The sequence below is a fragment of the Protomyctophum bolini genome (assembly GCF_963924005.1).
Source record: "Protomyctophum bolini genome assembly, chromosome: 1".
NCBI lineage: Eukaryota > Metazoa > Chordata > Actinopteri > Myctophiformes > Myctophidae > Protomyctophum > Protomyctophum bolini.
The window spans coordinates 25,610,332-25,682,420 of record NC_137862.1 but is presented as its reverse complement, the minus strand read 5'-3'; the positions used below and the strand labels follow the sequence as shown (position 1 = coordinate 25,682,420).

Sequence of the window (72,089 nt, the reverse complement as noted above, 5' to 3'; positions counted from 1 at the left end):
TCAGCCATGGAACCTCTGTGAGTTCAACTGACTGTGAGGCAGTTAGACCACCGAGTCTCAGCCATGGAACCTCTGTGAGTTCAACTGACTGTGAGGCAGTTAGACCACCAAGTCTCAGCCATGGAACCTCTGTGAGTTCAACTGACTGTGAGGCAGTTAGACCACCGAGTCTCAGCCATGGAACCTCTGTGAGTTCAACTGACTGTGAGGCAGCTAGACCACCGAGTCTCAGCCATGGAACCTCTGTGAGTTCAACTGACTGTGAGGCAGTTAGACCACGAGTCTCAGCCATGGGTCAGTGGAGCAAGAAGTAAAAGGCATGATGTATTCTACAACCTACATTTTACTTGAGAAAATAAAGTACAGAAGCAATAGCATCACAAAATACTTGTAGCTTGTAGATTTATTAACTATTTTCAAACTGAAAAATTGGGTTTTTGATGTTTTAAGCACACAAGCACACAAGCATCTATTGAAAAATAGCAGATCTACAAGTTCATAGGTGCCGCGCTACGAGCTTGTAGATCTGCTATTTTTGAAAGATTTTGAAAATGTGGCGCAAATCTTTGAATATATTCTTTCTTAGATCCTGTCCCTGAAACAAAATATTGTCAGATACAAATACAGATAATTCTAGGGCTCCTTGACATGAAAAAGGTTGAGCACCACTGAAAGATAGAAACATAGGTTTTTCAGAAAACTATTAGGATTTAGAAGCTATACAATCTAGATGGGTTAAGTGTACAGTAGCCTATATTTTACATGAATAATCTAAATCTGCAAAGTGGAAATACTCAAGTAAAGGGAAAGTACCTGAAAGCTGTGCTTGAGTAATAGTAATAGTAGTTCGGTATACTTTCCACCTCCCACGGCCATGGAAGAAAGCTCACCCAAGGAGGCGTGGCTTATGTCCTCTCTGTGCGTCATTAGCTCCTCCCTCATGGAGTCACATGTTCACTGGTCCCAGGAGCTTCACATGGACAGGCAGAGCCACTATCACGACTCAATCTCTGATGACCCTGCATGTATCAGCATCTGAATGCTGGTGCGTGCGTGCCTGCATGCATGCGTGCGTGCGTGCATGCATGCTCACGCGTGTGCACGTGAGCATACACCACTATTTTGCTGCAGGCCCTTACTACGAACATGTGACTCCAGATATATTTCAACACAGTTACATAACCCTCTCTCTCTCTCTTCCCTTCTGCTCCTCCCTCCCTCTCTCTTTCTCTCTCTCTCTCTCTCTCTCTCCCTATCACTCCCCCCCCTCTCTCTCTCTCTCACTCTCTCTCCCTATCACACTCCCCCTCCCTCTCTCTCTCTCTCTCTGTCTCTCTCTCTCTCTCTGTCTCTCTCTCTCTCTCTCTCTCTGTCTCTCTCTCTCTCTGTCTCTCTCTCCCCCTCCCTCTCTCTCTCTCTCACACAATTTTCAATTCAATTCAATTCAAAGGGCTTTATTGGCATGAGAAAACATACGTTTACATTGCCAAAGCAGAAAGAACAATACAACAATACCGCAATACAATCAAAACAAAAATTATGTACTTTGAAGGTCAGAATCTTCAATAGATCAACTTCTGTGTACCAAGATAACTCGATGCAGGTATAGTGCAGGAATATACACAATGATTAGTCTTTAGGGTGGTTGTGTTCCATTTGATATCCTTCTCCTATCACAGCAACTCACAAATCTTGCTGCTGTGTTTGCACATTGTTGTACTTCGCCGAGCAGATATGGGAGTTTTTTGTCATTGGTCATGTTTTCAAAATCTCCGTGTGTGGTTGTAATCTGTGGGAAGTATGTGTCTCTGATGTCTTGGTACAATGGACAGATGGTTAGGAAGTGTAGCTCGGTTTCCACTTCGTTTAGTGTGCAGTGGGTGCATAGTCTTCTCTCGGGATACAGGTCTGCCTATGACGGCCTTTCTCGATCGCGAGACTGTGCTCACTGAGTCTGTACCTAGTTAAGATTTTTCTTTGTTTTGGGTCGGTCACGGTGCTCAGGTATTCTGCCACTGTGTATTCTCTGTTTAGGGCCAGATAGCATTCTAGTTTACTCTGCTTTTGTGTTGCTTCTTTCCAATGTGTCAGATAGTTTTCCCTTTGCTGTTTTATAATTTGGTTTAGTCCAATGGGTTTTCTATCTCGTGGCTCTGTTTGTGTTTGTGCCCGGAGTTCCAGGGCCAGCTGGCTGAGGGGGCATCTCTCTAGAGTTTCACTGTGTGTGAGTGCCTTGTTATGGAGTGCATCTAGGTCACTTTCTTTTAGGTGGTTGTAGAACACACTCCCCCTCTCTCTCCCTATCACTCCCCATCCCTCTCTCTCACTCCGCCCCCCCCCTCTCTTTCTCTCTCTCTCTCTCTCTCTCTCTCTCTCACCACACCTCCATCTCTCGATCCCTCTACTCCCCATCTCTCTCCCTCTACCCCTTCCCTTTGCATAATGACATGGTTGTCACATGATACCACAGAGTGACTGACATTAACCAAATAATGACACCCTAGCTTGTTCTTTTAAATGAAACGGTTCAGGGACTAGTGACATTTTATTTTAACATATGCTTTCGTTCACCTTTCTCCAATGCTGTGTAGGTGTGAGGCCCCGAACTTCTAGTTCACTGAATTACTGTAAACGTCCCCACCAAAGAGGTCCAGGTGTTATTTGTAGTTGCTACTGTGACCATGGCCAGAAAGTCACATTCAACTCTTGGATTAATTACGAATTACCATTCTATAGGGGAAACACAAAAACCATATATATATATATATATATATATCGGTGCACTGTTTTAAAGTGCCATTTGTATACTTATTGTGAACCCACAGACAATTATTCTGCCCTAGAAGACTACGCCACTTTACTAATTCCCCCATATAACACTCTTAAATATACCATACAAGACACTCAGGTTCGTTTTACAGTATGCCAGGTAAAGAGCTATTTCCACCAGGATTGACAGACTGAAACGTTCGGTTTATAGGGGTAACAACCATGTTTTGAAATTAGCTCAGAATGTATCACAACCTTTTAAAGTGCTTGAGACGTCAGGGGGAAATCAGTCGTCGCTTCTCGTCTGCTTCTCGTTACTGTAACACACAACAACGAACACCAGTTCAACTGTTCGAGATAAGGTGACTCTATAATGATGGTCCTGAAGAGTAAGACAGGTAAGGGGTACGGTGGCACAGTTGGTAGTGCTGTCGCCTCACAGCTAGAAGGTCCTGGGTTCGATTCCCGCTCGGGACGCTGTGGCTGCTGGCGGCGTGTTTCCTCCTCCGCGTCATCAGTGCCCATACCCGAAGGCGGGGTTGACGAAAGGGCCTTTCTGTGTGGAGTTTGCATGTTCTCCCCGTGTCCCCTAGGGTAGGTACCCTCACAAAAACATGCAGTAATCCTGGTCACTAAACTGCCTCCTAATCTACATTAGATAATTGACACAGGGGTGAAAAATGGGTTACAAAATCGTGGGATAAAAAATATATATAAAAAAAAAGAGTAAGACAGGTATAGGTGGACAAGTACTGCAGAGATCGGTTACTTTAAGCCCTCAATGAATTGAATTGAATTGCATTGAATTGAATTGGGATATGGGGTGTTGTGCTAATTTGCTTATTTCCATCGCTCAAAAATATTTTTTCCCCCTATATATCATCTCTTCAAAATGTAAATAATATCCCAAACGGCACACTTTACTACTTATTTCAATGGAAATAAGCGAATTAGCACAACACCCCATAGCCCCATTTAATTCAATTCAATTCATTGAGGGCTTATGGTAGGGGAAATAGCCAATAAGGAGTTTTTGCACAAAATAACACCTGGACCTCTTTGGTGGGGACGTAACAACTACAAATAAGGTAAGAATGCCTTCTAGCATGGAATTCTCCTTTAACGGGGTGGCAGTGGCTCAGGGGTAGAGTGGCCGCTTGGGAAGCAGAAGGTTCCCAGTTCGAACCCGGGCTCACCAAGAGTTAGTGTCAAAGTGTCCTTGAGCAAGGCTCTGAATCCCTAATTACTCCCCATGAGTAGGTTGGACCCTTGCAAGGTTTCCTCCACCATCGGTGTATGAATGTGTGTGTAAATGGGTGAATGTAATGCACAATAATATATAAAGCGCCTTGGATAAAGGGAGCTGTATATAAATTTACCAACTGGCAGATGATTATAAAATATGTGTGTATTTCAGGTGTGGGAACCTTTCAGAAACATGCTATAATTTGTGTACGTGTGTTTGTTCTGTCCCATAAATTCATGTGACATCTTCTTACAGCATGCGAGCTACAGCCACAAACACAAAAAGAAGCCTTCAGGGGATGAACTGGGTTTTGAATTACAGTCAGAATGTTTCACGTTCAATAACAATAATTCATGCCTTTACAACTCCAGCTCTCCCTTCAGCGACAACACCATAACGTCTGTTTGTTTTCCAAAGATGGTATCACTCAAAGTCAAAGTCTTCAAAGTCAAGTATTCGGCTTCATCTTTCCATTTTAACTCAGCGACTCGGTGTTAAAACAAACATGCTCTGAAAATGCACACATCCCACCCACTGAACGGTACCGTTCCCGATCCAATAAGCCCGATACCACAATTTTTGTGTTAGCTGATACCGATACAGAATACCGATAGTGTTGTGATCTTGTGTTGTGTTTATAGCTATCTAGCTATATATCATGTTTAGTTTATAGCTAGCTATATCTCATGTTGTGTTTATAGCAGACTCCTCACTCATACAGTACGTCCACCATTTTATTTACCTGCCATAGTGTCCCTATTTACCCCTGTGTCGGATCGGTGGTTAGACTGGCATTGCCGATACCAATATGAACTGATATGACAAATAAGGGCCGATACCGATACTGTTAATTCATGAATAGCAAAAGTTTAATTGTGTGTTACAACAGTGTTACAGAAGTGATGCAAGGTTTCATTCAATATCTGACTGATTTAAAGAGTCTTTCTTGAGAAATGATGATGATGCCGTGTTATTTATGCTGTGCTTTAACACAAAATCATGAGGATAATTACGAACTAGAAAGGTGCAACTCTGGGGAAATGGACTGTACGCACACAGAATAACTCTTCCTCCTTCCTCTAATAGGCTCTACGCACACAGAATAACTCTTCCTCCTTCCTCAAATAGACTCTACGCACACAGAATAACTCTTCCTGCTTCCTCTAATATGCTCTACGCACACAGAATAACTCTTCCTGCTTCCTCTAATATGCTCTACGCACACAGAATAACTCTTCCTGCTTCCTCTAATAGACTCTATGCACATGTAGCCGGCTGGAATTGAGCCTTTGGGGCCACCGTAGACTGGCTGCCCTGCCACTTCCTTGTCAATCAGTGTTGACTATTTAAAGGCCCTGCAGTCTAACAAACACAGGTTTCTTAGTGTTGGCTGTGGGTCCTGAGATCATGTCTTAATTGTGTTTTATCTGTCCCTGCCTTGGTGAGTAACATGATGGATAGATGTTATTTAGATTGTACTAAATAAGTGTTTTCTAAATAAGTATTTTAATTATCTGTTAATATACCAACCTACCCAGTGTGAGTTCATGTGCCAGAGGGGCTGATGTGAATGAACACAGACTCAAATAGGTATATACATCATATCAAATTGTTGTTGCAATGATTTATTTGTTTAACTTTATGGTGTATAAATGTATAAATACCACTCACTCAAAAACATCACGGAACTCCATCTTTAAGGCTAGACTATATCCCTTCAAACAAAGGGTCAAAGACCATTTACAGTACGTGCTCACAGGAGGTTACAGGGTGTATAAGACCATTTACAGTACGTGCTCACAGGAGGTTACAGGGTGTATAAGACCATTTACAGTACGTGCTCACAGGAGGTTACAGGGTGTATAAGACCATTTACAGTACGTGCTCACAGGAGGTTACCGGGTGTATAAGACCATTTACAGTATATGCTCACAGTATGTTACAGGGTGTATAAGACCATTTAGGCAACTCCCTGTGTCTCCCTATACAACAAATCAGCCCGCCTCAAACACGCCTGACTTCTCTCACTGCAATACATTTCAGCTTTTATGGCAATTCCAGGAAACTAAAAGGTCACAGTGGTGATTGATGTTTGCTTTAGCCTTTTATAGCCTTTAGTAAGGATCCTGAGACCTGAGACTGCCCAGTAAAGCCTCAGATATAGGCTACAGAGAATGAGACACATCACAGTCCTTTTACATCTGCAGCTTGATTCAAAGTAGAAATCTACGTAGGCTTTGAGAGACATGCATCAACAAAAACACACAGAATGGAAGGTGTCAGTGTGTGAGTATACGCACTGACACCCACACATGTCGCACACAAACACACACACACACACACACACACACACACACACACACACACACACACACACACACACACACACACACACACACACACACACACACACACACACACACACACTCACTCAACCGCAATGGAAAATAAGCTCTGCAGGCTTTATTGCCTCGATCCCTTTGACAGATACGTGCGACTAACTATATATCCATAATGCGTGCATTATTACATCAATAAAGATGTCAATCCGCCAACCAATCAGTCAAGTTTCTTTTCCTGCTACTGTAAACTGCATGTCATAAACTGTATTTGACCCCCAGGTGCAAAGCGTTCCATGATTGAGTGAACAGTAAATATTTGACAACAGTAATGTGACACGTGCAATGTGTGTGGATGTGGTGCACACCAGGCACGTGCAAACATAGACATCAAAGGGGGCTTGAGCCCCTGCCCTTTTACCTGTCTGTAAAACACAACTGCCCTCTCCAGACCACGAATGCAGCATTTACTATGGTGAAAGAAATGCAAATGCCCTCCTCTCCTTTCCATGCCATACCGGAAGGCAGCGTTCAGGAGAATTGCTTTTCCCCCCCCGAAGTCTCCTGAACTTGAACACAGCATTTGCGTTGAACAAATTTGTTTCTAAATGCAATGTCGTACACCGCATCTCCACTATAGCTAAAGAGTGCTGGGTGCCCCAAAAATAGAGCGCCCCAAAAATTGCTGATCTACAAGCTCTTGTAGATCTACTATTTTTGTCCAAAAGTGCCTCTCTTATACGGGATTTGCGTGTGGATGTGCATACACACACACACACACACACACACACACACACACACACACACACACACACACACACACACACACACCACGTGGCTCACTAACTTTATTACATAAAGGAGATTGGAATCAGCCTGGCAGTGTTCCAGTGTGTCCTCAGGCGACCTGCAGACTGTGCTGTTGTTTAGACCTGATTCTATACAAATCATGATCGACAGTTATTCTGAAAAAAAAAACCCACTTATGGTTCTGTAATCAGTGGTTCTCAATCAAATTCATGTCAAGGACCCCTCAGAATTATATGTAATTGGCCGTGGACCTAAGTCTCAAAATATTTTGTTCCAGGGTCCCCCCCCCCCTCCCATGCAGAAGCAAAGATTTGAGTTAAAAACGTTCACTCTGAAAGACTATATACTGTATATATTTGCACCACATTTTCACGATTTTTCAAAACTAGCAGATCTACAAGCTTGTAACGTGGCACCACCGCGCAACAAGCTTGTAGATCTGCTAGTTTTGAGATCTGCTTGTAGATCTGCTATTTATCAACCGATGAAGTTTTAAATGAAAGTGGTTTAAAGCTATAAGGCGACACGGACGCACCGCAGGTCTAAATAGATTATTTAACTTGAGTAAAAGTAGCAATAGCCCACAATGCAGACATTAGAAGATATTGGCATGAAAATCCAGATTTCACACGTTCTTTGTAAGAATTTGTCATCATAAAAAAAGGAGAACAATGGGATGCATTGTGAGATTGTATAGTTTGGCTGTTTTCAAAGAGCCAATTTAAAGTATAAAATAGCGCTTATGTTTTGTATACTAAATCTGCAAAGTCTATAACGCAGTAACTAACGTTTACAAAAGGTGGAGTCAAAACTACAACATTGTGGAGAGCAAAACTTAGTACAGTAGGCTACTTGAGTAAATGTACTTGGTATTTTATGTAGATTTATAAAGCATTTTATGTAGACTTATATAGCACTATATAATGCATTATGCATAGGTTCATTGTATAGACATTCCACTGTTATGTTCTCAACTTATGTATGATTCATGATAACTACTTTTTATACTGTATTATCATGTTTTTTTGTTCTTGCTTAATGTAAATCGCTCTGGTCTGCTAAATGCCTAAATTGTAAATCATAATTCTTCTGTGCTGGCATGCTAACAGCAAGATGCATTTCCCATACGCTAGGAAGCGGCTAATAAACAAACCTTTATTGGTGCTGTAAAGGCAGCTGTACAGTATAGCGTTGGTAAAAAATATGTATCCATGACCTCGGTTGAACCAGCTGTGCTAGACCCAGTTGTTGGAATATGTAGATCAACAACATCTGGACTGTTGCACGCATTAGAGCTATGGACCAGAGCTACACTCCTCTGAGACACAGATGGAACTATAGTACCATCTTAATATAATGGACATTTATCTGAGACACAGATGGAACTATAGTACCATCTTAATATAATGGACATTTATCTGAGACACAGATGGAACTATAGTACCATCTTAATATAATGAACATTTATCTGAGACACAGATGGAACTATAGTATACCATCTTAATATAATGAACATTTATCTGAGACACAGATGGAACTAATAACTATAGTACCATCTTAATATAATGAACATTTATCTGAGACACAGATGGAACTATAGTAGGCTACCATCTTAATATAATGAACATTTATCTGAGACACAGATGGAACTATAGTACCATCTTAATATAATGAACATTTATCTGAGACACAGATGGAACTATAGTAGGCTACCATCTTAATATAATGAACATTTATCTGAGACACAGATGGAACTATAGTACCATCTTAATATAATGAACATTTATCTGAGACACAGATGGAACTATAGTACCATCTTAATATAATGAACATTTATCTGAGACACAGATGGAACTATAGTACCATCTTAATATAATGAACATTTATCTGAGACACAGATGGAACTATAGTACCATCTTAATATAATGGACATTTATCTGAGACACAGATGGAACTATAGTACCATCTTAATATAATGAACATTTATCTGAGACACAGATGGAACTATAGTACCATCTTAATATAATGAACATTTATCTGAGACACAGATGGAACTATAGTACCATCTTAATATAATGGACATTTATCTGAGACACAGATGGAACTATAGTACCATCTTAATATAATGAACATTTATCTGAGACACAGATGGAACTATAGTACCATCTTAATATAATGGACATTTATCTGAGACACAGATGGAACTATAGTACCATCTTAATATAATGGACATTTATCTGAGACACAGATGGAACTATAGTACCATCTTAATATAATGGACATTTATCTGAGACACAGATGGAACTATAGTACCATCTTAATATAATGGACATTTATCTGAGACACAGATGGAACTATAGTACCATCTTAATATAATGGACATTTATCTGAGACACAGATGGAACTATAGTACCATCTTAATATAATGAACATTTATCTGAGACACAGATGGAACTATAGTACCATCTTAATATAATGAACATTTAAAGTGAGGATCAATTTATCTAGTTTCCAGTTATCCAGTGTCCACTTCATTTGATTTCCCTTTGTTCACCAATATCCCTAGTGGTGGTACAGTAGTATTGCATTATCCTTTTATAGGCCTACTTCCTCACTGTCACGCCTGTCTAGTGTTTGATTGATTGATTGAAATATTTATTTTAATTGTATGCAGAATTACAGAACATTTCAAGCACACACACTCAATACAAAGACTGTTAACTGTGAGTGGAGGACCCAATTAAGCATTACACTTGTTTACAAGAGGGTCCACCTTGTTCAATGACCCCTTTGAGAACGGTTTTGAAGGAGTCAAGGGATTCACATGTCTTAATGACTGTTGGTAGGGCGTCTTGTACGTGTGCATAACGCAACACATAACTCTATGGTCTTGTAGCTCAGTGGTTCCCAAACGTTTTCATGTCAAGGACCCCCAAATCGACACTCATTAGCCTGCGGACCCCCCATTTGAAAATATATGCCAAGGACCCCCCCATAAGATAACATTTCCACGGTTCTAGCAGTGATTTTCAACCATTTTCATTTCAAGGACCCCCAGTTTGACCTGAATTAGGCTACGGTCCCCCATTTCTATCTCTGGGACCACAATGTATATTTTATTATTTTAAAATCAAAGTTAATTTAACTCACTAACGGGTCCATTTGGTTCCATTTGTACACTCTCTGAATTAGGCCTACAGACTCATAAGGGTCCATATGGTTCCTAACTATGATTTAGCTGGGGACCCCCGGGAACTCCCTCAAGAACCCCTGGGGGTCCCCGGACCCCACTTTGGGAACCACTGTAATGTAGCCTGTCTCTTTTGGAATTGGGTACTTTGAAGGAATGACGTCGCCCTCAAGTGGACAATTGCAATATTGCAGCATTTGTGATTGTCAAAGTAGTAAATATGATGGTCATGTTTTGACATGAAACCAAAAATAAATGGCCCCGCGTCCCACCGTCCTTCAGCAGACTTATTGACTAATTAAATGTCGTTAAATGTTGTGTAGTGTTTTAATGGAACAAGCTCCCTCCCACCTTCGTCAGGCAGCCTCTGTATGTAAGTAACCTCGCCTCCTCACCAGGCTTTCCACCAGAAGGTGTGATGTGCGTGCGTGTGAAGAACACGGACTCATCGATGACGCCACACAGGCAGGTGTGGTAAACGAACGGGGACACAGTGATTGCATGCATTGAATTCAGGTGGTGACTATAGGACGCCAGTATAAAAGTGACACTTGTTTGTGCGTCTAAGGGGGGGGTCTGGAGGGGAGGGGAGGGGAGCTTCAGTCTTCAGTCTTCAGTCAGTGGGTGCTTTTTGGCTTATTATTTTGTCAGTGGGTGCTTGTGCCCTCAAGCACTCCCGAAGTTGAACGTTAACTTGTCCTCACGTCACGTCGTCCGACACGCATCTCCCCAGGGAGTTGGACGGCGTCACAAGCAAAGACCCCGGGGGAGGGTCCGCCACCACGGCGAGTTAAGTACCCAGATAAAGAGACATATACTTATACGTGTATCGTGTATTGCCGTATGGATGCACTGATTATATAAAGAGACACTGTATCGTGTAATTGTATTGCCTGTATGGATGCACTGATTATTTAAGAGACATTGTAGGCCTATTTATATAGACCTGTAGTTTATACTTGGTTTTAATAGGGGTTAATGTTAATTCATACATATTCTGCATATTCTATGTAACTGTCGAGCATTATAAGGTCGCTCATTTGTACATTGTTGTTGTCTGTGGTGCTTCCAGGGCTGATATTTATCCCTACAGTTGTAGGACGATAGAACCCACATTTATTAGTATGTAGGCTACTATAAGACTATCATGCCAAAGTTTGTGCTATTTCCATATAGAATGCATTGGGCGTTTAAGTTAAATAACTCAGAAACTACAAAACATTTCCAAGTAAAAAGTTCCAGCATGTGTGTCTACAGTAAGCTGAATTATAAAAAGTGAATGGAGTTTCTAGGTGAAAGTGTTTTTTTTTTTTTACCTTTTCCAATGAGAGTTATAGGACCTGTCATGGCTATTTGTTCACTATTGTGAGGTTTATTGTATATGACTGAGCGAGTTTCAACCGTGAATTATTCTGTAATGGTAGATGGTAAGAACACAATTTATTTTTAAATAATACAGTATACATTCAAGTCTATATTTTGATACATATCATGGGCACCAAGTCATATCAAAACAATGTCCTTGGATGTGTTTTTATCAAAACTGTGTTTTTCTTCATAACAGATTTTTTAGATACATGCATGAATAGACAAGGTAGCCTACTGGTCAGACTATATGTAAACATTGTGTAGGCCTATATATCAAAATGTGCGTTAGAATGTCTAATTTTATCAGCATGCTATTTATAGATGGCAAAATATCTACATGTGAGAAACTTAAAAAAAAAAATTAACTAGACAACTCACCCTTTAAAATGAGATATGGCATGGGTATGTACGCCCAGCAAAAAAGTTATTTGGAAAATAACATTTCAAACGGACATAACCTTTTTGTTATCCTAGAAACACTACAGGAGTGTAAATGCAGGCTCTTTTAAATAAATAAAAAAACTTTCGTTGTCGCATATTCACAACAGAATTTTCAATAAATCATTCAAAAACTCCCATAGAGAATCTTATCAACTACATTGATTTGACTTGAAACTGGCAAAGAGTTAAAAACACTATCCTGGTGTTTTTAAAAACACTATAAACACTATCCTGGTGTTTTATAAAAACACTATCCTAGTGTTTAAAAAAACACTAGGTGGTTCCTGAGTGGTTCCTGGCATCGGAAACTTAATGAGTTGTTCCTGGCACCGGAAAGTTAATAATGAGCGGTTCCTGGCACCGGAAACTTAATGAGCGGTTCCTGGCACCGGAAACTTAATGAGCGGTTCCTGGCACCGGAAACTTAATAATGAGCGGTTCCTGGCACCGGAAACGTAATAATGAGCGGTTCCTGGCACCGGAAACGTAATAATGAGCGGTTCCTGGCACCGGAAACTTAATAATGAGCGGTTCCTGGCACCGGAAACTTAATAATGAGCGGTTCCTGGCACCGGAAACGTAATAATGAGTGGTTCCAGGCATCGGAAACGTAAGAATGAGTGGGACTGTTGCATGTCGGACCAGCGCAGCACCTGTGAGTAGCTTGAGGCGTCTGGCCACGTGATGCCCAAATGTGGAGATGACTGATGACATGATGTCATGTTGAATTCCAAATATGGACTTCCACACTGGCCTCTGAGGACTACTATAATAATGGGCTACAGCTATACCTAAATATGGAGATATGATTGACATCATACTGACATAATACACGTGTGACATCATAAAGTTGAACCCCAGGCTGATATGAGGTGGTGTACGCAGGGAGGTACTTCACAAAATGGCAGCAGAGAAGAAAAAAGGCAAGAAGAAGCCTCTCAGGTTTATGTTCTCGATTGGCCTCATGGCCAACAGGCATCCGTCCAACGGTCTGGTGGACAACGTGGAGGATCCGGACCGAAACGGTTCCCCGGCCTGGCACGGAGAAGAGAGCACACATCGGGCCGCGCCCGTCAACCGCACCGCCCTGCCCACGGCGCCGCGCTCCACCCGCGAGCCCGACATTGTGGACCGCGCGCGGATCCCCCAGGGCCCGCCCTACACGGCCTTCCTGGGAAACCTGCCCTACGACGTCTCCGAGGACTCCATCAAGGAGTTCTTCCGCGGCCTGGCCATCGGCCCCGTGCGTCTGCCTCGGGAGCCCAACAACCCCGAGCGACTGAAGGGTTTCGGCTACGCCGAGTTTCACGACAAAGAATCCCTGGTGAAGGCCCTCGGTCTCAACGAGCAGCAGCTGGGAAACCGGAGGATCCGCGTGGACGTCGCAGAGCACTCCGACAAGGACAGGGACAACGGGCCTCTGGGCCGACGGGACCAGGCTGGCGGTCGCATGGCCGACGTGTCCGACACAAGCGACTGGAGGACGCCGCGGCCCAGCGGAGCCAACGACAATGTCGGACCTCCCAAGATGGAGCACGACGCCTTCGGAGAGCGATCGGGCAACCGCTACGAACCCAGACGGGACAGTGATCGCAGCAGCAGGGATCGTGGCGACAACAGTGGAGGTTTCGATTCTCGCTGTGGGGGGGGTGCCTTTGGCAATGGCCACTGGCGTAGCTGCGATGACAAGCCTAGTTACGATCGCTACGGCAACCCGGATCGTTACGGTGACCGCTACGAGAGACGCGGTGACGACGATAGCAGGTGCGAAGAAAGAGCCGGCGCTGCGGGTCAACAGAGGCCAAAGCTGAACCTGAAGCCATGCAGCAGGGAGCAGGAGGGGAGCGGTGGGGGGGACAGCCCCGCCCCAACCAGGACCTCGTCCATCTTCGGAGGGGCCCGGCCGGTGGACACGGCGGCCAGGGAGCGCCAGATGGAGGAGAGGCTACAGAGGCAACAGCACGACGACGGAGGAGTCCGCCGTCCACCCGACAGAAAGCCCAGAGACAACAGGGATCATCCTCCCAGAGACCGGGATCCTCCCAGCTGGCGCAGCAGCAGTGAGGACACCGCAGAGCGTCCCCGCACAGGAAACGAGTCTGCGCAGCCGGGAAGTGGTTCTGGAAGAGGCTCGCTGTGCCGCGAGAGCGACTGCTCCGCTAAGACCGACTCCTCTGCTACGATGGACTGCTCCGCTAAGACCGACGCACTCGGCACGAGGGGACACGAGCCCTCGCCTCCCGGCCCCTCCTCCTCCTCCCCCCATCCCGCCCCCTCCGACGCCTCCTCCAATAAGGAGCTGCCACTCGGGGGAACGATGACGCCTGCCCCGCCTCCCAAGAGGAACGCCTGGGCCAACAGGCGAGCTGCGCTCGGCGCCAGACCCTGCGATGGACGCGGACAACCTCCCCTCTTGGCGGCTCCCCCCAAGTTTAGCTCCACCGACGGTTCTGTAGAGAGAGGATCTGGAAAGGAAGTTCAACTGAGCCAGTAGATGTGCCACTTTGATGAGCAACGCATCACTCATGGAAGCCTGTGAGGGTCAGCAGAGAAGAAGCACTGAATGGGGGTAATCCATCATCGTTATAAATTATAATAATAGAACTTGCATGGAGTTGAATTCTCCTCCCATCCACTCACATGGAGTTGAATTCTCCTCCCATCCACTCACATGGAGTTGAATTCACCTCCCATCCACTCACATGGAGTTGAATTCTACTTCCATCCACTCACAAGGAGTTGGATCTCCTCCCATCCACTCACAAGGAGTTGGATCTCCTCCCATCCACTCACAAGGAGTTGGATCTCCTCCCATCCACTCACATTGAGTTGAATTCACCTCCCATCCACACACATGCATTAACCATCACTGCTCCTAGTTACGTATGGCCCCCGAGCCAGCCATAACATGGACGTACATGCATAAAGGTGGAACTGCAGGTGGGCCCATGCATTTATGACGGGGAAACCCTGCGCCGCCGCTAAGGTTTAACATTGAGCACTCATTTGCACTTGCGCATTTGACCACCAAAATGTGGTGGTCAAACAGGAAGTAGAGCGTTCTTCTGGGTGCTTCAAACAGGAAGTAGAGCGTTCTTCCGGGTGCTTAAAACAGGAAGTAGAGCGTTCTTCTGGGTGCTTCAAACAGGAAGTAGAGCGTTCTTCTGGGTGCTTCAATCAGGAAGTAGAGCATTCTACAGGGTGCTTCAACCAAGGTTAAGAAGCGAAGACCGTACGTTGGACTCCATGTTGCTCCATGGAAGGAAAGAAACATGCTCAATGGGCTATATGCAGCCAACACTTCCGCGTTCAGCTTCCTTGGGGAGCAGTAAGACGTTAAGAGTCTTGCTCCGGGAGGGACACAGACGGACACATTGCTGGCCTGACCTGGACGACCCCGGAGCTGGGTGGGCCAACCCAGGCGGGTTAACCAACCACCACTCAGCTGTGGATGGTCTATGGTCTCCCCCTAGTCTGGGCAGCATTCTATTTCGGGTTTATGATCCGGTCGGGAGCGGATGGTAACTTCCGCCATGTTGTAGTCATCTGGCTGGAAACCACAAGATGGAAACGGTACTATGAATGGGTACGTGTGATTCTGCCAGATGACTACAACATGACATAAATTACCATCCTGATGACTACAAATCATTGACTACAACATGATGTAAATTACCATCCGCCAGGTTAGTCACCCCAGGCGGGCTCACCAACCAACCACTCAGTATAGGACTGGACTCCTACATTCCAATGCTACATTTTTTGTTTGTTTTTGGTGGGATGGGGCACGGGAATAGCAATATGAATATAAAGTAATCACACTATAATAAATAAATGTAATACAAGATGTATTTATTCCAGCCAGATGACGTGTTACGTTACATTGTCATTTACTGCCCTAAACAATCATTAAAGTCCACTAACCCTGAATCGTACCTTAGTTACGTAACCATCTGCAGCCAATAAGGGACCACCGTTCTTACCCCGACATACACACACTCAGCCGATCACCAAATTTACCTTAGTTACGTCACCATCAACAGCCAATAAGGGACCACCGTTCTTACCCACGTACCTTATAATCAAGAATGTTGGTCCCCCCGACATACGCAGCTGATTACAGTATAGGACTATTTGCTCGCTCTGCTTGCGCAGGTATACCAAGGATATTTCATAGAAGAGTACTTATACCAAGGATATTTCATAAAAGAGTACTTATACCAAGGACACTTCATAAAATAATTATATTTAATGCTTAAGATTTTCAAAAACAAAGTAAATATAACTCCACTTATGATAACTAGGGATTGAGCTTGTTATTTTTTAGCGATTACGAGCAAGTTATTGATCAGGCTTAATGACCTAATGATAACCGTTATTGATCAGGCTTATTGACCTAATGATAACCGTTATTGATCAGGTTTATTGACCTAATGATAACCGTTATTGATCAGGTTTATTGACCTAATGATAACCGTTATTGATCAGGCTTATTGACCTAATGATAACGTTATAGAGCACCGAAGTCTGACGTCACTTTCAGTAGAGTGCGCCAATACACAGGTTCATTTATTTGCAGTGAAATCAGGCGATTTTAGGTCGCTTCAAAGAACTGTTTGAAAGATAAACCGACCACCCCGGCCTCCCGGCCTTTCTGTCAGGGGAGTGGCTGTGCGTCGTTAATGATGTCCATTCATATTTGATACAGCCAGGTTCTGGAGAAAATGGAATTAATACATTCCAGGTGACTAAAATATGACTAAAACTAAATGAAGTTTCAGTCCAAAGACTATATGACTGCTGTGCTGTGCTGTGCTGTGCTGTAGGCCTAACTGCAGGAGGAAATGGACCACACCTCAGAGGAGGAAAACATCCTCAGTAACCCCCCCTTTCTCTCTCTCTTGATTTTTTACAGCAGTTTTGATTTAGTTTTAGCCGTTGTGTATTGAATATTCATATTTTAGTCATCTAAAAAGTTTTAGTTTTTGTCTATTTTTAATCGACTAAATGTGCAGTATTGATTTTGTCGACTAAAATTATTTTTGTCAGGTGAAACCTAGCCTCGGAAACCCAGACGTTTTTATTTCAGGTGAAACCTGACTAGTTGAGGTGCTCATGAGTCATACTGAGTCATACTAGTCCTGATTCGCTGCCACACACACTGCTGTCATGTATTGGTTACTCAGGTCACATGACCAGGAAACAGGTAACAGGAAGCAGGTAACAGAAATATTTAGAGACACCCAATGTTATGTAACGTAATGACAAACACATGTAGGGTGTCTATACCTCCTGTTCAATCAAATGTTTCAAAAAGGAATGAAGTTCAATCTGGCAGTGGTTCCCAAAGTGGGGTCTTTGAGGGAATTTCAGGGGGTCCCCAGGCCCAGCTAACTGATAAATAGGAACCAAATGGACCCTTAAGGGTCTGTAACTCGGAGAGTGTAAAATGGAACTAAATGGAGTAATGGACCCTCATGGATCTGTAACTCAGAGAGTAAAATGGAACTAAATGGACCCGTTCAGGTCCATTTGAGACATATTAGACAATAGACACACATAATACACTGTGGTAAGTATAGTGTCCATATCAACACTGCATGCCAGCTGCAATCACATGCACGCAAACATGCACACACTGTGACGCACATGCATGCACATGGACGGACGCACACACAGGGGGTCCAGACGCACGCACACGCACGCACAGTCGGTCAGTCGCACACACGGACGCACACATGCACACGGACACCCCCACACACATGCATGCACGCACTCACACGTACGGACGTGCGCACACTTCCACAGGTGGCTCTGGTCTGTCACTAATAGAATTGTATAAAAAAACAAAGACTGAGTACTGGGGAGGTGGTCTGACGCAGTTCCGGCCCTTCCGGCCCTCGCGCGCTGTGTGTGTGTGCATGTGCACATAGTGTAGCCTATATCCTCAGTACAATAGTTGGCAGGGTGTGGTGTCTCCGGTCAGGGACAGAACTTGGACAAAGGAAACGTGGAAAAGGTCATGGATGTTTTTTTGTGCTGGGCAGAAGTAGGCCTATATGGCTGAGGGTGACTTTGCAGAATGTGTTGAACGCAACATTAAAAAGAAAAACAGTGACTTCTAAACAAGAAATGATCACAGTGATATTTCTCAGGTGAGAGCTCTTATTATTATTATTATTATTATTATTATTACTCGCGCAAGCAGAGCGTGCAAGTTTTCGTCCAGTGCTTCGATGCGTATGTCGCCGTTTGATGTGCCAGCGTATGACGTAATGACTGTATACTTGTGCTTGATATGGCTGTTGTGTCAGATTACATACATACATAGGGGCATTACCTTTAATCCTCCCGACACTAAAACATCATTACGTCACCATCGAAAACCAATTACACCCTGGCATTGGGTCCTTTAGCCACATCTTTATTATGTCATCATTGAGAGCTATAGTTATACCAGTTATACCCTGACGTCATATGCTGCTGCTACGATACATACGCGTCAAACGTGGCATACACAAAGTAACCACAGTATACCGCTAATCAACTTACAAATTACATATATACATAGATGCATTTCCTTTAATCCACCCGACACTGATCGACATATACGTCACCATCAAAAGCCGTCACTCATCCGTATCAATTACAACATTACGTATTTGAATGTTGTTAATTTCGTAACGAAAGAATGAATTTGAAATGCATTACCTTCATGTTCTTCAACAGATCTCAAAATAGTGTCGGACAGGTAAATACTTTTCAAGTAAGTCATAGAGCTGTATTCTAGAACACAGCACGCTCTGCTCGTGCACTAGTAGTGTGCAACAAGCAAGTAGGCACTCGACAGACTGCAGTTCTAGTTATTATTAGCCTATTATTATTACCCTTATGTCTGTACAAACTATAGAACCTGGCAACTACCACCCCGTTTCCATCCTTTGCTCCACCTCAAAGGTTATCTATCTATAATCTAGCTATTAATTCACCGAAAAATGTCAGTCAGTCAGTCTGTCTGTAGCCTACACTTCCTTATATTAACCTGACTCCGCCAGATGGGGCAGTAGAGAGTACTCTCTGGCGAACATAATTTGCTGTTCATATATTCAGAACGGGTAAGGACTAGTAGAGAGATAATTCACAAACAAATCAGCAGCTAACTAGACGAGCGTAAACTGCTGTTTGAAGAACATCCCACTCCACTGACACATGCCGACTGTATTTAAACGACTACATTAAACGGGAGGTAGACTCTGGCAAATACTGTGACATGGTCAAGCTGGATCTCCAAAAGCCGTTCGACACTGTAAATCACTCAATTCTCCTGGACAAGCTGAAGGCGGTCAGTTTTGACAGTGCATCATTAAACTGGATGAAATCCTACCTGGAGGGAAGAGAACAATTGGTTGACATCAAAGGAACCATGTCCTCTCCCCTCCCAGTGAACTTTCAGGTTCCCCAAGGAAGCATTCTAGGGCCCGTTACTGTTCCTACTTTACTTTAACGGCATGAATGCTGCCTGTAACTGCAAATAGTGTATGCATGTGATGTATTGCCATGCTTTTTGTTCTTGCTTAATGTAAATCGCTCTGGATTAAGAGCGTCTTATAAATGCCTAAACTGTAATATGATCTATGTCGTTACGTTCTACACTGAAGTGTCACATGATCTGTGGATCCGAGACCAGCTGGTGTCAGTCAGAGCCGTAGCAATGCCCGATACTTGATCAGCGAAGCCGATCAATAATGCATAATGGTACGAGTATGGGATCAGTTAGCCTGTTGGGCAGCATTGGTTACTAGAACACACACATGTATGGCTGTCGCTGATAGCTCGCCGATAGGCACAGAACCTAGTGCAGTGGACATCCTATGGCTGGCAAAAATGTCAAATTTTCCTTTTGCAGCATGTGACATGTCAAATTGGGGTTTTTCATGATTCTGAATCCATTCCAAGCATTAGCTTTGCACAAAATACACTTGGGCTAAAAGCAGCCATGATGTCTATGGCCGTTATTAGCCCAAGGAGTGTTTTTATGCAAAACGGATGCTTGGAATGGATTCAGCATCATGAAAACACCCTAGTTTTGCTTAAAGCAAAAGGAAATATTTGCCTTATATTGTATGTCTATGGTGGCCATAATGTACGGGCCATTTTCAACACTTTCCCCTCAGACAATTCCAGGCAACTTTTTTTCTGTTATTCAGGATATATTGAAGATACAAAATCAGCTGAGTTTGTTTTTTTTGCAATTAGATTGAGGTTAATCCTGTATTTTCTATAGAGTTCCTGTACTATAGAAGTCTGCCTCGCTACAAGGTCAAACAACAGTTCTTACAGATACGTTGGGTATTCTGTGGCAAACGGGAGAAAACAATCCTTTATCTAAACGCTGGCTCCATAGCTAAACCAGAGACACAGTGGATAGGAAGAAAATAATTAGGTGGGACATAGGACATGAAGAATACAGGTCATAGGGTACATGAAAACTCCATTCACAAACAACAAATCTACAAACAAGTCTGAAAATACCCATCAGTCCCAGAGATAGAAATGCCATTAAATGGGGGGTCCGGAGACTAATGCATGTCAAACTGGGGGTCCTTGAAATTAAACTGGTATGGGGGTCCATGGCATATATTTTCAAATGGGGTGTCCGTGGGCTAATTAGTGTCAATTTGGGGGTCCTTGACATGAAAAGGTTTGGGAACCACTGGCCTAGTGCAGGCTGGGCTTCTCAAAGTGGGTGCCATAGCACCCTGGGCAGCCGTGACTCAAGTCCAGCGGTGTCTCATATTTTTTGTATATATTTTGTATGCTAAATAGTCTAAATTAAACCCATGTTACGTATAGACCTTTTGTGTCAACTGTCTATGTATTATTTTATGTAAGTAGTCACGCTTCGCGTCGGTGGTTAATCTCCCTTTTGGTGAATTATCTCCCAACAATGACCAAAGTTCCAACGACATCGATTTCAAATGTAGCTTTAGTAAAATAATAAAAAATAGAGTAGTATAAAGTCAGACAGAAGTGTTGCAGCAGCCTAGTTGTTGTGGACCGCACAGCTGCAGGAAACATGATCTCATGTGTGAAACATGATGAACGTCTCTTCTTCCCCAGGGGACTATAGACTATACATAGTCTAGTAGCAAACATTATTAGGGACCAAGACGTCACAAAGTGACTTTGGTCACTTAGCAAATAGCTGTTCTGGCTGAACCGTGCATGCAGTCGGTTTTCACGAAACACGGGAATCTGGTAGAGGGCCATGACGTGACTATGCGAAGGGTGGCGCTATAGCACTGAATTGAAAATGCAAACTTTGAATGTGCATATCTCATGAACCGTTCGACTGTTGCCAATGACACTTTGATACACATATGTGTCTCCTCATGCCGAAAAATTTCGTGTTCTGACTTTTGACTTCTGACCTATAGATCACCCGCCATTTTGAATTATATGAAAAACAGTTCAAATGTATCTCCTCCCAGGATCTTTGATCAAAATGCACGAAAGCTTCTACACGTCAACGTTGGACCTATACGGACAAAAAAATCGTAGTACAGTGAAAAAATGTATATGAGCCAATGAAAATGGCTGGTTTGTGAAAGTTCTTCTTTTGTCCCTAATACATACATGCAGCGTCATAAGCTTTTGCAACTGTACAGTATGGTAGAGAGTCATGCCAAATAGCACTGAACGCAGTCTTACTCCAATAGGTCAAAGGGGGGCACTATGGCAATTATTTTGAAAATGAAACCTTTGAACAGGCATAACTTATGCCTCGTTTGTCCAAAAGCACTTGTTTCCACTTGTTCCTTGACTCATGTGTCACTTTGATCAGTAAGCTCCGCCCTCAGATTTTCTGCCACTTTGAGCAGTTTAAAAAACACTTATACCTGATTTTCTGCCTGGTTTTCTGAGCAATTTGCATGAAATGTTCATTGTCTCTGTGTAGCTCAGTCAGTAGAGCTCTTGCCTTCGTACCACAAGGTTGTGTGTTCAAATCTGGCTACTGACAACTCAGCTCGTCAGTCTTATTTGTGCATAGTTGTTCTTATTGCGTATTGTCTTCTTTCTTGGTCCCGCCTTATCGCTGCTTTCACCCACGCAATGTCGTCACCAGCACACGGATGGAAAAGGTACTCATATGTTTCACTTAAGTAAAAGTATCAATACTGCAAATACTCCGTTACAAGTAAATGTCCGGAATTCAAAATTTACAAAAGTATTGTCATCAAAATGTACTTAAAGTAACAAAAGTAGAAAGTACTCAATGTCCCCTTTGACGTTTTCAAATGTACAAAAAATATTTCGAAAATAGCCGATCTAGAAGCTCACAATGCGTGAGCGACGCATTGTGAGCTTGTAGATCTGCTATTATCAAATGGTTGAAATCCTATACAGGGGAGATAGGATAGGTAATCGCTTCCCTCCAGCAGGAAATGGGCGAAACCTAGCTGGAAATGAACAACCCCGGCATTTTGTGTGAAAGGAAGCCGCCGTCCACGATAGCGAAGGAAGGCTATGGGTTTCCTGTCGTAACGTCGGCCCGACAGATTTGGCTTTACCGAGCGAATGAGCAGGCACGGGCAGGAAAGGAAAGGAAGAAAAATCCTGCTGGGGGTCAAGAAGAAAGCCTCTAATAATGACCGTGTGTGACCCTCTCTCTTCTACAGCTTTGTTCCACATGTGTGCCGCAGCGCTGCCGCCGCTAGTATGTAGCACGATGTTGGAACTGGGTACAATTATACAAGAGTCAAAAGGTTAATGGAGAGCTCACTGTCAGCTGTTCTCAGGGAATTCTCTTTGCTGAATAATAACTGAGTGTGTTTCCACCACTACTGTTATGAATAGGGCTGGGACCCAATTAAAAAAAAGAAAATCTAATTAATTTGAAGCATTGTAATGAATCTCATTTTAATCAATAGAGCTTTTTTTGGCCAATTAAAACCGATTTTAGTATACGAGTGAATCAAATTATCAATGAGTGAGTTTTTTTTAATCTAACATCATCCACTGGGCCAAGCAAATTAAGCGGATTGATCGGCTTCCTCTCCCGTTGCGTGCACCGGCATGATCGGTACGCCTGAAACTCGTCCCGTGAGAAAGGTTCTGTGGTGCAAAAACTATGTGCAATCAAAATGCCCTAGGTTTTTATCGCCTTACTGTTTCTGTAATTCCTGAATCTCAATATGAATAGTGTTGTCATAGCAGGCAGAAGTCACTACTATTATAAATAAATGAATAGTGTTGTCATCATAGCAGTCAGAAGTCACTACTATTATAAATAAATGAATAGTGTTGAACTTGTCGTCATAGTAGTCAGAAGTCACTACTATTATAAATAAATGAATAGTGTTGTCATCATAGCAGGCAGAAGTCACTACTATTATAAATAAATGAATAGTGTTGTCATCATAGCAGTCAGAAGTCACTACTATTATAAATAAATGAATAGTGTTGTCATCATAGCAGTCAGAAGTGAACAATGGCTTCCACCACACTCGTCAGTGAACCATCGTAATCTGATCACTTTAAAAGTCACTGAATGACTTCCTTCTTCCCATGAAAACAATCCCCTTCTATTTTTAGAACAGCCATCTCGTCGTACAAACCAGAACTCAATCTACTGCAAACACCACTGAACACAACTCTGATACGATTTGGAAACTTATTTTTAGAACCTGTCTCATAGAAACCAAAACTGTATGTGTGTGTGTGTGTGTGTGTGTGTGTATATTCTGTATGAAACTTTTCCAGTGCATGTCTCAGACCAGTGGTTTTCAACCCGTTTCATTTCAAGGCCCATTATTTATTTGGCTTTTGAGCCACGGACGGACCACCATTTGATGACATTTAGCCTCTCTACAACGATTGAATATTGCACTTCTTGTAAATGAAGTAATGGTACAAACAAGTTTAACTAGAAAACATCGCATGGATGCACCTGGGAAGTATCCTCAGTGATGTATCCTGAGGTCAACGGGGTTTCGGGTCTCTCAACATCATACCCCTCACTCAGGCGACCCAGCCGGGAGTGATCAAGTCCCGACTTACGTCCCAGTAGCTACCCTCAATCAGTCCCACTAGGGAAAAACCAGGGGCACACAATCTGTTGGAACTACTCCAGAACTACTCTGCCAGGGCTGGGAGGTACACTTCTGGCACGTGGCTCTGTGGGTTGTCTCCTGGCCGGGCCCCTCCTACGTCTCACCAGGTCCACTCCTGCTCTCACCAGGAGTAGAGCGAGGACCTGTGCGTTGCACCAGAGTCCCAGCACCAGACAGTTCATTCAGCTCTGTTTTCATCCATGCTAAACCCCTTATCCCTGAACAACTTTGCTTCTTTTTTGTTTTTTTACTATTTTGAAAATAATGTTCAACCAGCCGATCGACACATTGTGAGCTTGTAGATCGGCTATTTTAACTATTCAAAAAATTTTTTTCAAAATGGAAACTAAAGGCAAAATAAGTTTACGGACGATAAGAGCCCTGAGTGCCATACACACTCCATACCATGTTTAGTACCTGTGCTGTGTTCACATTCACACACAGCTAGGGATCCATGTAAGACCATTTAGACCTGAGGACGATTCTACAAATGACAGTTTTCAGAAAAACCTGTTTGTCAATCGTTCTCAAACATTTTCATGTCAAGGACCCCCAGAATTATTATTTAATTGGCCGCCGACGCCCATCTGATATTATGTTGTTCCTGCAGGGACCCCCAGAAGCGAAGATTTGAGTTAAAAACGTTCACTCTGAGTATATTCAAAGATTTGAGCCACATTTTCAAGATAAAAAATAAAATAGCAGATCCCGCGCTACGAGCTTGTAGATCTGCTATCTTTCAACAGCTAAAGTATAACATGATGCTTAAAACAAGAGGGGTTCCCATCCAGACTGGGTTAAGACCAGGGGGGCAGTCAGATGGATATTTTGTGAAGCCACTAAGGAAATGAAAGTTCATATAATGGCCTGTTGTGGCGCTCTCATTGGGCTCAAAAAAGCCCATAGCCCCATAGAAGTCCATGTATTTGGGCCCAACTTCACCTAGACTGTATTACCTTAATAAACATGGTCATGAATACTTTTTGCTTCCAGTCACTAGTTTAAAGTCTCATTTCTAATGTCATAATATTCTTTTTGGAAAATTATGGTCCCATTTATTAGAAAAATGACCATAAAGTCGCGCATGTTCTGAGGGGCGTGGCTACCGTTACAGTCTATGAACGGGATCCCCCACCCACTCGAGTCAAAATAAAAACCAACGAAGAAGAAGGGGGAAGTCCCGCCTCGTTGTCTGGGCCAGCCAATGGCCAGCTGGGCCCAAACGGATCTAGAAAGATGGCGACTTCCATTGCAAGGACTGACAGGCTTCATTTTATGTTCACGTTAGACCCGCGGGACGCTTTGTCCATATTTTTTACAGTCTATGGTTAAGACCCAGCTTCAACACAAACACACTAGTGACAGGACATCCCCACATCATCATAACCTTTCATTAATGGAGGATTTGGAGTGCTGAGAGTTTGTCAAGACCTCAGCTTTACAGTGACTTTGCTCCAGAGACGGAAAGAGAGACGTGCAGGATGTTGTTGCGTTTGTGTGTGTGGGGAGGGGGTTATGGGGGAGAGATAGTAACACTCCTCAACTTCAAAAGCATGAAGTGGGAGGGGCCTTGATGAGTTTATCATGGGACCATGATAACAGAGGGAACACATGAGGGTCTGACAGGCTTATAGGGCTGGCATCTTCAAAGACTCAAGGCACACAAACCCCAGTATGACACATTACATGCTTCTTCAAGCATAATTAAAATTTGATATTTTTTTGCCTAATAGATTTTTAATGGTACTCTATGTACTACTTTCAACCCCTGAATTTACCATGATCCACAATTTATTATAATACTCTTTAATATGTTATTTGCATGACCCTAAGGATCATAAAAACAAAACCTTGAACGATTACTTTTGCAATTTATTTTGGGTCAAGCCCTTTTTTTTGCTTAGATTGACTGGCCTATGCACAAAAAAACAATGATCAAATCATCAAAGAAAACAGTCATAATATGAGAAACAACACTTTTAATAATTGAAATAAATACTCCGGTACATGCATGACCAAAAACAAACAAAAAACACTTGGTAAGTCTGGTAAATAGTGTAAGCCTATGGTGTATGGGCACCATACATAAACCTTACACCATACATAAACCTATGGCACACACTCACTCACAGCAGCGTCTAACCAATAAAGAATTCACACATGTAAAAAAAAAAAAAAAAAAAAAAAGAAAGCACGGAGAAAATCTTCCCACTCTCACAAAACCACATGTACTTTTTTAGAAACATGTCACACATCATCAGGCCATAGGTTTTCACATCCATCATCAAAGGCTGTCGTTTTCACCATAGCTGAAAACTGAGGTAAACTTTTCAGGTTTGAAGATTTTGCTGCTATATCTTTTGGCAGAGAGAGAGAGAGAGAGAGAGAGAGAGAGAGAGAGAGAGAGGTTGAGCATTGGACTAGGCCACTGGTTCTCAACATATTCAGGCTGGGACCCCAAAATAGTCATAATTATGAACAACAAGCTCAAAACGCTTGTAGATCGGCAATTTTCACAATTTTGGACTATATTATTTGACAATTCGTCCAAATGTTCAGTTTTTATAGTGTAGTTTGTTGATTTCTTTTGATGCAGTATATGGTTTTTTCCAGGTATTAAAAAAGGTCGTTGCATTGTCACTTCACTGTCACCTGGAGACCCTGTGGGGACCCCGTGGGGAGGGACCCACAGCTTGAGAACCACTGGACTAGGCTGCCAAGTTGTTTTAGTTTGTTGTGTTTTTCTAGTAATGTCTTTAGTCACATCCAGCGTGACACGAAAACACAGTAGTTGGTTGTTGTTTTTCTTCTTTTGTACGTCTCCGTAACACTTCAAACCCAGCTCACCAGCTCAGCATTCCCTTACAGACAGTCTTTATAATGTTAGGACTTATATCTGCTTATGGAAAACCTGACAAACAGAAACAGGTGCTGTTTTAAACCCAAGGGAGTCTCTTTGGTCACCGTGGTGAGATGATGATCATTCACTTCCTGTGTGTATTTGGGCCGACATAACTAACAGTCCTACAGGCATGAGTCCGACACTCTCCCCCCAAAACCCTAATCCTAACCTCACAGGAAGCCACGGGTTAGTTTAAACATGCCACAGGTTAGTTTTAACCTGCCACGCATGTCGGGAGCGACGGTGTTGTCGAACTAATGCCTGTGGGACTGTTAGTATGTCTAACCAACGTATGCACCCCATTGAGGACAATGACGAACAAGCCAGCTCTTCCTTCTAAAAAACAAAATTCACAGAATGGGAGTTGACGTGCGAGCAGGGTCCTCAATGGGAGTTGACGTGCGAGCAGAGTCCTCAATGGGAGTTGACAGGCGAGCAGGGTCCTCAATGGGAGTTGACGGGCGGCAGGGTCCTTGGGGACGAGCGCTCGCGCAGTGCCTGAGACAGCAGCGTGCAGCCGTCTGACACGGCGCAGGCTGCGCAGCGAAGGCGCTCCCTGTAGTCGGCCATCTTGGCGCTGCTGTCGGGATGTTGTGCCACGTCGCGCAGGCCCTGCGTGAGCAGCACGCACGCCGACACTACGCTCATGGCTCCGCCCAGCACCGCCGTCTGCACCCCTTTAGCCTCGGGGGAGACAGTGGCGGCCCGGCCGAGGAACAGAGGCTCCGTGGCGAAGCCCACCAGTGCGTTGACCGCCTGTGTTAGCGCGCCACCAAACAGCACGCAGCGGTTCCTCGTCAGCTCGCTGGGCTGAGTCTTCACCTGGAAACACAACGAACCTACCGTTAATCATTAGGTCTGAGACCAGATTCTACTAAATCTTCAGTGGTGATCAAGCTTTTGTGTTGTGTTTTCATGATTTTTCAACAGTTAAAGTGGTTAAAAGCTATGAGGTGACACAGATGCGTCCTCAGGTCTAAATGGGATAATTGTCTTTGTTTGCTCAATACTGTTTGTTTTCGTTGAGTTAAAGTTAGTTAATTTGTTTTGAAATACTTACAAAGTTTAGTATTTGCTTACACTATTTGAAAAATAGCGTAAGCAAATACTAAGCTTTGCTTGGATTTTCTTTTCAAATTGTCAGATGTTTCCAGTTTTTGTAAAACTAATGCTTGACAAATTGTGTCACAACGTTTTTTTTATAATTTGTTTTTTTCAAGGGTAGCCTATACCTTTGGGTGCCACTAAGCTAGTGGACCTACATGTGTATAGTATATATAGTATGTTTGTATGTATGTTTTCTTTTATAAATAAAATGGACTGGACTCACCACCTCTTTATAAATAAAACGGACTGGACTCATCACCTCTTTATAAATAAAACGGACTGGACTCACCTCATCTTTATAAATAACATGGTCTGGACTAAATGGACTGGACTCACCACCTCATTATAAATAACATAGACTGGACTCACCTCCTTGACGCAGGCCAACAGCGCCATACCGGCGGTGCTCATGCTCTTCACGGCCAGCTTGAACTGCTCCTTGGCAAAGCGGTCGCGCGAGCGCTCACTGGCCAGCGAGGACGCGTCCGTCAGAGTCTTCAGGTTGGTGGAGATGTTCTGCGACAGCTCCAGAAGCAGCTGCGGAGTCAGGTCGACAAGCGGCGTGACGCGCAGCACGCCACAGCTCTGCTCCACCTCGTGTCGGCAGCGTGTCACCTTTAAAGGGATGAGCAGTAAGATATGAACATTACATTTAAAGGGATGAGCATAAGAGAGAACTTCACATAAGAACACTTAAGAACTTCCACATGGCCGCCGGCAACCAGTAGTGCCATTAGTATAGGACTTTTAGGCACTACAGGACCCTTATTCGTTCTTTAACTTTTGAGAGTGTAAAATGAACCAAATTGACCCGTATCATTTTACGCTCTGAAGAGTTATATCATTGTTAAACATCTGTATAACTTAATTTACAAGAAGTCTACATAGAGAACGGAATTGTGGACAAAATCCTACATCCAACTATAATTTAAAAAAAGTCTTTGGTTTTGGGTCATTAAGTCTAAATGTCATCAAGGCATACACAGTCCTGCATTGTTCCCGCCTCTAGCTGCCGCTGATTGGCCAGGCCGTTTGGTGGCCGGAGCATCGAGTCTGCCTGAGAGTTCCCAGATGGGAGCAGGAGGGGGGGAACCCAGTGTACTCTCTGCTGCCCCAGGTCCATGGCTGAAATGCTGAAAAAACAATTATGGGCCTTGCCTTGATATGAAAAAGGTTGAAAACCAAAGTGTTATAATAAAGATTACCCGTCCACTCCCACCCCTACGGTCACCTTGTATCAACCCATCGGTTACTCTGCAGTCACCTTGTATCGACCCAACAGTTACCCTGCGATCACCTTGTATCAGTCCATCAGAACCGGCTGGCAGGGCTATAGTAGTAGTAGTAGTAGTATAATTACCTTGTATCAGTCCACCAGGCACCATCTGGCAGGGTTATAGTAGTAGTAGTACTAGTACTAGTAGTAGTTACCTTGTATCGGTCCACCAACCCAGCTGACAGGGCTATAGTAGTAGTAGTAGTACTAGTAGTATAGTTACCTTGTATCGGTCCACCAGGCCCATCTGGCAGGGTTATAGTAGTAGTAGTAGTAGTAGTACTAGTACTAGTAGTAGTTACCTTCTATCGGTCCACCAACCCAGCTGACAGGGCTATAGTAGTAGTAGTACTAGTACTAGTAGTAGTTACCTTGTATCGGTCCACCAACCCAGCTGACAGGGTTATAGTAGTAGTAGTACTAGTACTAGTAGTAGTTACCTTGTATCGGTCCACCAACCCAGCTGACAGGGTTATAGTAGTAGTAGTACTAGTACTAGTAGTAGTTACCTTGTATCGGTCCACCAACCCAGCTGACAGGGCTATAATAGTATAGTAGTAGTAGTAGTACTAGTAGTATAGTTACCTTGTATCGGTCCACCAACCCAGCTGACAGGGCTATAGTAGTAGTAGTAGTAGTACTAGTAGAATAGTTACCTTGTATCGGTCCACCAACCCAGCTGACAGGGTTATAGTAGTAGTAGTAGTAGTACTAGTAGTATAGTTACCTTGTATCGGTCCACCAACCCAGCTGACAGGGCTATAGTAGTAGTAGTAGTACTAGTAGTATAGTTACCTTGTATCGGTCCACCAGGCCCGTCTGGCAGGGTTATAGTAGTAGTAGTAGTACTAGTAGTATAGTTACCTTGTATCGGTCCACCAACCCAGCTGACAGGGCTATAGTAGTAGTAGTAGTAGTAGTACTAGTAGTATAGTTACCTTGTATCGGTCCACCAGGCCCGTCTGGCAGGGTTATAGTAGTAGTAGTAGTAGTACTAGTAGTATAGTTACCTTGTATCGGTCCACCAACCCAGCTGACAGGGCTATAGTAGTAGTAGTAGTAGTACTAGTAGTATAGTTACCTTGTATCGGTCCACCAACCCAGCTGACAGGGCTATAGTAGTAGTAGTAGTAGTAGTACTAGTAGTATAGTTACCTTGTATCGGTCCACCAGGCCCGTCTGGCAGGGCGTGGACCCGGGCACCTCCACGGCGGCGAGGTAGGCTGCGTGCGCGGAGCACTCGGTCAGTGACACCACCAGGTCACCCATCTCCGCCAGGCGCTCGGCCACCTCGGCGAAGCGGCCCATGTTGAGCTGGCTCTGCAGGTCGTGCGTCAGGATGGAGAGCTCCTTGGTCCGCGCGATCACCGTGTCGCGACACTGCTCGAAGGTGTCGAAGGCCACCGGCGTCACCGTCCCGTCCGACGACGTCGCTGCCGCCACGACCGGCCGCGTCTCGCTGGAGAGCAGGAGCAGGTCGGCCACCAGCTGCATCTTGGCCTTGCACGCGTCGCAGACGGACGAAAGACGCTTCCGCTGCTGCACACTGACGCCCTGTGGTGCGCTGGCGTTCTGCTGCACGCTCTGCTGCACGCTCTGCTGCGCACTCTGCAGACTGCCGCCCTGCAGGCTACCGCCCTGTTGTACGCTCACCGGCGTGACAGGCACGGTGGCGCTGGCGGATCCCTCGCTAGCCGACTTGCCGGAGCCGCCGCTAGCCATGATATAAGGTAGGGGGGGAGCTATACTCTTGTGGAGATGGAGGGGTGCGATTATACACGTCTTTCTGTTGCTTCCGCGTGCTCCATTTCGTATAGTTTAAGACATGTTTCTAAGATATGAAAATAAGCTTTTTAAAATATCAACTGGCCAAACAGTCTTCCTTATGAATTCCTTCAGAGTGTTGGTTTGTAATCCACTGTACAGCACATGTTGTTGTTGTTGTGGGTAAAACACGCAGGAGTCTCAACGTAAACATCTAGTCTCTGAGAGCAAAGCGTTCGTCTGTGATCGAGGCGCGGCACGTCCCCGTTGACATTCAGAGCAGAATGTTTTTTGTGTTGATAAAGTTCTGAAAGTCAAAAGAATGCAATGAATAAATATCCTATCGTGTGATCTATTTGCCTCTTGATTTGGAGTAGCCTAATGTTATAATAGAATCCTTTCAATTTGTTCTAACTTCAACTACTCAGTGTAATAACGGTATTGTACGTGATCACGGGGGGGGGGGGGGGGATAAAAATACAATCCTGAACATCGTCTCATGGGTGTAAATATCTACCTTACTGTAGTCTCATGGGTGTAAATATATACCTTACTGTAGTCTCATGGGTGTAATATATACACCTTACTGTAGTCTCATGGGTGTAAATATCTACCTTACTGTAGTCCCATGGGTGTAAATATCTACCTTACTGTAGTCCCATGGGTGTAAATATCTACCTTACTGTAGTCCCATGGGTGTAAATATCTACCTTACTGTAGTCTCATGGGTGTAATATATACACCTTACTGTAGTATATGGGTGTAAATATATACCTTACTGTAGTCTCATGGGTGTAAATATATACACCTTACTGTAGTCCCATGGGTGTAAATATCTACCTTACTGTAGTCTCATGGGTGTAAATATCTACCTTACTGTAGTATATGGGTGTAAATATATACCTTACTGTAGTATATGGGTGTTAATATATACCTTACTGTAGTATATGGGTGTAAATACAGTATATACCTTACTGTAGTATATGGGTGTTTGTGAAATACTATAATTCACGTACAGCCATGGTTGGTTATATCTGATGATGAACACAAACGCCACCAATAATAATGTGCCTCCAACAAAAGGCAGATAGCTACTGTTATCATCGGAAATAAAACATAACAAATGAATATAAAAAACACATTACCAATATTATGAAACACTTCCAATAATAATAATAACAACAATCTGAACTGCTTCAATATGCCGGTGCCTTAATTGTCTTCTTCCTTCTTTAGAATCTCTTAAGTTTTGACTACATCAAGAAGAACATGTGATTTCTTAACTTGACGACATGGATATTAATAAACTGTCCAACATGCAGGGACAACTAGCACGTTTTACCACCCTAATAATAATAATAATAGACAGGAACAGACTCATTGTTCCAGACGGGAGCAGCAGCACTTCCATCATTCCACGGACGGCATGAGTCCCAAATAAAATCCACAACAACGGTCCGACGATAACGACAACGTTAATAACAACCTGAAGCCACTCCCGTGCGCTTTTCTTTTCAACCTTTTCTTTTTCATACGCAGGCCCGTGTTATTGTTGTTGTTGTTGTTGTTATAAGATGATGATGATGATAGTTTGGATTCCATTGACTTGTCCGTCCAAACACAACACAACACGACGCCCTCGACCCGATCCTTTTCCTCAGCAAATAAAGTCGGGACGCGAGGACTTGTAGATCGGCTGCTGTTCCTGGTCAGCCCCGCTACTGCTTGTCCTGCGTGGATCAGCAGGGGACTTGTGGTGGTCCGCTTGGAGATCCATTATTGTAGCAGCCCCGTGGGTGGGGGTCCGTCCAACAACACCATGGAGCCCACGGCCCACTAGTAAAGTTGTTGTGTCCGTGTGGAGTGGAGAGGAGAAGTGACAGTTGTGTATTCCTGGTATAGTTACTAGTTTAGTAACAGTTCCTCCACAGCCTAGCCTGTAGGCTACAGAGCTGCTGCTACACACACTGTATCAGGAAGCGGGGAGGGTGTGGTCGGTAGAGACTCAGAGCACTACTACTTGTAGGGAGAGAGAAAAAAAGACCGGCAACAATGTAACACATTTATCAGCCAGCCAGCCAGCCAGCCAGAGTCAGTCAGTCAGTCAGTCAGTCAGCCAGACAGACAGACAGACAGACAGACAGACAGACAGACAGACAGTCAGTCAGTCAGTCTGTCAGTCACCCAGACAGTCAGTCAGTCCAGCCAGTCAGCCAGACAGACAGACAGACAGACAGACAGACAGACAGACAGACAGTCAGTCAAGCCAGACAGACAGAGTTTTCGGCAATAACTTTCTACAGTGAGTGGCAGCCCAACGGTCAGGTCAGATCAGCAATGGTCAGATCAGCAATGGTCAGATCAGCCCAAAGGTCAGGTCAGATCAACCTTAACGGACGATCCCTACAGACAGACAAGCCAGATAATATCTATAGGCCGGTTGTCGGCTTTGTTGGTAGGTCACTCGGTCAGTTGTAGTTTTCTAGTATTTCCACGTGAGCCTTATGGTAGTCAGTCTGCTTTCAGGGCTGACTGCCATGACCATGACACAACATCCCTTATTCCCGTTCCCGTCGAGGCTCAGTACAGTACTCCGTCCACCAGGGGGCATTATCCCCCCCCCCCCCCCCCCCCCCTTGTTGGAGCCATAGAGTATGGTTGGAGCGACAACAACAGTGTTTCTCTGAGCCCAGAGCACCCCCCCCTCCTGGACAAAATTATACAACTATATATGTGGGTTTTTTTTAAAGAATCACAGCTGCTTCCGTTTGGCCAAAGTTAAAGTTAGATGGAATAGAGCGCAGCTGTTGTATCATATGGGAGGGAGGGAGCGGCCTCAGAGAGCAATGCAAGATTTAATTTGTTGTTTCTCGTCGCCGACCACTGTGAACAGGATTATTTGGAGGAAAATGGCGGAAAATGTATACAGTGCTGAAGTGGTAATGTATATGTTTTGTATGACAATAATCAAAACTAGTAAAAGTACAATATTTGCCTCCGAGATGTAGTGGAGTAGAAGTAAAAGTATTGAAATTGGAAATACTCCACCACTGGGTGGACAGAACTGGGTTACCGTAATGTTTCCGTAATGTCCTTATAGCACATAGTTTTTTATCACAAAATCCATTGCTGCACAAAAAACACATTTTACACTCACAAGTTTTTGATTGATTGATTGTCACAACTGCTGCCATTATTGTTGTATTGTGCAGTGACATTCAATGTATTCAATTAAAGAGATAGTGCACATTTTTTTTAACTTAAGTTGTATGAAATACTTGCCATTAATTCATGGTTGCAACCAGAAACGAATAGTTTTCATAATCCTCATGGGGGCCCATGCCTGGTTTAGCCAGGGGAGGGTGGCGTTGGACAGTGTCTTGACTGTCTTCAGTGCGGTTGGGTGCAATTCCCCGAAAATCCTCATGGGGGCCCTGGCCCTCCGGCCCCCACAGACTCTATGTCACTCGTTGCAACTGTATTGATTGATTGCCCGAGTTCCGTGGTGGGAATTCTGCTCTGGTTAAGCAGTTCCGGTCATTTTGTGGGGGGCACTGGGGCCACACATTAAAAGTAAATGAACAGAACTAACGTCATTTGTATTGTTGAACTATTTCTAAAATATTAGGCTTTTAGTTTCACCCCCAGCTTTCACATGGAACTATTTTGTGGGCGTAGTATGGACATAAACTTTCTGTGTGAAGAGAGGTAAAGAAATAGGTCAAATACAGTAGGTCAACAATACAAATGACTCTAGTTTTGTGAATTAATTAACTTTTAATGCATGGCCCCATGCAGTGCCACCCACAAAATGACTGGAACTATTTAAAATGTCACCAAAACCAGAGCAGAACTCCAAGGGACTCGGATTCTGAACTATCCATTTAAAGTACTCTCTGAAACCGGCCTGTAGACTGTAGGCTGTAGCGGCTTCACTCATTCTCTTTTCCCCCTATCATAATGTTCATTATACCTTAACCCTCTAACACCCGCATTAATTTCTACTTGCAAAAAATAGATTTCAACCTTACTACTACTTACTAGGACTAAGACTAAGATGTTAAAAAAAATAAAAAAATAAAGTTTGATGAAAATGTTATACTAATTATATAATAATTAATAATTATATAATAATATAATAAATTAATAATTTACATTTGGGGGATATCTTTCACAATAATGAATAAAACATGTTCTAGACATTCTAATGATCACAAAAAAACATATATTACAATTATTTTACCTACTTTTATTAGGGTAAAGGTCAAAAGTCTTAGGTTAAAAAATGTTCAAAATTGCACAGAGTCCAAACATTTTTTATTTGTGTGAATTTCAGCCTCTGTGGGGGGTGTTTATATGCAAATATCATGACTAATGGCATTGAAATGGCATTGCAATGAACATCACTGATGACGTTTAGGTGAAAAAAGAACAGAAAAAAAAAAGTAAGTAATATTAGTAATAATTAAAATAAAATTGTTGCTAAAAAGCAACGCTAGGTCTTAGAGGGTAAAACGACATATCACTGTTTCTGAGCCCCTCCTATTCCCAGCTTTCCCGGTTTGTGAATCACATTGGCTTGTGATTGGCTGATCACCCCATAGCAATGATTTGATTGGCTGAGCAAAGTATTGATTGATTGATTGATTGATTGATTGATTTATTGATTGATTGATTGATTGATTGATTGAAAAATGTATTAACAGTTTGCAGAATTACAGTACATTTCAAGCACAAACTCAATACTGAGTACAAAGACTGTTAACTGTGAGTGGACGACCCAATTAAGCATTACACTTGTTTACAACAGGGTCCACCTTGTTTAATTCATCAAGACATACAATAGGTAATATAGGTATTGAAGATAAAAGTGAGCGCGGGAAGAAAATTGAAGACGGAAAAATGAGGACGCAAATTGTCATTGGCCAGAATGAGATGATATAATATGATGATACGAGCGCCCCTCACTTCAGGCGCCCTACCGTTGACCCTCAAACATAGGCTTTTCTCCGGCTGGAGAAATCTGACTCCACAGACTGTTGAGCACATGACGTCGTGGTCACCGTCCAATCAGCAGAGGTATATGTGGGAGAGTGAAGAATGGGAGGGAGCCAATCCGCTAGCGGTGTGGGAGGGCTTTACTCCCTGTAGTAATCTGTGTGTCATGAATCTTAAAGGGCCACTTCACCCCTTTTGCAGCCAGCTCTTATTTCAATGATGTTTGGGAGACAAGAAACACTTTCCTGTGGTTTTTATGTAGGTAATATGTGTTTTTAGATATTTTAGTGTCCATCCATGGGCTCCATGATGTACGTCTCTAAATGTTTTGATGAATTGAACAAGGTGGACCCTCTTGTAAACAAGTGTAATGCTTTATTGGGTCGTCCACTCACAGTTAACAGTCTTTGTATTGAGTTGTGCTGGAAATGTACTGTAATTCTGCAAACTGTTAATAAATATTTAAATCAATCAATCATTCAATCAATCAATCAATCAATCTTCTAATTTCACTGAGACTGTAGTGATTTGTTTTGTGTTCTAATAAAGTTTCCCATATGTTTGATTTGTCCCTTTCAATGTCACATACCTGCCATCTGAATATACAACCTACAATGTAGCCTACTATAATATACTGCATCAGAGATTCAAAAGTGCTAGCATTGTAAATCTCAAGTTAAAGGGGTCACACAGTATGTACATCACGGTCGCATCCCTTGAGGTTTTCAATACCCAGATATATTTGTTGTGTTTCGTTTTATATGCTATGTATTTGTGGAAAATTATCTAAACAGCATCTTGCAAGACTAATTATTAATACTCATCTGGAGAATTCACTAGGTAGTTGAAAATGTCAGGATATGCCACTGCTCCATAACTCCATTTAGCTGGGTTATTTTCCCAACTATTCAGTCAAGTTAATTATAGTTTATAGCCTACAACAAGTTGACAACGGTAAAACACACCGTCGGAGCTCCACGGTAGTAGAGCATATATAAGCCTGTGACGGCCCCATGGCCTATGTCAGGGTTTATGTGTGTGCTTTACTAATACTAATCTGTATTTCAGTGTGATGGGACCTGGTTGGAGAGTGGTGGCAATCAAGGATTGGAGGCAGCTGGCCAGTGCCTCCGGCTCCAATCACTATAAAAGAGCCACCTTGCCAGTGGTTATTTCTCTTCCACCTGGGCCACACCCGAGCATGCAGGCCACACAGGGCATATTGTTTGTTTGACTCAGTCCTCAGTTTGTTGGGCAGATTAGTTTCCCTGGAAGTTTTCGTTGGAAACGTGTTATTTCTACTTTAGAGCCGACCTTAACAAGCCCATGACTGTTCAATATATAGACATGAATGAACAAAGTCAGTTGGGATCGGGATTTATTATTGAGAATTCCACTGTTCAAATTCGGCGCTCGTAGCCTCGCAAAGGCAGTGATGTCCCTTAAAAGCATCAGGTTCTCTGTCTGCAGTCTCGGCCGTCTCCCCTCTGCTCTGTTAACATTATGGGTAATTCATTCATGTGGTAAATTAAATGTGAAATACATCGTCTATAGAGCGTCGCAGTCCCTCCCCCTTTCAGAACGACGAGTGGCCCAGGAAATGAATCCCAATGCATTTTTCTCATAGGCTTTTCTTAAAGTATTTATTTAAAGACGGTTATGCTGCGGACAAAGCCAACTCGGATCGTGCCAAATCATGACAATGAACACAATGTTTTGGGCCGATCAAATAATTTATAAGAAGAAAAACAAAACAAATAGCGAGCTCCTGCCTTTATTTTCTTCTTTAATGATTTGATCGGCCCAAAATATTGTGTTCATTGTCGATCCGAGTTGGCTTTGTCCGCGGCGTAACCGTCTTTAAATAAATACTTTAAGAAAAGCCTATGGGAAAAATGCATTGGGATTCATTTCCTGGGCCACTCGTCGTTCTGAAAGGGGGTGGGACTGCGACGCTCTATAGAGAAAAGAACAATATATGTGGAAACATATTTTTGTCTAATTTTGTATTATTTTAAAAGTAGGCTAAGTAAGTACGGTTGAATTTCAATTGACTTATATGGGCTTGCCTGCAGTACACCGTTCTAACGGACCAGAAGTGGGGCCGCTGTCTCATTTGGGAGCGTGAAATTCGTCGTCCCCGTGTGTCTCTATAGGGGGGGGCTGTCTTACTGAGACAACATGTAGTCCAGGAAATAAGTGAGCCCAGTGTCCATGACATCATAGAGCCCATATGGACACTTTTAAATACTGAAATATCTTAAAACACATGTATTACCCACATAAAAACTCCAGGTTTCTTGTCTCCCAAACATCAATACAATAAGATCTGGTTGCAAAAGGGGTGAAGTGGCCCTTTAAGTCTGAGTTTCTGTATACTATTTAAAAAAGTTATAGTTCTGAGAAAAAAAATCAGCAATTTTTGTTTAAATAAAGCTTAATACTTCGTATAACATAATGATGCAATGTGACATAGCTCTGTTTACAAAGTGCTGTATACCCTCCAACTATATACTTTCCCCATTTTCAGTTTTTATTATATTTTGCTTTACATTTGCTTTGGCAATGTAAACATATATGTGTTTTCATGCCAATAAAGCTTAAATGATTATGCATGAAGACTTGTGGCTTTGACCACACTTTGTGCTCGTAAACGTGCCATAGTAATGCTGTAGATTCACTTTGTCTTTAATAGAATTTCTTTGTATTATTTGTTTTTTGTTCACTTTTGTCATACTCTTTCTTTCTTTTCTGCTTTATTTGTTTCTACATTGTTGCTACTGTTTATTGAAAAACAATAACAAATATGAATCATAAAAAATAACTATTTGATGAAAACAGGAATATTTATTTTAATTTTGTGCTGGATTTGTAAAATGTGTAAATAATTGGGTCCATTTGGTTTTATATTACACTCTCATGAGTTAACGATCTAATAAGGGTCCATTTGGTTCCAAACTATCATTTAATCTGGGGACCCCCTGGAACTCCCCTCAAGGACCACTGGATGTTCCCCGGACCACTGGTTTTAGAACCACTGCACCATACAGACCCATTAAGAAAGGGTCCATTTGGTTCCAAATGTACACTCTCTGAGTTACGGACCCATGAGGGTCCATTTGGTTCCAAATGTAGCCTACACTCTCGGAGAGTTGGATCCACAAGGGCCCATTTGGTTCCAACTATCATTTAAGCTGGGGACCCCCTGGAACTCCCCTCAAGGACCCCTGGTGGTCCCCGGACCACTGGTTGAGAACCACGGTCTCGTGACGCTGAACTGCGCTGTGAGCCAATCGTCTTGCTCCAGCTGTTAGCATGCTGGGTTGCCATGTGCGCTTATTATAAGCGACCTTTGGCTTGTTTTTCTGTAAAGTTATACTTGCAAATGTTGGTAGTTGCTGGTTGCGTTATGATTACTTGTGCGAGCAGAGCGTGCGCAAGTACTACTGTTTTCGGCTGCGTATGTCGTTGACACCCTGGGCCAATCAGGGAGCTGCGCGCATACGTCAGTGACACCCTCGGCCAATCAGGGCGCTGCGTGCGTATTTTTCATATGACGTAACTATGTGTGTTTATGAGAAAAAAATTTTTTTTTAAAAGACGTATGTGGATGATGTAACCAATTTAAGTTTATAGTAGGCCTATATATTAAAGGGATTGTGACATAAAAAAAAATGTTTTGAAATTGTTCTTATTTTTTTTTTAGGTTTTCTAATCTCAATTGCACCCAAAAAACATGAACTTTTAACATTCAGTAGATTTTCTGTGATCTGGGATTTTCTGGCTCAAACATGGTGCTCTGATTTGCCGGCAGTTTGTGATGTAAGAGCCTACAAATACCATATGTCAATGGGATTTGCCAGCAGATGTCACTGTTTTCACTGTGTTGCCTGTTTTCATTGTAGCTCAAAAGGCTTCCAAACCCCAAAGAAAACTTCAGACCACAGAAAATCCACTGAATGTTCAAAGTTCAGGTTTTTTGGGTGTAATTGAGGTCATAAAACCTAAAACAAAAACAAAAATAAATAAAAATGAATGTCATAAAACCTTTAACTATTATGTCAGATTTTTCAATAACTTGATTGGGGTCTGCTTATAACGCAGTAGTTGGCGGTGGCCCTGAGCACCAAACAGAATGGTCAATCACTGTGCAATGGTCATCCTAGCCAATGCCCCTGGAGAACGAGACCAACCACTTTGACGCTTATGGGTTTCATCTTTATTTGTTATATTTATAGAGGGAGGGACAATAAGTTGACAAGAGTCAGAGATAAGTTGCGTGCTCTGCTTGCACACAAGTAGGCCATTCATGGCCAACTTGTGTGCAAAGCGCAAGTTGGTTAGTTAGTGTGGTTGCCCAAAGGGCATGTTATTGTGACATTTTTTTTCCTCCGGTGTAATTGAATAATCGAACTTCCGCTGTGATTGGCCGAGCTGGCTGAACGTTTGTAGCAGCTAATTGGCTGTTGTTGGTAATCAGTCTATGTTTTATAATCGTTTATAACTATAGTCTGGTTGCCCTTTGGGCAAACAGACTATGTACAGACTCTGGTTGCCCTTTGGGCAAACAGACTATTACGGAGTAATCTAACTTCCGCTTTGATTGGTCGAGCTTTGCATAACGTTTGTAGTAGCTAATTTATTCCGGAGTAATCTAACTTCCACTGTGATTGGCCGAGCTTTGCATAACGTTTGTAGTAGCTAATTTATTCCGGAGTAATCTAACTTCCACTGTGATTGGCCGAGCTTTGCATAACGTTTGTAGTAGCTAATTGGCTGTTGTTGGTTACGTAACCAATCTATGTTTTACAATAGTTTATAAAAACATAAATTCCCTTGCAGGGGCAGAAGATAACTCTACTCTATCTGATCTCAAACCCGCCTTAGGTCTCCCATATGGAGCTGACTTGTTTCCATTTTGATCCTTCCCCATCCATCCCTTCCTCTTCGATGTCTCCTTTTTGACTGATACCTGTCCATTCAAACTCTAGACGTGCCGGCCCTGCACCCATGCCAAAGCGCCAGCGCTTGCCCAGCAGTCTGCTGTCACCCAGGCGGATGCATGCACGCGCCCTAATATATGGTACCAGATTTGAGAATCTTCCAAATATTTTTATTTCTCAAGATCTTGTGCTATTTCCAAATAGCCGATGTATTGTAATGGCACTTTAAACCTATATACTGTATAGCATATATTTGAGGTTTAGTGCATACTGTATGTCTGATTAATTATTAATATAGTTTCTTTAATATATTGGGCTTGTTTGAATTTGTTTTTTCTGGACCTGGTTGCTTATTTATCTCCCTAAACTCGTCCGGCCTGGCAACCCCTGTAAGCATCATGGCGTCTGCCTTCAGGTGGTCGTTCCTGCTTCTCTCTCTCTGTGTTCTTTATTGTTTATGTTTGGTTTCAGCGGCAGAACACAAAGACAAAGGCCGGAAGAAAAAGGATATTCGAGACTATAATGACGCGGACATGGCGATGCTCCTGGAGGAATGGGAGGTTGGTGTAAAAACACTTAATTTATTGATCTAACAATCAATCCATTTCAGTAACACTGTTTGACTGTTAAAGCCTAAACTAAAACACTGGTTCAAACTTTTATGTCAAGGACCCCCAAATTGACACTAATTAGCCCCGTGGACCTCCATTTGAAAAGGTATGCCAGGGACCCCTATACCAGTTTAATTTCAAGGACCCCCAGTTTGACACGCATTAGCCTACGGACCCATTTAATGGCAGTTCTATCTCTGAAACCCCCAATTTATTGTGTAAAATCAATGTTAATTTAACTCTCTGAGTTACATACCCATGACTGTCATTTAGCTGGGGACCCCCTGGAACTCTCTCAAGGACCCCTATGGGTCCCCGGACCCCCACTTTGGGAACCACTGAGCTAAGATAACAGTCAGGCTAATATCATAACAAAGCTTTAGTGTTGCTAAAGGTTTGTTATGATAATTAGGCTGGCCAATTAAAGGCTCGTCATTAATGGGACACTTTATCCTATTTGCAACAAAAAAATGTTATTGACGTTTAGAAGATTTAGACCACTTTCCTGGGGTCTTTATGTGTGTAATATGTGGTTTAAGATATGTTATGTTTTAGCAGTGAGCCCAGTGTCTGATGTCATGGACACTGGACTCACTTACTTCCTGGACTATTTAAAGAGGACGAGAAGCGAAGACCGTATGGTGGACTCCATGTTGCTCCCTGGAAGGAAAGAAACATGCTCAGTTGAGACCAAGGACTGTCTAAAGAGGACGAGACGCGAAGACCGTACGGGTGACACCATGTTGCTCCATGTAAGGAAAGAAACATGCACAGTTGAGACCAAGGAAGCTGAACGCGGAAGTGTTGGCTGCATAAGTCAAGACCCATTGCATGTTTCTTTCCTTCCATGGAGCAAAATGGCCCAGCAGATGGCGTGATGCCACTGAAAGGAGAGGTGCTTGTATATCATGTCACATCATTGCATTTGACCTTTTGTTTTAACAGCAAGTGGATAAGTAAGTTCCAGCATGGAGCATCACACAGACAGTAATGTTGGTCGGTGACATAATTATGTACAAGCATCTCTCCTTTCAGTGTGGACCTTAGAAAGAGGGTTTGTTTTCTTACCTTGTTATGAGCAAACTAGAATTCATTCATGGAAACTATAATTCCATGAATTATTTCGCTCCGTTGTGCAGTTTAATAGTAAATAAAAAAATCACACCCGTGTGAACTGAGTGGTGCAAGCCCCCCCCTCCTCTCCTCTCTCTCTCTCTCTCTCTCTCTCTCTCTCTCTCTCTCTCTCTCTCTCTCTCTCTCATTAACAGGCAACAGTGCAGCACTAATACTATCTCTCTCTCTTTTTCTGGCACAACAGTGCCCCTACTGGTACTCATAGTCATACTGGTGCTCATGGCCACATAGGTATATGAACACGGACATTGCTGTTCCTTGGACTGGCACCACTCAATAAAAAATCACACCCGTGTGAACTGAGTGGTGCAGCTCCCCTCCCCCCCACCTCTCTCTCTCTCTCTCTCTCTCTCTCTCTCTCTCTCTCTCATTAGCAGTCAACATTGCAGCACTATCTCTCTGTTTCTGGCGCCCCCTACTGGTACCCTATAGTCATATACTCGTGCTCATGGCCATAGGTGGGCACATAGGTAGCCACATAGGTGTACAGTGTACACAGACATTGCTGGTTGTAGGAGTGGTTGCACCACTCAAAAATAAATAAAAATAGGCTCTCATTGACTTCCATTGTAATGGGGAAACAGCTCTCAAAGTCACTCTTTAGCACATAAGCGAACAGAACACAACAAAAGCTGATTCTGACAGTTTACTTTATGACATCAGGAAAACTCATGCCGTTTTATTTTCGTCTTTTGATAGATTTATAAAGTAACTATTTTGGTTGGAGATATACAGTGAAGCGGTTCTGCGGTGTTCCCAACTCTCTCGGGGACATCTTGCGAGGTTTCGTTTGTAAAGAAGTCGCCATGCTGTTTGAGATGCACCCAGCTGCAGACGAGCAGTCCCAGACATTTCTCCTAAAGTGTCTCTCTCAAACACGTCCATTGTGTATGGTTTTTATCTCAAACACGTCCATTGTGTATGGTTTTTATCTCAAACACGTCCATTGTGTATGGTTTTTAAAGTGTCTCTCTCAAACACGTCTATTGTGTATGGTTTTTAGCCACAAGCGGACAAGATCAAATAAGTTTGTTTACATCCAACGGCATTCCAATAATACGCTTCAGGAGTATACAGATTTGGACCAATCGGATCGTTTTTTTTTACTCGGATTTATTTTATGTAGGCATACCTATCGGATCTTCTTTCTACACAAACTAGTCAAAACAAGACAACGTTGACATTTTTTATTAAAAATAAAACCGCATGAGTTTTCCTGATCATAAACGGTCAGAATCAGCTTTTGTTGCTTTATGTATGTATGTATGTATGTATGTACGTACACACACACACACACACACACACACACACACACACACGTTTTCTGAGCCAACAATATCGAATTGCAGCCGTCCGTAGGTGCCCTTTGAGAGCAGTGTTGAAGGATTCATGGGATCTGCATGTCTTAATGGCCGTTGGTAGGGCTTTCCACATTTGGGTGGCATAGGAGTGAAACTTATTTAGTCCCTTGTTTGTGCCGAATCTGGGTTGCACATGGTTTGTTGAACTCCCTCTGATGTTGTGGGTGTGGCTCAAGTATAGTACTTCTACTACTTTACTTTCCACAGCACGGCCTGCCCACACAGACTCATGGCCGTGGCATTAGCCTTGGATCAAGACTATCATAAAAAGTAAAAGTCAGACTCAATAAAAAATGTCTTTCATTTGTCTTGATCCAAGGCTAGCATCATCATTAAAGTAGCTATAAGCAATAATATGTCAACATTTTAATTTTTAATTACCTTTTCTATTATTATTTTTTACAGCCAGCAATGGGTGAAACACTCCCCCCACAAATGTAGTCTCTGTGACACATCTAGAGGCCACAATCTGCATTCAAAGATTTTCCTAGAAGCTTTGTCATTGGTCAATTTGCCTGTCTACTTCCTGATTGGTTTAGTCATTTCCGCAGGTTTTTTTCCCCGAAGCTTCTAGGAAAATCTATGAATGTAAAATGCGGCCCCTAGATGTGTCACAGAGCCTAAGCGTTTTACTCTTTGCTGACTGTCCAAATACCAAAAATCACATCCGTGTGAAGTGAGTGGTGCAACTCCGTGTGGGGGTCCCCGCAAGGGACCCAGGGCGACTCCGGGGAGCTGCCCCACGTCTGAAACGTTTGAGAACTGAGTTACCGTGTGGAGGTCCACAGGGGGTCCCTGTACTGTACTGTACTGTACTGTACTGTACTGTACTGTACTGTACTGTACTGTACTGTACTGTACTGTACTGTCACACCTGAAATCATCATATATACAGTTAATATGTATGTGTTTGTTAGGCTGTGCACTTGGTTGTGAAAACTATTTCGTGATCGGACAGACGGACACAGCCAGGGACAGACAGACAGACACAAAGTCATTAAAATGTTTACAGTCATTATTGCTTACAGCTACTTTAAAAGTGCGTTGCGGAGCTGCATGTGTTGTGTTGTGTGGAATAGGGTAGGCTTAGGCTACAAGGCTACTCGTGGGTTGTGGAGTAGGGTAGGCTACATGGCTACTCATGGGTTGTGTGGAGTAGGGTAGGCTACAAGGCTACTCATGGGTTGTGTGGAGTAGGGTAGGCTACGAGGCTACTCATGGGTTGTGTGGAGTAGGGTAGGCTACGAGGCTACTCAGCCTGCATGTGTTGGGTGGAGTAGGGTAGGCTAGGAGGCTACTCAGCCTGCATGTGTTATGTGGAGTAGGGTAGGCTACAAGGCTACTCAGCCGACCAATGCTGCGACTTAGTGGGGTCATTGTCATCGAGTTCATAATCAATTTATTTTGAACGTTCTGCCATAAAATGTGTGTTTTAGTCAAATGGTACATCCACTTTTCCACAAGCTGCCCATGTAACCCCCTGAAATGACTGCTGGACTGAACATAATATTCAAACTAAACTTAATTTATTTTTAATTTGTCGGTCAGACAGCAGAATAACATCCAAGTTGCTCCACCCCCAAGCAAAACATGTATGTACTTTTTTTCCCTTTTTTTATACATACAAGTGCCATGTTTTTATTTGATAGTCAATTGTGGCCATATCAAATATTACGTTTAATTATTATGACGCCACATAAAAATAATATATTTCCAAGAGATATATACATATACATAATATGCATAACATACTTTATTTATTTGTCTTCTTTTGGCATATGATTTCTCATCAGGACACTAATGATCATTAGACCCAGAGCAGCTATCTCCCAGACTCACCATCACCAGGGGAATGAATGTAAAATGTTGTGCAGGATGTAATTTACATACAGATTTGAGAAGACTTAATTTAACTGACTACATTTAAAATAGGGATGTTAATTGATTAATCGCCGTAAAGAAATTAGTCGGTTAAACGTAACAGTTAATTACTAATCGTAATTAATGTAAATTTATGTTCTATGGTGGTTTTCTGTGAATGTAATAAAAATATACTAATGCAGTGGTTCTCAAACTTTTTCATGTCAAGGACCAGGACCTCCGAATTGACACTAATTAGCTCTGCAGACCCCCATTTGAAAATATATGCCAGGGACCCCCATTAGAGAAGATTTTTACAGCTCTAGCAGAGTAGCAGTGATTCTCAACCTTTTCTTTTGGATAAAACTTCTTCCTGGGCACTGGGTGTTACTAATTGAAAGGACGGTGAACTTCGTCCTGGGCGAATGGGGTGTTAATGACATTTCTATCTCTGGGAGACTGGGACCTGCAATATTGTAAAATCAATGTTTATTTAACTCTAAGAGTGTTGGTTCCATTTGTACACTCAGAGTTATAGACCCATAAGGGTCCATTTGGTTCCTAACTATCATTTAGCTCGGGACCCCCAGAAACTCCCTCAAGGACCCCTGGGCCCAGATCCCACTTTGGGTACCACTGTACTAATGTATCATAGACAGGTCACGTCATGTGAAATATAAAATCACACTCGTGTGAAGTAAGTGGTGAAACTCCGTGTGGGGGTCCCCGGAACTTCCAGACCCGCAGGAACGCGCCCAGGGTGCCGGCCCCGGTTCCGGCGAACCGCCCCGCGTCCGAAATGGACGAGAAATGACAGAGATACCGTGTGGTGGGGGTCCCCAGGAGATGTAAAACAAACGGTGTCAACACAAACATTAAATTCTCTTTGTTGTTAATGGCATTTCATGTTTGTTTTGGGGACAAATTACGTAAATTTTCCCTTCATTGTCAATGTCGTTTTTAAAACAAACATTGAACTAAAGACAAACATTAAGGAGGGGCGAGCGCCCCTCAAAAGGATATCCTCAGTACACACATGGTGCGTTCACACGAGGCTTATGCAAAGATCGAATGAATGAAGGAATGAATGAATAACTTCAACTGCGTCCCTTTGCGTCCCTATCTTTGACTCGACAGAAGGACGACGACATCGAGGAAGGGGACCTTCCGGAGCACCGCCGCTCTCCTCCGCCCATCGACTTCTCCAAGGTGGACCCGTCCAGACCCGAGGACCTGTTGAAGATGTCCAAGAAGGGCCGAACGCTCATGGTGTTCACCACGGTGTCTGGAGAGCCCACCGAGAAGGAGACGGAGGAGGTGACCAGCCTGTGGCAGGGCAGCCTGTTCAACGCTAACTACGATATACAGAGGTAATGTATAAACTATATATATATTATATTAAACATGACATATGCACTCGATATCAGTTATTTGTTCATAATATATCCACTATATATATCATGTATACGTTTCATCTTAACCCATTTAGACCGTACGACGTGTGGGAGTGTCATAACTAATCCAACCGACAGGTTGCTATAGCGCATTTTCATTGATATCAAACGAGAGAAAAATATTCTGCTTTTTTTTTTTTAGTTGGCCTCCAAGGCCACCATACTCCTTGTTCTTCGCGCATGTGCGTTGTCATTCACTTCCCTGTATATGGATCTGAAAGAATGCCTCGTATCTGCTAATCTAGGGAGCTCTCCGTGGTTTTGACCAGATGGATATACTAAGCTCTTAATTTCTGACTTCTGACCTGCCTCTCTTTCAAAATATGAACTTGAGGGATTATTCAGCGATTTTATCGTAACGATAGCAAGTTAAGCAAGCAATAATATGTCTCCCGGGTTTGGTTCGGGATGGAGGGGGAGGCTTTAAAGAGTAAAACCGGCCATATCTTCCCGGCACCCCAAGCTTCTATTTTGAAAGAAATCCCGGTGCTGATTGTGTTCAATGCCTCAATAACACAATATACATGTAGTACAACATCTGCAACTCGCCCAACAGTTAAACATATGCATGGACTAGTCAATGAAGTGTGAATAAAAAGTTTATTGACATAAATATTCCTTTTGGTCCAATTGGAACATGTTCTGGAAGAGAGAAACAAGGCACATTAACAGATGTACAGTGAGGAGTTGTTACGGTATTTTAATTATAATCTGTTGAAAATAACTTTTACTTGTAACTGTAACAGAGTATTTCTCAAACATAATAAATAACATAACATAATAAATAACATAAATAGATGGTATTGCTACAGGCTAACTAGTAAGGATGTGACAAAACCGGGACAATATTCAATATACCGACTTTGGACACTGGAGGGCGCACTTGAGTCATTTTCGTTTTTTTCCATAGCAGTGCCTGTGGCCCATGTTAAAAGGATAGCGTGTAAGAACCATAATTTGGACAACAGAGTGACACATTTCACACATTTGTGTTTATTTTTCAATGCTCACAGTACAGATGGAAACAAGCCAAAAACTATGGCTTCTTGCCTTCTTGGGCTCAATTATTTAAGCATTTGTTTTAAACTGTACTTACAAACTGTATTAAATTACAAAATAAAATCGTTCTCAAACTTATCTGAGTGCAAATGGACTTGAACAAACGGTAAACATCCTCAAAATGGCTCAAATACTAATACAATAAAATATAAACCTGTACTCTGTCTCTCAACAATACCTGTTGCATAAATCAGCAGCTATAGGCCTAGCCTAGTAAGCCTACACTGTACTCAGTGAGTGCAAATGAACAAGAGAACAACAAACTGTAAACGTCCTCAAACAATGGGCTACAATAAAAAATAAAATAAATCTCAATGCAATCTGCATAAATCGGTAGGCCTAGCCTACTCACAGTTGACTGTACTCAGTCAGTGTGCAAATGAACAAAACAATACATTGTTAATGTATTATGTATACAGCTTTTCCACGGCTTTTCCACGGTTCTAAATGAAATAATTTCCTTCGCTATAAACCTGGTGACTTTATCGGTGCAGTCCTTCCATCTGCGGCTGTCGCGTTCATATGGAACACCCCTGGAAAATGACCCTGCTAGCTGTAGTTGTGTCGTTGAAGAAGAAGAGTCCGTAGAACTAGAGCCCCCTTGTCCTGCAGGACCCATAGCAGCAGCAACGGAGGCATGCTTCTTGCGCAGGTGATTATGGAGGTTCGATGTGTTACTCAATTTAGCCGGGACCTTTTTAAGACAGTGCTTGCATGTTGGATTATTTAAATCTTTCGGCCCACCTTTCTCATCTTTTTCGAAACCAAAAACCAAAAATTCCATATTGGGTTTGTTTTTGTCTTTGGTAGCATCAACTGATCCGCCATCATGCCATTTCCTGCTCACACTCGTCACACTCACTCGGTCAACTTTATTGGAAACAAACACTGCGCGCTCCCCCCCAGCTCCACCCCAAGCCCATTAGTTTGAAACGTGACACCTCGTTTGTGTGCTGGGCTCAGTGGCCACTGTTACATGCAGCAATGCCTAGCAGCAGTCAAGCTTGCGAGCCTGCGACCGCATCCGTCGGCAAACATAAAAAAACGGTTTGGTCGGTTTAAATAAATTAATCCGGTTTACTAGATGAAACCGGATCGTTCCGGTTGAACCGGAAACCGTCACATCCTTACTAACTAGCCATATAGCTGCAGTTACCTGGATTATTATTCTTGCTAGTTGTAAGACGTTATTGTTGCTCCTTCTGGTTATCTTCTTTCTCTGGGGATTTCTCTCATATCTCGATCACAGTTTAACATGTTAAGGGTGGTTAAATAGTATTCTAAAACGGGTAGTCCCAATACTTCATTCTGATTGGCTGGTTACCATCACGTGACCGGTGTAAATTTCACCGATAACCCACTCCTTCAATCACTTTGTATCATCTTGCAGCCTTGTAGCTGAACTGGGGAAGGAGAGCGCTTGATTGAATTACAAACACATGCCGTGCGGGCGTCTAAGCACCGCCCGGCTCATAATGACTGTGAATGTGTGGCTCCAGGCAGCCCCGTAAAAACATCAAGCGCTATTCTCCCGTCACATAGTCTACTTGCCGAGCACAACAAGGAAGTTATGTGGCTCGCTCTGGTAGCGCAAAGCGTAGCTACTTTTGTGAATTAAATAGTTTTATTAGGTTAATATGGTACATATGTTTGTAACCGTTTTAGAAAAGCAATAAGCCACTCGAGGCCCCAGCTTACCGGGTATTTTACACTGGCTGCGGGGTAGAAGACCCTCGGCTGCGCCTCGGGTCTTCCTATGCCCCCAGCCAGTGTAAAATACCCGGTAACCTGAGACCTCTCGTGGCTTATTGCTTAATTAACTGTAGATAGTAGGCCTAGAGCATACATGTCAAACTCAAGGCCCGGGGGCCAAATCAGGCCCGTGAATGAACTATCTTTGGCCCCACGGGATGATATTTAATTAGTATTAGAACGGGCCCTCTGGTATATTGCAAGGACCACCATAATACTACAAGTCCTGCTTTGTGAGGATCATAGAACAGGAAACTGAGCTTAATAATAATGCATTTTCAGTTTTAAATGCATTTACTTTTTTGCTATTTGTGTGTTGAAACACAGTCCGGCCCTTGACTTCTACCAATTTCTTTATTTTGGCCCACCGTGTATTTGAGTTTGACATCCCTGGCCTAGAGTATATATAAATATATAATATTTACAGAACAAGAGCCTCGCTCTGCTGAAAATCAGCATCACTCGTTGAGCATTTTGTAACTATTATTACACTTTACAGCCATGCATGGCACAATGTGCTCCTGTCCTCGACATTATATCCAGATAGTAAAAGTAAAAACAGTCCACAATAGCAGTAGACTATTGGAGGTAGTTCTATGTGTGGTTATGTTAGCTCCATTGCTTGTTATGCTATGCCTACAGCTTTGAGCCTTAGACAGATCCCTCTGAAGTTTTTGACAGTTCACCACCGCTAGAGGGGGGAGTGGTCTCCACCCAGTAATCAGCCAAAATATCCCTCTATATCATCTATCTGAACCATGTCTCTTTACGTCTGTCTGTACGTACGTACGTACGTGTGTACGGCTATAATCCATGTAACTCGAGAACCGTTCGCACCACCGACTTCAAATCCGACACACGCGTTCGACACCCCCACAGGGAGTTCAGTGCCGGTGTTGTGTTCCTCTCCTCTCCAGTATAAATTATTTGCTCTCCTCTCTCTCCAGGTTCGTGGTGGGCTCCAACAGGGCCATCTTCATGCTGCGTGACGGCAGCATGGCGTGGGAGGTCAAGGACTTCCTGGTGGCACAGGATCGCTGCGCCGAGGTCACCGTGGAGGGTCAGGTGTTCCCCGGGAAGGCCGCTAAGAAAAACTCCAAAGATGGCGCCGAGTCTAATGCTTTCAAGAAGAAGAAACTGGGCAAGAAGAAGTCGGAGGGCAAGAAACCGGACCTGGAGGGGAACAGAGCCGGGGCGCTCAAACAAGAGCTGTGATTGGACAACGGGGCGCTCAAACAAGAGCTGTGATTGGACAAGGCACTAGTCCTCGGGGAAGTAATACTGCACAAGCATCATTATCGGTCAGTCTAGACGTTTATTGAGTTGAACCAGCGATATGATGTAGATTTAACCCATTGTTAGACCTGAGAACAGATTCTACAAATGCCTTTTAAATCCTGACAGTTTTCTGAACAACCCATGTTTCTGTCAGTGGTTCTCAAACATTTTCATGTCAAGGACCCACAAAATATGTAATTGGCCGCCGACCCCCATCTGAAAAATATGTTGTTCCTGGGATGCCTCCAGAAGCAAATATTTCAGTTAAAAACGTCCGTCCTGAACGGGTCGTTTTGAGGAAGCAATCTGATTGGTTGAAACAGCCTTCTAGCCGTGGATCAAACAAGCACCGCACCACACCTAATCAAAACAAAGAATGCAGCTGCTCTGTTTTCGCAGAGTGTTAGCAAACTCGGTGACTAGGCTAGCTAGTTTCTTGGGACATTCGTGGTCATAGTGACTACATCGGTCATTAAAGAAATGTTTTTTTCAGCGATTTTCTTCGTTTTAAGGGTAACCGTTGTATAATTGCAATATTACACTCAGGGGTGGGGTTTAATGTGATTATTGCCACTTCAGTGATGCTTGCAGAACTCGACTACGTCTCATTCCTGACAACATCACTGTCGTGGCAATAATCACGTTAAACCACACCCTCTCGTAGAATATTGCTTAATTATCTGTCTAGTCGTCTATTGAGTTGAACCTGGGATACCATGAAGATCGAATCCTCTTAACAGGTGGCTAGAAAACGAGCCAAACTCAATGGGATAGTTACCCCAAAACAATTACTTAACTTACACACCTTATTTTATATATTTTTGCATTCCTAAAACAATAATTTGATGTGTGGTAATCGGTCAACAGGAGACTCTGGGCTGTATTTTGCGTGTCTTAAGTACCAGGTCTTATTCCCTAACTTGAGTAAACTAAAGACCTGGAGGCGTGATCAATGCCATTTGGCTATTCTGAGTGGCCAAAGAGCATTGATCACGCCTCCAGGTCTTTAGTCTACTCAAGTTAGGGAATAAGACCTGGTACTTAAGACACACAAAATACAGCCCTCTGAGTCCGTTTGATTCAAACTGTTCCCAAATCCGAGCTGAGGTCATATTTCATAACGTCCATGATTCACATTGGCCTTGATTCTTCCTCACCCGAGTACACTTCATTCAACTGCATTCAATGCTTTCACATTGCAGTGATCCGTATCCGAGTACACTTCATTCAACTGCATTCAATGCTTTCACATTGCAGTGATCCGTATCCGAGTACACTTCATTCAACTGTATTCAATGCTTCCACATTGCAGCGATCCGTATCAGAGTACATTTCATTCAACGCTTTCACACTAACCACAACATCTGCCAAGTGGTCCCGAGTGTGCACCCATTCACACCATAGTGTGAATGTGCCCTCAAGAGTCACACTTTTAAGTCCCTCCATGAAATCTTAGCATAATTATGGTCACAATCTATTTTTCCTTCACCGTGGGTGAGGTTCAGTAAACTCCTACCGGAGCCTCCTGCCGATCATCCAATTATTGGCTTAGGGATGCGACAATAGCTAAAAACATTCAAGGCTTCATGGGGGGTGTAATTGATATAAAACAAGTACATTTTTGGGGTGTGTAATTGATATAAAACAAGTCATTTTTTGAGGGGTGATATAGGTTCCTGTGGGACCAGGTTTGGGAACCTCTGCGCTTCCTGTCTGTGCAGACAGATATGATGTGATGAGAATACATCGTCGGCCTCCGTTCTGTCATGGAACTGATTCTTCTAAATCTAGAAGATCTGACACCGTTGGCCTCCGTTTTTTCATGGAACTGATTCTTCTAAATCTAGAAGATCTGACAGCGTGTCATAGGCTCCGCCTACAGGACCACGTGATGGCGTTGGTGTCATAGGCAGCACCTACAGGACCACGTGACGAGGTCGAGGTTCAAAGGTGATCAGTATTGTGAATGAACTCGATGAATCCTGTTGACTCTGATGTGAACAGCCTGGGGTTAAAACAGTACAGACTGTACATGGTTGAAAACTTTTTATGAATGAAAGAAAGTTTAATTTCACATTGTCCACCTAATTAATTTCTTTTTTCTTTTCACTTTCTTTATTTTTTGATGTAGGCCTATCAAAATCATTCTGTATTAATAGTGCCAAAACCTCTGTTACTGCAAATTGTTTACTCGCATACAAATACTTACGGTACAGAAATAAAAGGTCCAATCAAAACCAAAAGTCATCATGTCCTGAATGAGACAATTCAGGAGCATGTTATCGAGGACAGAAATAGCATTTCATGTTATGTTTGATCGTTTCACGGAATTGGAACAATAAAAGTTTTGATATAAATGTGTGGGAATACCCGTTGTAAAGGTTTTTTTATGTGAAGGTTGAGGCAGCAGCATCAAGAAAAGTTCTCTTACAACTGCTTTGGCATCAGGTGTCACCAACATGTCTATACACGGACAAATGTGTCCGTGGTAAAGACTTGGGCCCTCATTTATCAATCGAGTGTAAAATCTGCCACAGATTCGAGTGCAGGTTTCGTAGTACACCCACGTCGCCACGGCATTTATAAAGTGATCGCAAACAGCTGATCCTTCCTTAATTTCGTTCTGACGTTAATAAATGTGACGGCTGAAATCTATCTGGCACGCCCTATGAAATCAAGCCTCGCCCTCGTTTTTGCGACATGAACAATTGCAATACGACGGCTGGTAAGTTTGGTAACCAGGGTTACAGGAAAAAATACGTTTCTCCCGTGCCTTGCTGCCCACACTCTTGACACACACACACACACACACACACACAGAGACGCACACGCAAAGAACGAACACCTGCATGAATTAAATAAAGTTGTAGGCCTGTCTGTTTCCCTCTCACCTCGCTTGCCTTGCATGTCCACGCATGCACGCATATACATGACACATCGACATCGCATCGCCATGAATGGAATTAGTTTGTAGGCTGGCCTATATTAATTTTACCCATTCGTGCGCAGTGCACGGCGAAGACTGCACACTGCTGTGATATTAAAGTCATGTAGGTGACTGCCGACATGATAGCCTAGCTCTCTCATGCAGCATGAGAGAGGCTATCATGTCGTCAAGGCAGTCATAATCAACGTTTATGTAGTGATTTCTGATTTGATCATTGATGAACGAATCATAAACATATGGATGAAGGCTTGCCGCTTGCATGTGTGCTGGTATGTGTTGGCGACGCACGCCGCGCGGTCCCGTCCTCCCGAGCCCCGAAAATGATCTCGCTTTTATCTGAACTGTCAAAACTGTCAACACCTGTCTAAGCACTTATTTAAATGGTGTATGATTAAGCCCCTTACGCCTATAGGCTGCTAGTACTTACTACAAATAGGCAAGCTGTATGCTTGTCATTGTCACTTGGAAATAAAGGCATCCATTTATGCCTTTTTTTTCCCACCGCATGCGCTCCAAAATCATCTCACAAGTGGCTTGCATAACAAGGCCAGTAAATCACTGTTTGATTAAGCACAAACTAATACATTGTAAACATGTTATATTGTTTTTAATTGCGCGATTTTAATTACTTGTAAAGTTGGAAATCTCTCCCTTTTTTTTTAAAATACACATACCGTTTTATATTAACATTTTAGGAGCGAAAACATATGTTTAGATGCCTGTGACAGCGTGTCAGCAGTTCAGACAATGCTGCTCCGCTTGTGTAAGACAGAAAAACAGCGTACGCCAGCTGCGGAGCAGACGTGGGTTTTGAACGTTGTCACGTAGCCCACGGTCCAAAATTTCCGCAATTTCCAATTTCCGCAATTTCAGCAATTTCCAATTTCCGCAATTTTCAATTTCCGCAATTTCCGCTTTCGCAATTTCCAATTTCCGCAATTTCCAATTTCCGCAAATTCCGCAATTACCATTTCCGCAATTTCCGCAATTCCGCAATTTGACAAAAACGATGGGTTATAGCCCATGTTTTTTGAAATTTTGAAAAAAAAAGTTAGCCTCGTTTCTCATCATTTTGGACCGTGGGCTATAGCCCATATCATACGGCATACTATAGCGCGCCGTTTTTCATCATGTTTGAAGATTTGAAAAAAATGACGAAATGACAAAAACGATGGGTTATAGCCCATGTTTTTTGAAATTTTGAAAAAAAAAGTTATCTTCGTTTCTCATCATTTTGGACCGTGGGCTATAGCCCATATCGTACGGCATACTATAGCGCGCCGTTTTTCATCATGTTTGAGGATTTGAAAAAATGACGAAATGACAAAAACGATGGGTTATAGCCCATGTTTTTTGAAATTTTGAAAAAAAAAGTTAGCCTCGTTTCTCATCATTTTGGACCATGGGCTATAGCCTATATCATACGGCATACTATAGCGCGCCGTTTTTCATCATTTTTGAGGATTTGAAAAAAATGACGAAATGACAAAAACGATGGGTTATAGCCCATGTTTTTTGAAATTTTGAAAAAAAAAGTTATCCTCGTTTCTCATCATTTTGGACCATGGGCTATAGCCCATATCGTACGGCATACTATAGCGCGCCGTTTTTCATCATTTTTGAAGATTTGAAAAAAATGACGAAATGACAAAAACGATGGGTTATAGCCCATGTTTTTTGAAATTTTGAAAAAAAAAGTTAGCCTCGTTTCTCATCATTTTGGACCATGGGCTATAGCCTATATCGTACGGCATACTATAGCGCGCCGTTTTTCATCATTTTTGAAGATTTGAAAAAAATGACGAAATGACAAAAACGATGGGTTATAGCCCATGTTTTTTGAAATTTTGAAAAAAAAAGTTATCCTCGTTTCTCATCATTTTGGACCGTGGGCTATAGCCCATATCGTACGGCATACTATAGCGCACCGTTTTTCATCATTTTTGAGGATTTGAAAAAAATGACGAAATTACAAAAACGATGGGTTATAGCCCATGTTTTTTGAAATTTTGGAAAAAAAAGTTATCCTCGTTTCTCATCATTTTGGACCGTGGGCTATAGCCCATATCGTACGGCATACTATAGCGCGCCGTTTTTCATCATTTTTGAGGATTTGAAAAAAATGACGAAATTACAAAAACGATGGGTTATAGCCCATGTTTTTGAAATTTTGAAAAAAAAAGTTAGCCTCGTTTCTCATCATTTTGGACCATGGGCTATAGCCCATATCGTACGGCATACTATAGCGCGCCGTTTTTCATCATGTTTGAGGATTTGAAAAAAATGACGAAATGACAAAAACGATGGGTTATAGCCCATGTTTTTTTAAATTTTGAAAAAAAAAGTTAGCCTCGTTTCTCATCATTTTGGACCATGGGCTATAGCCTATATCGTACGGCATACTATAGCGCGCCGTTTTTCATCATTTTTGAAGATTTGAAAAAAATGACGAAATGACAAAAACGATGGGTTATAGCCCATGTTTTTTGAAATTTTGAAAAAAAAAGTTATCCTCGTTTCTCATCATTTTGGACCGTGGGCTATAGCCCATATCGTACGGCATACTATAGCGCGCCGTTTTTCATCATTTTTGAAGATTTAAAAAAAATGACGAAATGACAAAAACGATGGGTTATAGCCCATGTTTTTTGAAATTTTGAAAAAAAAAGTTAGCCTCGTTTCTCATCATTTTGGACCGTGGGCTATAGCCCATATCGTACGGCATACTATAGCGCGCCGTTTTTCATCATGTTTGAGGATTTGAAAAAAATTACGAAATGACAAAAACGATGGGTTATAGCCCATGTTTTTTGAAATTTGAAAAAAAAAAGTTAGCCTCGTTTCTCATCATTTTGGACCATGGGCTATAGCCTATATCGTACGACATACTATATAGCGCCGTTTTTCATCATTTTTGAAGATTTGAAAAAAATGACGAAATGACAAAAACGATGGGTTATAGCCCATGTTTTTTGAAATTTTGAAAAAAAAAGTTAGCCTCGTTTCTCATCATTTTGGACCGTGGGCTATAGCCCATATCGTACGGCATACTATAGCGCGCCGTTTTTCATCATGTTTGAGGATTTGAAAAAAATTACGAAATGACAAAAACGATGGGTTATAGCCCATGTTTTTTGAAATTTTGAAAAAAAAAGTTAGCCTCGTTTCTCATCATTTTGGACCATGGGCTATAGCCTATATCGTACGACATACTATAGCGCGCCGTTTTTCATCATTTTTGAAGATTTGAAAAAAATGACGAAATGACAAAAACGATGGGTTATAGCCCATGTTTTTTGAAATTTTGAAAAAAAAAGTTAGCCTCGTTTCTCATCATTTTGGACCATGGGCTATAGCCTATATTGTACGGCATACTATAGCGCGCCGTTTTTCATCATGTTTGAGGATTTGAAAAAAATGACGAAATGACAAAAACGATGGGTTATAGCCCATGTTTTTTGAAATTTTGAAAAAAAAAGTTAGCCTCGTTTCTCATCATTTTGGACCATGGGCTATAGCCTATGTCGTACGGCATACTATAGCGCGCCGTTTTTCATCATTTTTGAGAATTTGAAAAAAATGACGAAATTACAAAAACGATGGGTTATAGCCCATGTTTTTTGAAATTTTGAAAAAAAAAGTTAGCCTCGTTTCTCATCATTTTGGACCGTGGGCTATAGCCCATATCGTACGGCATACTATAGCGCGCCGTTTTTCATCATGTTTGAGGATTTGAAAAAAATGACGAAATGACAAAAACGATGGGTTATAGCCCATGTTTTTTGAAATTTGAAAAAAAAAAGTTAGCCTCGTTTCTCATCATTTTGGACCATGGGCTATAGCCTATATCGTACGACATACTATATAGCGCCGTTTTTCATCATTTTTGAAGATTTGAAAAAAATGACGAAATGACAAAAACGATGGGTTATAGCCCATGTTTTTTGAAATTTTGAAAAAAAAAGTTAGCCTCGTTTCTCATCATTTTGGACCGTGGGCTATAGCCCATATCGTACGGCATACTATAGCGCGCCGTTTTTCATCATGTTTGAGGATTTGAAAAAAATTACGAAATGACAAAAACGATGGGTTATAGCCCATGTTTTTTGAAATTTTGAAAAAAAAAGTTAGCCTCGTTTCTCATCATTTTGGACCATGGGCTATAGCCTATATCGTACGACATACTATAGCGCGCCGTTTTTCATCATTTTTGAAGATTTGAAAAAAATGACGAAATGACAAAAACGATGGGTTATAGCCCATGTTTTTTGAAATTTTGAAAAAAAAAGTTATCCTCGTTTCTCATCATTTTGGACCATGGGCTATAGCCCATATCGTACGGCATACTATAGCGCGCCGTTTTTCATCATTTTTGAAGATTTGAAAAAAATGACGAAATGACAAAAACGATGGGTTATAGCCCATGTTTTTTGAAATTTTGAAAAAAAAAGTTAGCCTCGTTTCTCATCATTTTGGACCATGGGCTATAGCCTATATCGTACGGCATACTATAGCGCGCCGTTTTTCATCATTTTTGAAGATTTGAAAAAAATGACGAAATGACAAAAACGATGGGTTATAGCCCATGTTTTTTGAAATTTTGAAAAAAAAAGTTATCCTCGTTTCTCATCATTTTGGACTGTGGGCTATAGCCCATATCGTACGGCATACTATAGCGCGCCGTTTTTCATCATTTTTGAGGATTTGAAAAAAATGACGAAATGACAAAAACGATGGGTTATAGCCCATGTTTTTTGAAATTTTGAAAAAAAAAGTTAGCCTCGTTTCTCATCATTTTGGACCATGGGCTATAGCCTATATCGTACGGCATACTATAGCGCGCCGTTTTTCATCATTTTTTAAGATTTGAAAAAAATGACGAAATGACAAAAACGATGGGTTATAGCCCATGTTTTTTGAAATTTTGAAAAAAAAAGTTAGCCTCGTTTCTCATCATTTTGGACCATGGGCTATAGCCTATATCGTACGGCATACTATAGCGCGCCGTTTTTCATCATTTTTGAGGATTTGAAAAAAATGACGAAATTACAAAAACGATGGGTTATAGCCCATGTTTTTTGAAATTTTGAAAAAAAAAGTTAGCCTCGTTTCTCATCATTTTGGACCGTGGGCTATAGCCCATATCGTACGGCATACTATAGCGCGCCGTTTTTCATCATGTTTGAGGATTTGAAAAAAATGACGAAATGACAAAAACGATGGGTTATAGCCCATGTTTTTTGAAATTTTGAAAAGAAAAGTTAGCCTCGTTTCTCATCATTTTGGACCATGGGCTATAGCCTATATCGTACGGCATACTATAGCGCGCCGTTTTTCATCATTTTTGAGGATTTGAAAAAAATGACGAAATGACAAAAACGATGGGTTATAGCCCATGTTTTTTGAAATTTTGAAAAAAAAAGTTAGCCTCGTTTCTCATCATTTTGGACCATGGGCTATAGCTTATATCGTACGGCATACTATAGCGCGCCGTTTTTCATCATGTTTGAGGATTTGAAAAAAATGACGAAATGACAAAAACGATGGGTTATAGCCCATGTCTTTTGAAATTTTGAAAAAAAAAGTTAGCCTCGTTTCTCATCATTTTGGACCATGGGCTATAGCCTATATCGTACGGCATACTATAGCGCGCCGTTTTTCATCATGTTTGAGGATTTGAAAAAAATGACGAAATGACAAAAACGATGGGTTATAGCCCATGTTTTTTGAAATTTTGGAAAAAAAAGTTAGCCTCGTTTCTCATCATTTTGGACCATGGGCTATAGCCCATATCGTACGGCATACTATAGCGCGCCGTTTTTCATCATGTTTGAGGATTTGAAAAAAATGACGAAATGACAAAAACGATGGGTTATAGCCCATGTTTTTTGAAATTTTGAAAAAAAAAGTTAGCCTCGTTTCTCATCATTTTGGACCATGGGCTATAGCCTATATCGTACGGCATACTATAGCGCGCCGTTTTTCATCATTTTTGAAGATTTGAAAAAAATGACGAAATGACAAAAACGATGGGTTATAGCCCATGTTTTTTTAAATTTTGAAAAAAAAAGTTAGCCTCGTTTCTCATCATTTTGGACCATGGGCTATAGCCTATATCGTACGGCATACTATAGCGCGCCGTTTTTCATCATTTTTGAAGATTTGAAAAAAATGACGAAATGACAAAAACGATGGGTTATAGCCCATGTTTTTTGAAATTTTGAAAAAAAAAGTTAGCCTCGTTTCTCATCATTTTGGACCATGGGCTATAGCCTATATCGTACGGCATACTATAGCGCGCCGTTTTCATCATGTTTGAGGATTTGAAAAAAATGACGAAATGACAAAAACGATGGGTTATAGCCCATGTTTTTTGAAATTTTGGAAAAAAAAGTTAGCCTCGTTTCTCATCATTTTGGACCGTGGGCTATAGCCCATATCGTACGGCATACTATAGCGCGCCGTTTTTCATCATGTTTGAGGATTTGAAAAAAATGACGAAATGACAAAAACGATGGGTTATAGCCCATGTTTTTTGAAATTTTGAAAAAAAAAGTTAGCCTCGTTTCTCATCATTTTGGACCATGGGCTATAGCCTATATCGTACGGCATACTATAGCGCGCCGTTTTTCATCATTTTTGAAGATTTGAAAAAAATGACGAAATGACAAAAACGATGGGTTATAGCCCATGTTTTTTGAAATTTTGAAAAAAAAAGTTATCCTCGTTTCTCATCATTTTGGACCGTGGGCTATAGCCCATATCGTACGGCATACTATAGCGCGCCGTTTTTCATCATGTTTGAGGATTTGAAAAAAATGACGAAATGACAAAAACGATGGGTTATAGCCCATGTTTTTTGAAATTTTGAAAAAAAAAGTTATCCTCGTTTCTCATCATTTTGGACCATGGGCTATAGCCCATATCGTACGGCATACTATAGTGCGCCGTTTTTCATCATTTTTGAAGATTTAAAAAAAATGACGAAATGACAAAAACGATGGGTTATAGCCCATGTTTTTTGAAATTTTGAAAAAAAAAGTTAGCCTCGTTTCTCATCATTTTGGACCATGGGCTATAGCCTATATCGTACGGCATACTATAGCGCGCCGTTTTTCATCATGTTTGAAGATTTGAAAAAAATGACGAAATGACAAAAACGATGGGTTATAGCCCATGTTTTTTGAAATTTTGGAAAAAAAAGTTAGCCTCGTTTCTCATCATTTTGGACCATGGGCTATAGCCCATATCGTACGGCATACTATAGCGCGCCGTTTTTCATCATGTTTGAGGATTTGAAAAAAATGACGAAATGACAAAAACGATGGGTTATAGCCCATGTTTTTTGAAATTTTGAAAAAAAAAGTTAGCCTCGTTTCTCATCATTTTGGACCATGGGCTATAGCCTATATCGTACGGCATACTATAGCGCGCCGTTTTTCATCATTTTTGAAGATTTGAAAAAAATGACGAAATGACAAAAACGATGGGTTATAGCCCATGTTTTTTGAAATTTTGAAAAAAAAAGTTATCCTCGTTTCTCATCATTTTGGACCGTGGGCTATAGCCCATATCGTACGGCATACTATAGCGCGCCGTTTTTCATCATTTTTGAGGATTTGAAAAAAATGACGAAATTACAAAAACGATGGGTTATAGCCCATGTTTTTTGAAATTTTGGAAAAAAAAGTTAGCCTCGTTTCTCATCATTTTGGACCGTGGGCTATAGCCCATATTGTACGGCATACTATAGCGCGCCGTTTTTCATCATGTTTGAGGATTTGAAAAAAATGACGAAATGACAAAAACGATGGGTTATAGCCCATGTTTTTTGAAATTTTGAAAAAAAAAGTTATCCTCGTTTCTCATCATTTTGGACCATGGGCTATAGCCCATATCGTACGGCATACTATAGCGCGCCGTTTTTCATCATTTTTGAAGATTTTAAAAAAATGACGAAATGACAAAAACGATGGGTTATAGCCCATGTTTTTTGAAATTTTGAAAAAAAAAGTTAGCCTCGTTTCTCATCATTTTGGACCATGGGCTATAGCTTATATCGTACGGCATACTATAGCGCGCCGTTTTTCATCATGTTTGAGGATTTGAAAAAAATGACGAAATGACAAAAACGATGGGTTATAGCCCATGTTTTTTGAAATTTTGAAAAAAAAAGTTAGCCTCGTTTCTCATCATTTTGGACCATGGGCTATAGCCTATATCGTACGGCATACTATAGCGCGCCGTTTTTCATCATGTTTGAGGATTTGAAAAAAATGACGAAATGACAAAAACGATGGGTTATAGCCCATGTTTTTTGAAATTTTGGAAAAAAAAGTTAGCCTCGTTTCTCATCATTTTGGACCATGGGCTATAGCCCATATCGTACGGCATACTATAGCGCGCCGTTTTTCATCATGTTTGAGGATTTGAAAAAAATGACGAAATGACAAAAACGATGGGTTATAGCCCATGTTTTTTGAAATTTTGAAAAAAAAAGTTAGCCTCGTTTCTCATCATTTTGGACCATGGGCTATAGCCCATATCGTACGGCATACTATAGCGCGCCGTTTTTCATCATTTTTGAAGATTTTAAAAAAATGACGAAATGACAAAAACGATGGGTTATAGCCCATGTTTTTTGAAATTTTGAAAAAAAAAGTTAGCCTCGTTTCTCATCATTTTGGACCATGGGCTATAGCTTATATCGTACGGCATACTATAGCGCGCCGTTTTTCATCATGTTTGAGGATTTGAAAAAAATGACGAAATGACAAAAACGATGGGTTATAGCCCATGTTTTTTGAAATTTTGAAAAAAAAAGTTAGCCTCGTTTCTCATCATTTTGGACCATGGGCTATAGCCTATATCGTACGGCATACTATAGCGCGCCGTTTTTCATCATGTTTGAGGATTTGAAAAAAATGACGAAATGACAAAAACGATGGGTTATAGCCCATGTTTTTTGAAATTTTGGAAAAAAAAGTTAGCCTCGTTTCTCATCATTTTGGACCATGGGCTATAGCCCATATCGTACGGCATACTATAGCGCGCCGTTTTTCATCATGTTTGAGGATTTGAAAAAAATGACGAAATGACAAAAACGATGGGTTATAGCCCATGTTTTTTTTAATTTTGAAAAAAAAAGTTAGCCTCGTTTCTCATCATTTTGGACCATGGGCTATAGCCTATATCGTACGGCATACTATAGCGCGCCGTTTTTCATCATTTTTGAAGATTTGAAAAAAATGACGAAATTACAAAAACGATGGGTTATAGCCCATGTTTTTTGAAATTTTGAAAAAAAAAAAGTTAGCCTCGTTTCTCATCATTTTGGACCGTGGGCTATAGCCCATATCGTACGGCATACTATAGCGCGCCGTTTTTCATCATGTTTGAGGATTTGAAAAAAATGACGAAATGACAAAAACGATGGGTTATAGCCCATGTCTTTTGAAATTTTGAAAAAAAAAGTTAGCCTCGTTTCTCATCATTTTGGACCATGGGCTATAGCCCATATCGTACGGCATACTATAGCGCGCCGTTTTTCATCATGTTTGAGGATTTGAAAAAAATGACGAAATGACAAAAACGATGGGTTATAGCCCATGTTTTTTGAAATTTTGAAAAAAAAAGTTAGCCTCGTTTCTCATCATTTTGGACCATGGGCTATAGCCTATATCGTACGGCATACTATAGCGCGCCGTTTTTCATCATTTTTGAAGATTTGAAAAAAATGACGAAATGACAAAAACGATGGGTTATAGCCCATGTTTTTTGAAATTTTGAAAAAAAAAGTTAGCCTCGTTTCTCATCATTTTGGACCGTGGGCTATAGCCCATATCGTACGGCATACTATAGCGCGCCGTTTTTCATCATGTTTGAGGATTTGAAAAAAATGACGAAATGACAAAAACGATGGGTTATAGCCCATGTTTTTTGAAATTTTGAAAAAAAAAGTTAGCCTCGTTTCTCATCATTTTGGACCATGGGCTATAGCCTATATCGTACGGCATACTATAGCGCGCCGTTTTTCATCATTTTTGAAGATTTGAAAAAAATGACGAAATGACAAAAACGATGGGTTATAGCCCATGTTTTTTGAAATTTTGAAAAAAAAAGTTAGCCTCGTTTCTCATCATTTTGGACCATGGGCTATAGCTTATATCGTACGGCATACTATAGCGCGCCGTTTTTCATCATGTTTGAGGATTTGAAAAAAATGACGAAATGACAAAAACGATGGGTTATAGCCCATGTTTTTTGAAATTTTGAAAAAAAAAGTTAGCCTCGTTTTTCATCATTTTGGACCATGGGCTATAGCCTATATCGTACGGCATACTATAGCGCGCCGTTTTTCATCATGTTTGAGGATTTGAAAAAAATGAATAAATGACAAAAACGATGGGTTATAGCCCATGTTTTTTGAAATTTTGGAAAAAAAAGTTAGCCTCGTTTCTCATCATTTTGGACCGTGGGCTATAGCCCATATCGTACGGCATACTATAGCGCGCCGTTTTTCATCATGTTTGAGGATTTGAAAAAAATGACGAAATGACAAAAACGATGGGTTATAGCCCATGTCTTTTGAAATTTTGAAAAAAAAAGTTAGCCTCGTTTCTCATCATTTTGGACCATGGGCTATAGCCTATATCGTACGGCATACTATAGCGCGCCGTTTTTCATCATGTTTGAGGATTTGAAAAAAATGACGAAATGACAAAAACGATGGGTTATAGCCCATGTTTTTTGAAATTTTGAAAAAAAAAGTTAGCCTCGTTTCTCATCATTTTGGACCATGGGCTATAGCCTATATCGTACGGCATACTATAGCGCGCCGTTTTTCATCATTTTTGAAGATTTGAAAAAAATGACGAAATGAAAAAAACGATGGGTTATAGCCCATGTTTTTTGAAATTTTGAAAAAAAAAGTTAGCCTCGTTTCTCATCATTTTGGACCATGGGCTATAGCCTATATTGTACGGCATACTATAGCGCGCCGTTTTTCATCATGTTTGAGGATTTGAAAAAAATGACGAAATGACAAAAACGATGGGTTATAGCCCATGTTTTTTGAAATTTTGAAAAAAAAAGTTAGCCTCGTTTCTCATCATTTTGGACCATGGGCTATAGCCTATATCGTACGGCATACTATAGCGCGCCGTTTTTCATCATTTTTGAAGATTTGAAAAAAATGACGAAATGACAAAAACGATGGGTTATACCATGTTTTTTGAAATTTTGAAAAAAAAAGTTAGCCTCGTTTCTCATCATTTTGGACCATGGGCTATAGCCCATATCGTACGGCATACTATAGCGCGCCGTTTTTCATCATTTTTGAAGATTTGAAAAAAATGACGAAATGACAAAAACGATGGGTTATAGCCCATGTTTTTTGAAATTTTGAAAAAAAAAGTTAGCCTCGTTTCTCATCATTTTGGACCATGGGCTATAGCCTATATCGTACGGCATACTATAGCGCGCCGTTTTTCATCATTTTTGAAGATTTGAAAAAAATGACGAAATGACAAAAACGATGGGTTATAGCCCATGTTTTTTGAAATTTTGAAAAAAAAAGTTAGCCTCGTTTCTCATCATTTTGGACCATGGGCTATAGCCTATATCGTACGGCATACTATTGCGCGCCGTTTTTCATCATGTTTGAGGATTTGAAAAAAATGACGAAATGACAAAAACGATGGGTTATAGCCCATGTTTTTTGAAATTTTGGAAAAAAAAGTTAGCCTCGTTTCTCATCATTTTGGACCATGGGCTATAGCCCAAATCGTACGGCATACTATAGCGCGCCGTTTTTCATCATGTTTGAGGATTTGAAAAAAATGACGAAATGACAAAAACGATGGGTTATAGCCCATGTTTTTTGAAATTTTGAAAAAAAAAGTTAGCCTCGTTTCTCATCATTTTGGACCATGGGCTATAGCCTATATCGTACGGCATACTATAGCGCGCCGTTTTTCATCATTTTTGAAGATTTGAAAAAAATGACGAAATGACAAAAACGATGGGTTATAGCCCATGTTTTTTGAAATTTTGAAAAAAAAAGTTATCCTCGTTTCTCATCATTTTGGACCGTGGGCTATAGCCCATATCGTACGGCATACTATAGCGCGCCGTTTTTCATCATTTTTGAGGATTTGAAAAAAATGACGAAATTACAAAAACGATGGGTTATAGCCCATGTTTTTTGAAATTTTGGAAAAAAAAGTTAGCCTCGTTTCTCATCATTTTGGACCGTGGGCTATAGCCCATATTGTACGGCATACTATAGCGCGCCGTTTTTCATCATGTTTGAGGATTTGAAAAAATGACAAAAACGATGGGTTATAGCCCATGTTTTTTGAAATTTTGAAAAAAAAAGTTAGCCTCGTTTCTCATCATTTTGGACCATGGGCTATAGCCTATATCGTACGGCATACTATAGCGCGCCGTTTTTCATCATGTTTGAGGATTTGAAAAAAATGACGAAATTACAAAAACGATGGGTTATAGCCCATGTTTTTTGAAATTTTGAAAAAAAAAGTTAGCCTCGTTTCTCATCATTTTGGACCATGGGCTATAGCCCATATCGTACGGCATACTATAGCGCGCCGTTTTTCATCATGTTTGAGGATTTTAAAAAAATGACGAAATGACAAAAACGATGGGTTATAGCCCATGTTTTTTGAAATTTTGAAAAAAAAAGTTAGCCTCGTTTCTCATCATTTTGGACCATGGGCTATAGCCTATATCGTACGGCATACTATAGCGCGCCGTTTTTCATCATTTTTGAAGAATTGAAAAAAATGACGAAATGACAAAAACGATGGGTTATAGCCCATGTTTTTTGAAATTTTGAAAAAAAAAGTTAGCCTCGTTTCTCATCATTTTGGACCATGGGCTATAGCCTATATCGTACGGCATACTATAGCGCGCCGTTTTTCATCATTTTTGAGGATTTGAAAAAAATTACGAAATTACAAAAACGATGGGTTATAGCCCATGTTTTTTGAAATTTTGAAAAAAAAAGTTAGCCTCGTTTCTCATCATTTTGGACCGTGGGCTATAGCCCATATCGTACGGCATACTATAGCGCGCCGTTTTTCATCATGTTTGAGGATTTGAAAAAAATGACGAAATGACAAAAACGATGGGTTATAGCCCATGTTTTTTGAAATTTTGAAAAAAAAAGTTAGCCTCGTTTCTCATCATTTTGGACCATGGGCTATAGCCTATATCGTACGGCATACTATAGCGCGCCGTTTTTCATCATTTTTGAGGATTTGAAAAAAATGACGAAATGACAAAAACGATGGGTTATAGCCCATGTTTTTTGAAATTTTGAAAAAAAAAGTTAGCCTCGTTTCTCATCATTTTGGACCATGGGCTATAGCTTATATCGTACGGCATACTATAGCGCGCCGTTTTTCATCATGTTTGAGGATTTGAAAAAAATGACGAAATGACAAAAACGATGGGTTATAGCCCATGTTTTTTGAAATTTTGAAAAAAAAAGTTAGCCTCGTTTCTCATCATTTTGGACCATGGGCTATAGCCTATATCGTACGGCATACTATAGCGCGCCGTTTTTCATCATGTTTGAGGATTTGAAAAAAATGACGAAATGACAAAAACGATGGGTTATAGCCCATGTTTTTTGAAATTTTGGAAAAAAAAGTTAGCCTCGTTTCTCATCATTTTGGACCATGGGCTATAGCCCATATCGTACGGCATACTATAGCGCGCCGTTTTTCATCATGTTTGAGGATTTGAAAAAAATGACGAAATGACAAAAACGATGGGTTATAGCCCATGTTTTTTGAAATTTTGAAAAAAAAAGTTAGCCTCGTTTCTCATCATTTTGGACCATGGGCTATAGCCTATATCGTACGGCATACTATAGCGCGCCGTTTTTCATCATTTTTGAAGATTTGAAAAAAATGACGAAATGACAAAAACGATGGGTTATAGCCCATGTTTTTTGAAATTTTGAAAAAAAAAGTTATCCTCGTTTCTCATCATTTTGGACCGTGGGCTATAGCCCATATCGTACGGCATACTATAGCGCGCCGTTTTTCATCATTTTTGAGGATTTGAAAAAAATGACGAAATTACAAAAACGATGGGTTATAGCCCATGTTTTTTGAAATTTTGGAAAAAAAAGTTAGCCTCGTTTCTCATCATTTTGGACCGTGGGCTATAGCCCATATTGTACGGCATACTATAGCGCGCCGTTTTTCATCATGTTTGAGGATTTGAAAAAAATGACGAAATGACAAAAACGATGGGTTATAGCCCATGTTTTTTTAAATTTTGAAAAAAAAAGTTATCCTCGTTTCTCATCATTTTGGACCATGGGCTATAGCCCATATCGTACGGCATACTATAGCGCGCCGTTTTTCATCATTTTTGAAGATTTAAAAAAAATGACGAAATGACAAAAACGATGGGTTATAGCCCATGTTTTTTGAAATTTTGAAAAAAAAAGTTAGCCTCGTTTCTCATCATTTTGGACCATGGGCTATAGCCTATATTGTACGGCATACTATAGCGCGCCGTTTTTCATCATGTTTGAGGATTTGAAAAAAATGACGAAATGACAAAAACGATGGGTTATAGCCCATGTTTTTTGAAATTTTGGAAAAAAAAGTTAGCCTCGTTTCTCATCATTTTAGACCATGGGCTATAGCCTATATCGTACGGCATACTATAGCGCGCCGTTTTTCATCATTTTTGAGGATTTGAAAAAAATGACGAAATTACAAAAACGATGGGTTATAGCCCATGTTTTTTGAAATTTTGAAAAAAAAAGTTAGCCTCGTTTCTCATCATTTTGGACCATGGGCTATAGCCTATATCGTACGGCATACTATAGCGCGCCGTTTTTCATCATTTTTGAAGATTTGAAAAAAATGACGAAATGACAAAAACGATGGGTTATAGCCCATGTTTTTTGAAATTTTGAAAAAAAAAGTTATCCTCGTTTCTCATCATTTTGGACCGTGGGCTATAGCCCATATCGTACGGCATACTATAGCGCGCCGTTTTTCATCATTTTTGAGGATTTGAAAAAAATGACGAAATTACAAAAACGATGGGTTATAGCCCATGTTTTTTGAAATTTTGGAAAAAAAAGTTAGCCTCGTTTCTCATCATTTTGGACCGTGGGCTATAGCCCATATTGTACGGCATACTATAGCGCGCCGTTTTTCATCATGTTTGAGGATTTGAAAAAAATTACGAAATGACAAAAACGATGGGTTATAGCCCATGTTTTTTGAAATTTTGAAAAAAAAAGTTATCCTCGTTTCTCATCATTTTGGACCATGGGCTATAGCCCATATCGTACGGCATACTATAGCGCGCCGTTTTTCATCATTTTTGAAGATTTAAAAAAAATGACGAAATGACAAAAACGATGGGTTATAGCCCATGTTTTTTGAAATTTTGAAAAAAAAAGTTAGCCTCGTTTCTCATCATTTTGGACCATGGGCTATAGCCTATATTGTACGGCATACTATAGCGCGCCGTTTTTCATCATGTTTGAGGATTTGAAAAAAATGACGAAATGACAAAAACGATGGGTTATAGCCCATGTTTTTTGAAATTTTGAAAAAAAAAGTTAGCCTCGTTTCTCATCATTTTAGACCATGGGCTATAGCCTATATCGTACGGCATACTATAGCGCGCCGTTTTTCATCATTTTTGAGGATTTGAAAAAAATGACGAAATTACAAAAACGATGGGTTATAGCCCATGTTTTTTGAAGTTTTGAAAAAAAAAGTTAGCCTCGTTTCTCATCATTTTGGACCGTGGGCTATAGCCCATATCGTACGGCATACTATAGCGCGCCGTTTTTCATCATGTTTGAGGATTTGAAAAAAATGACGAAATGACAAAAACGATGGGTTATAGCCCATGTTTTTTGAAATTTTGAAAAAAAAAGTTAGCCTCGTTACTCATCATTTTGGACCATGGGCTATAGCCTATATCGTACGGCATACTATAGCGCGCCGTTTTTCATCATTTTTGAAGATTTGAAAAAAATGACGAAATGACAAAAACGATGGGTTATAGCCCATGTTTTTTGAAATTTTGAAAAAAAAAGTTATCTTCGTTTCTCATCATTTTGGACCGTGGGCTATAGCCCATATCGTACGGCATACTATAGCGCGCCGTTTTTCATCATGTTTGAGGATTTGAAAAAATGACGAAATGACAAAAACGATGGGTTATAGCCCATGTTTTTTGAAATTTTGAAAAAAGAAGTTATCCTCGTTTCTCATCATTTTGGACCATGGGCTATAGCCTATATCGTACGGCATACTATAGCGCGCCGTTTTTCATCATTTTTGAGGATTTGAAAAAAATGACGAAATGACAAAAACGATGGGTTATAGCCCATGTTTTTTGAAATTTTGAAAAAAAAAGTTATCCTCGTTTCTCATCATTTTGGACCATGGGCTATAGCCCATATCGTACGGCATACTATAGCGCGCCGTTTTTCATCATTTTTGAAGATTTGAAAAAAATGACGAAATTACAAAAACGATGGGTTATAGCCCATGTTTTTTGAAATTTTGAAAAAAAAAGTTAGCCTCGTTTCTCATCATTTTGGACCATGGGCTATAGCCTATATCGTACGGCATACTATAGCGCGCCGTTTTTCATCATTTTTGAAGATTTGAAAAAAATGACGAAATGACAAAAACGATGGGTTATAGCCCATGTTTTTTGAAATTTTGAAAAAAAAAGTTATCCTCGTTTCTCATCATTTTGGACCATGGGCTATAGCCCATATCGTACGGCATACTATAGCGCGCCGTTTTTCATCATTTTTGAAGATTTGAAAAAAATGACGAAATTACAAAAACGATGGGTTATAGCCCATGTTTTTTGAAATTTTGAAAAAAAAAGTTAGCCTCGTTTCTCATCATTTTGGACCATGGGCTATAGCCTATATCGTACGGCATACTATAGCGCGCCGTTTTTCATCATTTTTGAAGATTTGAAAAAAATGACGAAATGACAAAAACGATGGGTTATAGCCCATGTTTTTTGAAATTTTGAAAAAAAAAGTTATCCTCGTTTCTCATCATTTTGGACCGTGGGCTATAGCCCATATCGTACGGCATACTATAGCGCACCGTTTTTCATCATTTTTGAGGATTTGAAAAAAATGACGAAATTACAAAAACGATGGGTTATAGCCCATGTTTTTTGAAATTTTGGAAAAAAAAGTTATCCTCGTTTCTCATCATTTTGGACCGTGGGCTATAGCCCATATCGTACGGCATACTATAGCGCGCCGTTTTTCATCATTTTTGAGGATTTGAAAAAAATGACGAAATTACAAAAACGATGGGTTAT

At 41.4% G+C, this 72,089-nt stretch overlaps 2 protein-coding genes across 8 annotated transcripts; one reads left to right on the top strand and one right to left on the bottom strand.

Moving 5' to 3' along the window:
* Positions 1 to 26,240: 26,240 nt before the first annotated feature.
* Positions 26,241 to 33,295, bottom strand: tlnrd1 (talin rod domain containing 1). Of its 7 annotated transcripts, XM_080760997.1 has the most exons (5): positions 31,940 to 33,295; positions 31,875 to 31,907; positions 30,717 to 31,810; positions 28,655 to 28,900; positions 26,241 to 28,000 (listed from the first exon to the last, which is right to left on the bottom strand). In XM_080760997.1, exons 3-5 carry the CDS (start codon positions 31,281 to 31,283, stop codon positions 27,623 to 27,625), a joined length of 1,191 nt encoding a protein of 396 aa, XP_080617123.1. In that variant the 5' UTR covers positions 31,284 to 31,810; positions 31,875 to 31,907; positions 31,940 to 33,295; the 3' UTR covers positions 26,241 to 27,622. The 7 variants fall into 7 exon arrangements, with proteins under 7 accessions (XP_080617123.1, XP_080617122.1, XP_080617121.1 ...); XM_080760996.1 differs by having other exon boundaries at positions 31,875 to 33,295; XM_080760995.1 differs by having other exon boundaries at positions 30,717 to 32,035; positions 32,166 to 33,295.
* Positions 33,296 to 41,664: 8,369 nt separating this feature from the next.
* On the top strand, positions 41,665 to 54,136 carry mesd (mesoderm development LRP chaperone; the record flags this gene model as incomplete). The annotated part of the gene is made up of 3 exons (XM_080759962.1): positions 41,665 to 41,826; positions 47,370 to 47,602; positions 51,445 to 54,136. The coding sequence occupies 3 exons, from the start codon at positions 41,665 to 41,667 to the stop codon at positions 51,710 to 51,712; spliced, it is 663 nt and encodes a 220-aa protein (XP_080616088.1). The 3' UTR covers positions 51,713 to 54,136.
* Between the last annotated feature and the right edge of the window lie 17,953 nt (positions 54,137 to 72,089).

Coding starts and splice junctions, on each gene's coding strand:
- tlnrd1 (XM_080760996.1), bottom strand. CDS start 31,283: ATGGCTAGCGGCGGCTCCGGCAAGTCGGCTAGCGAGGGATCCGCCAGC. Junction 28,901..30,716: donor GCCTGGTGGACCGATACAAG/GTAACTATACTA, acceptor ATCCCTTTAAAG/GTGACACGCTGCCGACACGA. Junction 28,001..28,654: donor TGTTGGCCTGCGTCAAGGAG/GTGAGTCCAGTC, acceptor TTGTGTTTCCAG/GTGAAGACTCAGCCCAGCGA.